General features: G+C 43.8%; 1 protein-coding gene across 1 annotated transcript; it reads left to right on the top strand.

The window, feature by feature from the left end:
* The first annotated feature begins 12663 nt into the window (after nucleotides 1-12663).
* GYPC (glycophorin C (Gerbich blood group)) lies at nucleotides 12664-52567 on the top strand. Its single transcript, XM_045850659.1, has 3 exons — nucleotides 12664-13085; nucleotides 46549-46599; nucleotides 48282-52567. Exons 1-3 carry the CDS (start codon nucleotides 13046-13048, stop codon nucleotides 48476-48478), a joined length of 288 nt encoding a protein of 95 aa, XP_045706615.1. The 5' UTR covers nucleotides 12664-13045; the 3' UTR covers nucleotides 48479-52567.
* The last annotated feature ends 19522 nt before the right edge of the window (nucleotides 52568-72089 follow it).

Here is a 72089-nt window from a genome sequence, read left to right as displayed (position 1 = left end):
TTTTTAAAGAAAAATAAGACTAATTTTGTGTGGTCTATAAATTAGATCTACAGACTATTTGCCAAGTTTATATGAAATGAAAAATTATTTCATAGAAAGGCCATATCACTGGAATATATTTGTAACCCCTATAGCTGGATTTTTTCCTAAATAGAAATAGCTTTATATTATTTTTCTGGAGAAAAGAAATCCAGTTTAATACTTTCTCCAAAAGAAATAAAGTCAGTTTTCAATCTAATCACTGCTCCTTTGAAAGTGAAACATACTTTTTTTCTAGCTACATTTAGGATTTCTCTCTCTCTCCTCCTCCTCCTTCCAATTAGTCTTCCTATCTGTGTTTAGACATAGGTAATTTATAGCATCTATTTTTTTCTTAAAGCTTATAGTACTTCTTGAAACTGACATGAAGTCTTTCTCATTTGGGAAAAATTTTTGTTTGTATTGTTTTTTTTTTCTCCATGCTCCAGTCTACTCATTTTCTACTGACCTGATTTCCAGCTTACAAATTCTGTTGTGAGTTTGTCCAATCTGCCGTGAAACTCATCTATTTATTTAATTAATATGTTACTATATTTTTATTTCTAGAATGTTCATAGAATATTTGTTATCACTTCCTGACAAAATTATCTATATGTTTCAACTGATTTCTTGAACATATTATTATAGAGTTCATATCTAACAAATCCAATACCTGTATTTTTCTTAGGTCTGTTTGTTTTCTGATTATCTATTTCAAGAATGTTTAACAGGATTACAACTAACATACAGTAAAGTGCATAAATGTTAACTATACAATTGTGTATTTATATAGATATAATCATTATTAATAACATATAAAGAGTTATAACAAATTAATAAGGCTAAAGAGAATCACGACAAAGGATATAAATATCCAATTCAAAAGAAAACACAAATATGCTATACAAGAATGATTTTGATGGGCAGGCTCATGTTTAATTAAGAAAATGCAAATTAAAAAATTATAAGATACTATTTTATACATTGCATAAAATTACAAATTTAAATAATATATCATTGATCTATGGTGATGAAATCAAGTCATTCATAACTTATGGAAATGAGAATGAACAATTTTAATTAGCAAGTATGTCTCTGTATTTCAAATTTATCTACTTTTTGATTTAGCAATTCTAGTGGTAAGAATCTATCATTCAGAAATTTTCATAAAAGCCAACACAGATACATTAGCTAATAATAATATTGACATTTGTTGACAACTATTTGCCGATACTGTTCTTAGTGCTTTATGTGTATTAACTCAAATAATTCTCAAAATGGCATTGACACAATAGATATATCCTAGTGCAAATGGTAGCTGATTTCAGAAACTAAAGTTAAAATGGTCAATCGTGTTTGTTTTTGCCTCAAACACTAGGTGGAAGATGAGTTTTTTTAATGGCTAAATGGAGGACACCAGGTATAGGTCAGAATTGTTGCCTGGGCTGTGACATGGCCAGACTCCTATAATTTGATAACCATGGGAGAAGATTTTGCTAACTCACACCATTACTTTCAGTCACCTAGCAACTATGTGTGCTCCACTCTGCCAACTATTATGGGTGGAGGGGAGAACTACAAGACTTAGACTTGTCTCTGTCTCTCAGGATCTGGAGACTGAGTGGGTATAGTATGTTCTGCTCCAGTGTCCCAGAAAGGAGTCCTGCCCAGACATCAAGGCAGCATCTGCAGTACTATGTAGAGATTTTCTGTCTAGTATTTCTCTCCCATGCTTGCCTTTGCTCTTCTTGATGGCAATGCTATACCTGATTCATTTCTGCATCCTCCATACCTAGCACGGTGTCTGGCTCACAATGGACAACTAGTGAGTGGCTACTGAGTGAATGAATGGTTGGATCCATACATAGTTAAGTGAAGGGAAATGGCTGGGTTGATGGGAGGATAAGTGAATACCTCACATCTAGGACTAATCCTTTCTAATTTATGTAGATAAAGAGGGCTGCACTAGAGAATATCTGGAGTTTACTGTCCTGCAAAAAAATTTCTCTATTCTGAACTTGCTATTTCCCATCTTTTAAGATTCCAATTTTGTGCAATTTATTTTCACCCATTAAGCTTCACCAGGGCAGGGAAAACTATAATTAAAATGGTGCTGTTTTCCTTAGCTGCTATTTTTCCCTTTCAGAGAAGAAAGATCTTTTGTGCTTATCATTTCATGTTTCTGAGAAAGCAAACACTAACAACTGAGGGATGAATACAGAGTATCTGTCCACTGTCATATTAAGTCTTACCTGAAAATAAAATATATTTCATTATTTTTTATTATTGTCATGTTCAATGAAATCTTGATATGTTTCAGACTGTCTTGCTAGTAATTCTCAATGCTGAATCAAAGCTTCAAGGTAGATGGTGAGAGCCAATGAGGCTTCTAGCAGTGTGGCTCCCTGGGGCATACTCTTAGAGTGGACAGCTGGAGGCCAAGAGACCAAGCCAAACTATGCAAGCACATTCCAGCCTCTGTTGAGACGGGGCTGAGGTCACGTCCACTCACATTTCACTGCCCAAAACAAATCTCATGGCCAAGCCCAGTCCATAGGGCATAGGGCCTCTATACTGACCTCTTCCTAGGGAAGGAAAGGATAAGCATTTGTTGGAAGACAGTACAAGTTATTACAAGGGGTTATTCTGAGTTAATACTCAGAAGTTAACCCCTGATGGGTAAAGATAATAAGAAAATGAATTATCACTTATTGAGTACCTCCTGTGTCCCAGACACTTTATACATTATTTTTAATTTTCAACACAAATCTATAAGGCGAGAATTGTTATGCCTACCTTACATATAAGAGAGAAAATATCTAGCCCAATGTGGCCAAGTCCAGGCTAAAGACAGTTGTCAAGCCAGTTCTACCAGCCCACCTAATTGCCCATGAGCACTTTCTAGTTTCTCAAGGTGCTCAGCCTCAATGGTCATCTTATCTGATCCATATATTATTTATTCATGCCAGTGAAGAGCACAGTGAAATATTCCTCACAACAAACAAAATAAGTAAGTTTAAAAGATTCAAAAATATCAAGTGTTTGTAAGGTGTAAGCAGGGGTGTTCAAACTTTTGGAGTCTCTGAGCCATGCTGGAAAAAGAGTTGTCTTGGGCCACATATTAAATACATCATGACACATAATTTTAAAAAAACCTCATGACATTTTAAGTAACTTTATGATTTTGTGTTGGGCTGCATCCATAGCCATCATATGCCACAGGTGGCCCATGGGCCACAGGTTGCACACCCCTGGTGTAGGGTATCAAGAACTCCATACACCACTGGTGGTGATGGAAGTTGGCCTTTGGAAAACAATTTCACATCACCTAATAAAATCTAATGCTTGCTCTGTTGTAACCCAGCAGGTTCACTGCTCCTGAGTAGAATGTGTGATGTACATAGATGTTGATGTCGATGTAGATGTAGACATACTAACAACAAACAATTAAAACAAAAAAATCTCCACTTGAAAGAAGTGAAGAGGAAGGAATGTCACTAGGAAAAGGAATGTCACTTGCTCTTGGAAGAGCAAGAACAGGGAGGTAATGCTTAACAAAATGTTAACAGAATACAAAAAAATTTGCTGGTAGAACTGTGAGTTTTGGAGCACCTGTGGAAATGTTTGGAAATTCAGGAGGAACAGGTCATAGACTCCCAGTAAGGACTTAAGAGCTGGGTAGGATGAAAGGACTGGGAAACTTGAATTCTGCATGGTAGCCGAAGAGAAAAGAATGCACAACAATAGTATTCTGGATGGTACACTGGGAGAAGGTGAGGTATCATTTCTACTGAGAGGCTCAGTTGGAATTGCCTGGGGGTGGTGTTCAGGGCCAGTCCTACAAGTAAATCACAGACACTGAGACATCGCCCTTGACACACACCCTTTAAATCATGCTGTAGGCAAAGCCAAGGCTGTGGGACTGAGCTCAGTTATGTCTTCTTGGTACTGTCCATATGTATTGTTTTGAAACAAATCCAGGGACTTAAATAAATTGCTGCTAAATTTCATCTTCCTAAGCCAAGCCCATTTTCTCAGCCAGCTGAGGTCCTTAAAAACCCTCACCCAAGGATATGTTTATTGATTTGAGAGAGAGAGAAACATTGTGGTGAAAGACACTGATCAGTTGCCTCCTGTACATGCCTGACCAGGGATGAAACCCACAACCTAAGTATGTGCCCTGACTGGGAATTAAACCTGCAACCTTCTGGTGTAGGATGATGCTCCAACCCAATGAGTCACCTGGCCAAGGCAGAGGTCTTTTGATATTTCAGTTTTTGGCTTATTAATGATGTGTCCTGACTTCCCCTGCCAGTCACTCTTCATTTACTTCACCTGATAAGGGCCTCATTAGCAGAGTGTCCAGTTAGATAAGCCCCAGTATAAGACAAGTGTGGAGAAATGTGGCTTAAGCACTCCACACCTCACCCTGCTGCTGTCCTACCTCTATGGCTCTGCGGGGCCATGTTCTTCTAAAGCAACAACTGTCAGGAGGCCCCTACACTGGGCTGTGTCCAGGTCCAGCTCTCATAAGCTGTTTCTCTCCTGCTCTTTGACACCTGGTGCTTACCCTTGGATGGCAGTCCCAGCCCCTCTAAACTCTCTGTACTTTCATCCCTTTTGATTGTGTCATCATTGTTACTCTAGGGTCTTCACTAATTCACCTTCACAAGAAATGATAGTACGTTAGCATTTTACACCATGTCCCACTACTTTTCCTCTCTTTCTCTAAATGCCAGAGAATTGTATTATCTTTCTTTCTTCTCTCAATTGATTGTCTTTGTAACTCTTAGTAAGATGCTTGGGGCAGACAACCTTAATGCCATGGACAACTCAGTGCCCTCTGTGTGAAGTGAAAATATCCATAATCTTCCCCTTCCTTCCATATTTCTCCTCCTCTCCTTTTCCTCTCTGTCAGTCATAGACCTGGAGTTGTAAAATGTCAATGTTATCAAAACCTGCAGTCTGCCCTGGCTGGTGTAGCTCAGTGGATTAAGCGCGGGCTGCGAACCGAAGTGTCACAGGTTCAATTCCCAGCCAGGGTACATTCCTGGGTTGCAGGCCATAACCCCCAGCAACCACACATTGATATTTCTCTCTCTCTCTCTCTCCCCCCCTTCTCTCTCTAAAAATAAGTAAATAATAACTTTAAAAAATAGTTTAAAAAAAACCTGCAGTCTATTCAGTGATTGCTGGTGTCATTTGTTTGTTTTCTATAGACTTCACCTGAACCTGAATATCAATTAACAGTGGTTGTATTGGAGTGGAAATGGGGCTTTTCCACAGAGTCACAAGGAAAGCATTCTGGGAGACCTATGTAGGGGAGGATGAGGTTCTACTAGTAAGCTTTAATGTGGAGGCAAAATAGAAGGACTTCCCCTGGGTTCCCAATGTCCCACCTCCACCTTGGAAAAAGTCCAGTCTTGTCTTCATCAAGCCCACTTCAAAGTACAATGTCCAACAGTTCTGTGCCATGCTGAAGCTTAGTTCATGTCTGTCCTCATCCTACTAGAGTAATCTGTTCCTGGCTTCACTCCAGCTAGTTCTGTGCCCAGCTCCATGCTGGTGGCAGCTAAACCTTCATGGTTGCTATGGAGAGAGAGTGCAACAAACAGGGCCAGTGTATGTTACTGGGCTAGGGAGACAGAGAGCTTTGTTAAGTTTGAGTTAACATTATCTCTGACTTGGGAAGGATTGGTGTCCTTTGAAACTAACCAATCAACTTCCCAAACTTTCATGGGCTAGCATTGGGTCTACCTCCTAACCAATCTATTTCCTAGGTCTTCCATAGTTCTGTCCCTTATCCAATCCAATCCTGTTTCCAGGCTTGACTGACAGTCTATGTCCACTGTCTTTCTTTCCACTGCACATGCCTCATAGTAGAAGCACCTCTCCCTGCAGCCATCTTGACTTCTGCTGGGCCTGCTCCAGCAGAGGAATTTCTCCTGCTATTTTTATTCTTGCCCTGGTAATAATCCCTCCTGCATGTTTCAAGAGGATTAGGTCTGGAGGGCAAATGATGTGGAACAGACTCTGTGAAGATGTAACTTCCTAGTGAAACGAGTAGGCTCATTGATTTAGCTCCTAGCTTATTAGTCTCTTTAATGTCTGATTCCCATTGTCCCCTTTCTTTATTAATATCTAGCTATGTATCTAACAGTTGGACCTTCTATATCACCCTTCATTTTTTCCCCTCCAATTTCTCTTGTTTTGCTCACAGTCTAGGAGAATTTCTTTAGCCTGAACAATTTAAATAAATTTTCATCTCAGCCATTGCATTTTCAAGAATTCTCTTATTATTTGCTTTTGCTTTTTCTTAGCACTCTACTCATTTCATGATTTTAATATTTTCCCAAATCTCTGAGCATATTAAAGTTCTGCCTTGTTTCACTGCTCCTTACATGTTTTCTTATTATTTGTTTCTTTTACTAAGGTTTGTTTATTCTTTTGTCCAATGTGGCCCTTTTCTTCCATGTCCTTGTTCTTATATGTGACTTGGTTGTCATATATAATTGTCCATTAACATTTGCTGATTATTCTAAAGTATTGGGAAGGGTTTCCTCTTCTTTTGTCTGAATCCATCTGTTTCCTGATCACCCTTTCCCTGGGTAGGGGTGGAGGACCATCTCTGGCTGAGAGATCTATGTTTCTGGATCATATGGTCTCTGCTTTAGGGTGAGTGGAGGGGGAGATTTTTGATAGCCAAATCCCAGAAAGAGGAGGGTTTTACTGAAAGAATCTCCTTCCAGCACTAGCACTCTTGGTTCTCTTACATAGCTTCTTATCCATACATTTTTGTCCCTAGAAGCAAACTTCTGTGGCTGGCCTGAGATTTTATACCCAAAGGTGGGAAATGAGGAGGAGTTGCCCCCACCCCAAATGGATCTTCAGCCAGTCTCCTTATCTTCATCCCTACTTCCAACCCCCACACTCCCACCTGCCATCTCTGAGCCCAGACCCCTGTGGCTCTGAAGGCTTAACCTCTCCACTCTGCCCCCTACCAATGCACACACATACCAAGACTACACTGCAGCTTCTCCTAGGTGTCCTCTAGGCTGGAGCCTCCATCTCTCTTGCTTCCCCTCAGCATGTTACACACTATCCAGCTTACCAGAATTCTTGAAATATCACAAATACTAAAGGATTACTTTTTTTTAGAGCCTCTTCACTTTGTGACCTTATTTCTTATTTTATTTCTTTTTATTATCTATCTCTTTAAAAGATCATTGCAATGGGATATTGAAAGACAGAAAGCACAAAACATGCTAAATCTCTTGTCTTGACCTATATATTTGAAGAAAGTTATACACAAGAAAACTAGGTAAATAAACCCATGTTTCTGTGGCCTTGGCATGACCATTCCTATCTGTAGGTAGATACAGTTATATCTAGTTGTGATCATGGCACACTATGTGTGTGTGTATTTCACATGATAGTTTTACAGTTTTTCTACAGTGCTAAGAAATCTTTGTATTTATCACCTTAATAAATGAGTGAGCCTCCAACAGGAACCTGCGCCAACCACTTCAGAGCACATCAGATGTATATGTCATTAGTACATGAGACTGTTTGGAGGGAAAGTCACTTAGCAAAGTAGCAAGTGGTGAGCCAGGAATAAGCAGTCATGTTGACCACATTGCAATCCCTGCTCTTTCCTAGTTCATGAGACTGTTCTGGGGACTAAGTGAGGTAAAATATGTGGAGCTTATAGCAAAAGTCTGGCAAATGTAATCACCATGTCAGTTCGCCCTTCTGAGTCATAGAGCTATATACCCCAACTTCATCCCTCCTCTTGAAAAGAAGATAAAAACCACAACAAAAGCTCTAAGGAGGAAGCTGCCTCCTTCACTTAGAGGGATCAGAGCTCAAATGGTAGCAGCTGGAAATGTGAATTTTAGTTAGTTTCACACCAACAACTTATACCCAAAGAGTATAAGGCTGTGATCCAAATAAGGCTGCCTGGAAGTTAGTAATTCACTCTCTAATTAGTAAGAGATTTCCATTTCTATTATGCCCTGATGGGAACATTGGAACTCACTCAGGGACTCCCTGCCTCCTTTCCTTGTGTCCATCATGAATAGCCTCATCAAGCTGAGCAGTAACACGAGGGACACTGTGGTCCACCAGAGCCACCAGGTTGCACAGGATGGATGCAAAGGAGAGTGAACTGGTAGCACTTCCCCATAGCAGAGCTTCAGGTTTGGACAAACCTGATTCAGATTCTTGCTGTCACTGAGTAGCTGTGTGAGCATGACCAATTACTTTACCTCTCTGTTCCTCAGATTCCTTTTTTATAAAATGGAGAAGAAGGAAAGGGGGGGTACAAAACAAAGCACCACCTACCCTGTAATACAATTTGTAATGTAATGCTGTGGCATTAGCAATAACCACATGTGGAAGGGTCTAGCTTAACACCAGGCCTGGCACATTCTAGGTGCTCCAGAAATTGTCATAATCCAACACCCATTAGAATATTGGGAAAATCACACATCTTCTAAAGTTTCAGAACCACTCAGTCTGACCAGTGGGTTGTGTCCCTTTTTCTGACTGATGCCTCTTCTCTGCCTAAGATTGTGTCCCTTTTTCTGACTGATGCCTCTTCTCTGCAACCCTACCCTTAGTATTTTTCTCTTTCTTCTTCCCCTCTTTCCCCTCCTCTCCTCTCTCATCCCATTCCCTTCCCTTCCCTTCTTTCTTTTCCCCTTTCTTTTTTTCCAGTCTGAAGCTTCCTTACTTTTCTCATGTGGTCCACAACAGTTTGGCTTTTTGAGCCATCAACAATGCATGAGATTGTGCCTATGTCACTTCAAACTACCACAGACTACCTACCTGGTGTTATTGCTGGGTTTCTATGCTGTTCCTTTTTTCTTGGGGATATGGAAGCTTCCAGAGACAGGCCTTCTGGATGCTTAAAGATTCTCCCCTGGATGATGTGCCATCACAAGCCAGAGGCCCAGGCTGCAGCTCCGGCTCTCCCAGCCTTATCCACCTTGGGCAGACTCCTCTGGACCCTACATGCTGAGAACCAGCCTTTAGCAAAGTTTGGAGGGAAGAGGGCCTAGCAGTTCAGTCCTAGCAGGCAATATTCGGTCTGTTGCCTCTCAGCCTTCACACCTCCTCATTTACAAATTCACCTCAGAAAGATCTGTGTGCTGCCAGGAAGGACAGAGCTTCCAGGCCAAGTTCTCTGGAACCTGAGCCATGGTCTCCTGCACTTTCCTGGACCTCCTTCCCCATTCCCTGCCCCATCCTCCTCACTCCCAGCCTGTGACAGCCTGCTGCTTCTCCTCACTTCTCTTAATATATGCATAGCCACAGTTTGGTTTTCTAAAAGCTTCCAACTTGCCAGCAGATAAGTCAAAGCATGTTTCTGTACTAATGCATAAGAACAGGAAAAAGGCCCAAGAAGAATGTTTGCAATACCCATGGAAAGAGAGTTCTGTCTTTTGTGTATAAGGAGTTCAAGTAAATCAGTAAGAAAAACATTAGCCGTCTTTCTGAATGAGGAAACAACATGAATAAAACATGCATCTAAAAGAACATGCAATTTACAAATAAGCATATTACAGTATATTCAACATTACTGGTAATCAAGAAAATGTAAACTCAAATAACTTCAAATGTTTTGTCATCTACATAATTATTATTGATTTAAAATCTAAGGCTTAATTCTGGCAAGAAGCTCTGAGATGCACACTGGTACATCTCATCATTGATTGTTGAGTATATAAATTTCTGCAGGTACAACCTATGAATATACCCAAGTTTGGAACACACTCTAAACCTTTGACCCAATAATTCCATTGTTGGAGCACAAGCTAAGAAAAAAATATGAAATGCAGATATTTATGTTCAGATGGTTTATTATAACACTATTTAGCAAAGAAAAGGAAACAACTCAGCAATTAAACCATATTAAAGAGCTTTTATACTTTCATTTGGAAAAGTGGTTGTGATATAACATTTGGTAGCAAAGACTGTGCACTCAAAATCACACATTTTGTAAAAGCTCAATTTATGAAGCAAATGTCCAAAATGCATAAAACATCTTGACATAAACATACCTTAATGTGCTAGAAATTACAAGCAATTTGGGTTTTTTTCTCTCCACTCAATATTTTTACACAAAGAGCATCTATTACTTTGATAAAGGGCAAATATTTTAGAGAATCCAAATAAAATGTGCCCACCTCAGGCTGTAAGAGCTCACAGCCAAAAGACAAAAAGGCCCCTCCCAATAAGGGGCAGCACTGAGTATGACAGTTTTCAGTGGGGACAAGGAAAGATGGGATCATCTCCCAAAGGCAGCTCCTGCCCTGTAGTGCTGGAAAGGAGGAAACAGTTCACCTCAGACTCCATCACACCCTCTTACCCCTTGGAGGGCTCAGCAGCTTATATCAGCAGAATCCTATGCACACCACAGAGCTTGCCAGTGCTGAGTCTCAATCCTAACTGCACAGCCCAACCTCAGTTTCCTGCCCTTTAAAAATGGGTCTTAACAACACCCCTTTGGAAGGTATTTTTTATGGAAGTTAAATAAGAACTGTTTTATTGTTAGAAGATATAGCTGGGTTCTTTCTACTCTGTTATAAATATGCAACAAACTGATGCACTAGTAATACATTTCTATGACTTGTGTCAGAGAAATATAATTTAATTTTTACATAATTATTTTATCTTCTTAAAATAGTCCTCATTTCTGTAAAATTAGACACTTCCATGGTTAAATTTTCTAAAATATATCAAGCATTTCCCTGCTAGCTAAACAACTACTCATTAAACATCATTTACCTTCATTTCAGAATGGCCTGAGGTTCTTACTATAAACCAAGAGTGCCCCAAGGAAGAAGGGGACCCGTATCATAATATCAGTAACTTTAATGTGCTAGATAAGACATTGCATTATCCCATTAACTATTCACTATATAGTATTACTCACCACAACCTAACTTTGCAGATTGTTCCAATTTGACAAATGAGAAAATTGAGGCTTAGGGAAGTTAAGTAAAATGCTGAAGGTTACCCAGCTATAAGACAGTGAAGACACAAACCCAGATGGAACCCCAAAGCCTTTACTCCTTGACTGTCTTGGTGCCATCACACCCTCCACTCATGGCTGGGGCCCAGATGCTTTGGTGGTATAGCAAATGCCACTCTGCTCTTATATCTGACCTTTATAGTTCATCAAACTTTATACCTTGGTTGTGTAGTTAGTTGACTTGGTTTTTGGCTTCTGCTGTCTAAGGAATCCTTATAATGTTTTAGTGCCATTAACCTAAACGAGCAAATGTCTTATGATTGTGTCTAAAAGACATTGAGCTGTAAGTGAGCCTCTGAGAAGTCTACCCACAGTAAGTTGTGATGACATGGGGACTTGCTCTTGGTCATCTGGTGGGTCTTGGCTTCTTTCTAGCTCTTCAGCTGCAATCCAGATACCTGAAGTTTTTTAATTTATGAACTCTGACACAGAGGATACTGTTATCCAACACAGACTTAGATGTATGACAAAACAATATATTAAACTACTGCAGTAATCATTGCTAGCTTCTATAAAATGCCTTTTCTACCCTACTGTTATTTTAGAGACATTACTCTGTAAAACTCTGGAATGTAAGTGTTCTTGTCTCCATGTGATAGATGAGGAAATCAAGACTCCTCTATATGCAAATCAAGTGTCCAAACCTCACCAGAGGCATTCTGCAAATAGTTCACTTGAAGTCAACATGTACATGGTCAGCATGTAAGTTTCACTAAAGATTCATAAACAATGTGAGGTTTTCCATTATAGAACTAAAGAACATTATGAATACATTCCCACTGTATCGGACAGGAGAAAACCTCACATTATGGACGGTGTCCGCAGTCCTACTAAAGATGCCTGGGGTCGGCCAAACCCAGGTGAAGATGGGCAGGTTATCTGTACTGCACACCTCCAGGGGGCAGCCTCCTACTGTGTTCAACAGGGATGGTACTCCCACAGGCATATACATTGTACAGACAGCTGGAAAGCTGCCCCAGGATTGCAGAAGGGGGTTGGGGGTGTTCACAGCAATGCACTGAGAGCTGTTGGATAAACCACAATGGAAGTTTCCACAGGAAGATCAGGAATCAGAAGTAGGAAGTACATACAGGGTGTCTCCTGGGGCTGAGATTTAATATAAGGGTGACATAATCTAAGCCCCCCTTCCTTTCTTTGAGGGCAGAAGAATATACTACTACATTTAACACTACATTTTTTGTGGGGGATGTGGGTAGACTCCATTAAACAAATGAGTGTGTCAAAATCCAAATAGTGTTTCATATCTAAGTAAAGTGAATTCTCCACAAACTTTCACTCTGACTGGAAGCCTCAGACAAAAGTGATCCAAATAAAGCATATGGCCTTTGTCCAGCAATCCTTTTTTTCTAAGAATATTTCCCAAACATTAGCCTGTGAATTGGGACAGAGCCCCTGAAGGGCCAGCGGGGCAGGAATTCTTCTCGGCCACAAATACTCTCAGCTGTGAGAGGCCACACCATTTGAGTAACGGAGCAACCAGCTAAAATTCAAGCACGGGTCTGTCCCTCCTTGGTCACCGTCCCAGACACTGTCCGGGTAGGCCGTTGTGTCACATCCGGGAGTTTTTCAGTCCACACGGGGGAATTCTCAACTACAACCTCTGTATCTGGTAGCTGCAGACTGGTAGGGCACAGAAACAGAAAAATGTGACTTTTGCGCAGGAAAGTTAGAGCAGGGAAGAGCTCAGAAGTGGGCGTGTGTGTGTGTTAACAGGGTGGAAACCCCACCAGCTAAGTCTGTACACACACACACACACACACACACACACACACACACACACACACACACACAAATAAATGAAGTCTGCCTATCTGGGACCGGAGCCCCTCCCCTCGTCCCGCGCAAAGGAGTGTGACCCAAAAGCCGCTTCCTCTGGCTGGTGAGCGGGTCAGGACCAGGCCCGTGAGACCCTCCGCAGCTCCACTCGGCTCCTCCACCGCTGACTGGCCCCGCCCCGCCCTATCCACGATGAACAACCACACCACCCCTTTGCCTAACGACCACCACCGTGAGTACTCGCCGCAGGGAGGGGTCCCCGCGGTCCGGGACCAACTCCAGCCAGGGCCACCAGAGGAAGAGGGGCCGAGGACACAGGTCTCTGGCCGCGCCCCGCCCCCCGCCTCTGTGGTTGATCTGCCTGCCGGGTTCAGTCCGGAACACTCGCGCCTTCCCAGGGCTCAAAGCACCTAGGTCCCGTGGAGTCTTAGTCTGGTTCCCGTTGGGTCCCCGCCCTACCCACACCCCCAACCCTAACCCTAGAACTGTGCTGAGAGATTCCAACACCTGCTCACAGGATCTGCGCCGCCCGAGCCACCAACCCCGACGCCCCGGGCAATATGACCCCCACCCCCACCCCGCTCTCCCACCGTTGGACCCTTGGGACCCTCAAGCGCGGCTTGTACACCGTGGGCCTGCCTGGAGGGGCTTCCTCGCACCTCCGCTATCACGTCTGCTCGCTGCATTTCTTTGCACGCTGGCCGAAAAGTATCTGTGGCAAAAACTTTTACTGAAAGAAGGAGGAGAGGTAGAGCGTTAAGCAGCCCGGAAACAACTGTCAGAAGCTGATGCAGGGGGCAAGGGGTGCTTCGGCGAAAACACCAAGCACCATCCCTCTGCTTGTTCTCAGGCCGGCTGGATTTGGGAAGGGATGCACAGATAGTTTGTCATTCTTTATGCTCTGTTTCTTTTCGAAACGCTCACTTTTTGTTGTTGAGAGGAAATTATACACCCTGAGGTTCATTGGGAGGCTGTTCAGAAACATTGCTGGGCCCTCCCACCCCCTCTTCTGGGCTTTGCAATCAAAAACTAAAATTATATTCATAAAAGAAATGAATGTTTATTCTTCTTACCTCCATCCTGGTTATGTCATCAGAAACAATGAGAGAATAGACATTCTGATTCGATGATACAATCATGTTAGATAATTAATATGTAATAATATGGGTATTCATGACACCAACTTGTTTTATACCTAAAACATGCACTTGTTTTAGGTCTTTAAAACCCAACCAGGGTTGTTGGGAGGCCATGCAGGTGAACTCCAAGTGCATGATTGTGGCTAGGCCTGTGTCTGGGTACCGTGTGCCTCCTTGTGCACTTGTGTGGCTCACTGGGTCTGGATATGCAGACTGGAGTCACAGAGTGGGGGCCTGGCTGCCTGTATTAGGATCATGTGTGCCGCTTATTAGGCAAGGACTGAGGCAAGCCTTAGCTGCAATTTTATCTGCTGCAAAACAGGATTATAAGGTATTCCACATTGGGTTGTGAGAATTCAGTATGTGAAAATGGCTCAGCACAGAGATAGAAACACACTAGGTGTGAGCTAAATGTTAGGCATCTTTGTTTTACTTGAGACTATGGATCTGTTAGTTCATGTGTGTTAATGTGTTTGCATGTGTGTCTGTTACTGTGTGTGGGTCAAGACACTACTGAACTCAGGTATGTGTGTTGGGTGGGGTGGTATCGTTGATGGGACAGAACCATTGTAAGCATTCCAGTTCAGGTGCTGAGAAAGTTCAGGCCTGCCCACATTCCCTGTCTCCTTGGACCAGCCTTGCCATCCCCAGAGCCTTACCCCTGCTCCCTCCCCCAGCAGTTCTCTGGGATTCAATGACTGAAAGCACTACCCTTTTGGAACTAATAGGGATGCAGCCCATACTTGCACACCATTCCAGATTACCCTTAGGACTTGATTTATGGCAGGGTCTCTGCTATGAGAGAACCATGAGGCCCTATTTCTCGCTGCTAACCCAGGCAGGATGTTTCAGTTTACATCACTGTTCATCAGAACCAGAGATTAGAATGGAAAGGACCCACTGCTCCCCGCCTAGGCCAGGCCTGCCCTATGCAGCTAGGCCCTCATAAGGGCCCTCATAAGTCCAAAGGCCACAGTTATTGCAAATGAGTTCCATCCATTGTCTTGCCTTTGAATGAAAGAGGTCAGTGCTCAGTAAGGAGATGGCCAGGTTTGGCAGCCTTATATAGAATCTGCTGCCTCTGACAGAGCAGAAAGTATTGCATCAAGTGCCAAATGGAATTCCATTTGAGACATTGTTCAACCTCTACAGGTACTGGTGGAGTAGCATTGGCACAGTAAGTATCTGGGCCTTTCCAGTGGTGCCATGTCTGGGCAGTTATTTTTGGGACTTGCAGCATATCCTGGGAAACAGAGGTGTGTGAGGTAAGAGGCAATCTATGTTTGTAGTGGGAACAACACATCAGCCAGTCTACACTGAGTAGGAAGAGGCCCCTCATCAGTCAAGCAAGGGGAGGTTGACAAGTCAAGTCTGCTTGCCTCTTTGGGTAGCAGATACTCTTCTGAGATCCCAACTGAAACACCTTCTTGGAACTGAGCAAACACAATGGGCCCAACAAGCATGAACTAAAAACAAAAATAAACAACTTTGAACAATGAATGAAGAGTTAATAATAGGAAAGAGGAAGACACCTTCTGACCTCCTCAAGGGCAGGTACTTTACTGACTTATGAGAATCCTTTTAGAAGTATTCTATGTATATACAATTACTTTTTATTTTATAAAATGAAATTTATTTTATGTATTTTACTTCATCTTGCTTTTTTCCCTTAAGAATATATTGTAAAGATTATACCAGTTTCTACTCAAATGGGCATTTAGGTTGTATACAGCCTTTATTTGATTCTTTTCTAACCAGACAGAGTACTAACATGACAGCCCCTGTAAGAAAATTTTTACATGCATGTGTACAAATACTTTTAGGATAAATTCCCCCCAGAATTTAATTTCTGAAACAAAGAATGTGCACCTTCAAAACGTTAAATCCCCTTCCAAAAGGTCACATGATTACTGATGCTTACCAATAGCCAATAAAAGTTGCTATTTCCCCACATTCTTGGTCACACTGTTTAGTTTTTATCCTGGCCAATCTGATGAGTAAAACACATTGTCACTTTTGACTGTACCTCTATAGTTATGAGTGAAGCTAGGGAAAATTTTTGTAGCTCTAGAAGATAATGTAGTTCTTTTTCTGGGAAAGTACCACTTTCTGGCCTTTGTCCATTTTCTGTCAGGTCCCTGCCTCCTATGGGAAACACACCCCAGATAATGGCATGTCCTCCCTCCCATGGCAAGCTAGAGGCAGAGCAGGGACCCCAGTCCCACACATGCTGTGGAGTCACCCTTGGTTTGATCCCACCTCCAACACTTACTGTCTTTGGGAAGGTATACAATACCTCAGAGCCTCAGTTTTCTCATCTGTACATGGGAGTAATAACAGCTGCTTCAAAGGAATCACATAAGAATAAAGGCTTGGCACCACGCCCAGAAATAGTGGCATCTCTGGCTGTTGTTAACTGACTTTATCAGTGAAAACCCAGCCTGCAGGTGCTGGTAATCTCCTTCTCTTGCAGACAGCTGCTATTTTGTCTTTGACAGTGTAGCAATAATGACAGCAGCAGCACCTATATGTCAAGCCCTGTGGTGGGCCTTTCCCTGGTCACCCTCCACAGCTTGGTCTCATGGGCATTTTCTTAGCTGTTTTGCAGATGAAACACTCAAGGGGATGACCTTACTCCAAGGTTCCCAAGTACTGAGGCCTCAGCCAGGCTGTGAACACAGGCTGCAGACACCAGAGCTTCAGAGGCCAAACTGAGAGGGCCATAGGGTACATGTGGACCTGCTGCCCCTGTCCCTGTGTACCAGGTGAGGCTTTCTGCTGTCCTCCCACTGTGGGACCTGCACCTGGGACATCACTGCTCTAGCTTTGCAATCAGAGGGATTGTGTGTGGCACAGACATTCAGAACCTGCCAAATAACTCATGGCTTTTCACCCAGTCCTGTGGTCCCTTGGTTCACCACTGCCAGCCATCACTCCCTCTCTTGTGGTCAGGCCTGACCCACATCCAACCAGTTGCAGCTTTCCACCCTGCCTTGCACAGCCAGCTCAGGCTGGCCCTGGAGACTCCTCTCATTGTTCTTCCTCATGTCTGCACTGTCCTGCCTCTCCAGCTTCACTTTCACAACTGCCTGCTTCACCCTCCCCACCCCCATAAACATGTCCACATGCACTGTCTTCCTGGTTCATACCTGCTTGTCAGTTTAGGCCTAGTTTATGCATTCCCACCTCCTTGGGCCCTTCTGACACTAGAAAGCCACCCACCATGGTCCTGGGGACACTTTTGAGCCCTGACAGATTCCTGGGTCTGCCCCCTTTACATGATTCAGACCTTCCAAGGGTCTCTGTGACCTCCCTCCCTCCTGCGTGAGGACTGGCCCAGGTTAGTGCTCAGGGAGTGACTTGGAAATGAATGGATAACTGCAGAGGTGACCTAAAGGCCAAAGCTCCCAGGCCTATGTCCATTCCAAATGCCAGAACACCTTTTACCTACTCTAGAACTTGGCACATTCATGGAGGTTAGTAAATAATAAATTGAAACAGACAAAGTCAAACCAAAATGGACTCTACAAACATGGCTGATGGGCCCCAGCAGTCACCACCTAGCCCTCCTTCCCACTCAGTATTAAGTCCTATTTCATGTTCTCCCTCCCTGCCCCTCCTCTCTCTGCCTCCCTCACAAGCCCCAACTTTGCTTAAGATGTCATTCAGATTCTTGTGTAATCTGAACTTCTGAGGGAATGCTGGCTCCTGCCCTTATGAATGCTCATTATTATGAATGCTCATTTTTGTACATTCTTCAAGAACAAATGTTAGTGTGCAAATGAAAGGTGCTGGCAAGAGCCAGTTTCCTTCCATGCTAACGAGAGATGGAGCCCAGGTCACTGAGTCCATCACTGGTGGGGCAGGTTCAGCATGGCCTCTGCACCACTCCCCCCACCCGCCCCCAAAGCCACAGAGCCTTTGTGGTTATCACCACCTCACAGATGTGCCACTGGGCCTAAGCAGATGGGACTGCCCTGCCTAGGGAAAATGGCTGAGCAATACTTGCTGCCACCTGTCTGGCTCTGAAGCCTTGCTCTTCCTCTGGCCAGACATCTTTACCACCTCTCATAATGACTTTTTAATATTGGCAAATTCTAGGAGGCTCAGTGTGGATAACTCTGAGCATTAAGACTCCAGGAGACTCAGTCATGAGGGGTGCAGGGTTCCACAATATTATGAGATTTACCTTATGAAGCTCCACCAGGTTCCCACAATATATATCAGAGAAAAACACCTCCCTTAATTATGCTCCACCCCAGTTTCTGGTAGGAGGAGGGGAAAGGAACCATTTAGAATTGTATCAGAGCTGCTGTTCTCAATCAGCCCTGCCCTCAGAGAATCTAGTGAACCAGAGCCTGACCTTCTGGGGTATCACTAGAGCCTAATGGGCCCAGGAGAAGAGAAATGCCCAACTCCAGCTCCCTCTAGTCACCTGTCCCACACAAGAGGAAAGACAAAAACTGAGGTCACAGTGCAGAGGCACAGACTCACTAAATACAGACCTGATGACAGGTCTGTGGAGTGTGTCTCCACCCTACCTCTCCACCATAACATAGCAGTTACTTTTCCTAGTTGTCAAAAAACTTTCAAGGCGTACCAAAGGCAAAAAATACAGTGCGAAGGGACAGAGCAAGCCTAAGAAACAGGCATAGCAGGGACATTAGAATTATTGAATAGAATTTAAAACAACTATGATAAATAAATCTATGACACTTTGTTATATATTCCCTCTTGTTTCTGCTTCTCTAGCAAACTCTTATAAGTTAAAGTTACACGTCCTTTCTCTTATTCCCAAAACTGAAGTGCTTATGAGGGGTGAAGCTAAAGTAAGGCTGCCCGGTTATCTCACTGCACCTGTCATACACTGATGGAGGCATTTTATCTCCACTTCAGATGAGATCTACCACTGGCATATCAGTTGCAGAGACCACAGCCAGGAGCCCTTGCCCCACTTCTCCTGCATGCAAACACATGTTCTTATGTTCTTATGAGGCATTCGACTGTGCAGCTGCCTGCTGGCCCTAGGCCCCAGCTCTGCCATTTTCCCCCTTGGACCCTGGAAAGGATAATTTTCACATTTTATTAATAGCTGTAGGCACATGCATTCTCAACAGAACCTTAAAGGGAAGGATATTATGGTTGCTAGATCAAAACCAGATAAAGCCTTCATGCCTGCTTTTTGTGTTGGACCCCAGTCTGTGGTGGCTTCTGTGTTCACCAGTCAGCAAAGTCCACTGGCTATGAAGTGGCACTTTCTCTTGAGATGCTTGTCAAACACTGTCTCTAGAACTTTAAGCATGGCCTTTAACAGGTAGAATATTCCAGTTCAGGTTCCTCTTCCATACATTTTTGAGGCTTTTAATCCAAATACACTTTGCATCAATTTGTTAGTGACAAGGAGGTGGTTAATAACCAGCATTATAGTTCAAGAATTTGGGTTTGAATGTGGACTCACACTAACCTGGCTTTGGCCTTGAACACATTGCCTGGCCTCTTTGCCTCTCAGTTCATTATCCAGGACAGGGCTGGCTCCATGGGCATGTGACGAAGGGCCCATACTCACTAGCTTTAATGCTCTGCTGTTGCCAACATAAAATTCTTAAGTTTTCAACAAGGGGCCCTACATTTTAATTTTGTACTAGGCCCCACAAATTCTGTAGCTAGTTGTCTTCATTGGGTAAATGGGGATAATAATCATTTCTACCTTAGAGTTTGCTCTGAGGATTAAATGTACCATCATAGATAAAGTTCTTAGAATAGGGCCTAATACATGTTTGTCATTGTGACTTATTCAGTCTTGAGTATGCCCAGCTTTTCCTTGTTCCCAGGTCTTACCCCTGTTAGCCCATTCACTACTGGACATGTTACCCAATGACAAGATGGCACAGTCTGCCCAGGTCCTAAGTAGGAGCAAGGCTTTCTGACCCAGCAGGGGAGCTGCCCTGTAGTAGCTCTGGGAAGCTGCTCCTTCTAGAGCTATTAGAGCTGCCTCCAACATGCCTGCCTCTTCTGTTTCTATCAAAGAATGGGCAAAATATATGAAGAGCAGCCCAGAAAACAGACAAAGGCTCAGCAGAAGTTTCCTTTGTGTGATACCATGGGCGGGCCATCCTTGTCCCCCCGCCTTACCTGAATACCAGCCTCTTATCAAAAGGGGTCTCACTGTCTTGTTCTTCATGGGGAAGAGAAGACTCTTTGAAAACACTGAATGAATGGTGAATGAATGAATGTGAATTTCCAACCAGTGTAAAAGCCTGATCTATATAGTGAGTATTATGGGTCCCAGATGTACCTGAATCCCCTCCCAACCCACTCAGAGTTTTCAACAAGGGGCCCTACATTTTAATTCTGTAAGACCCTACTTCTCAGTGACCTATACTGACCTCTGAGCTCCCCTTGGTTCAGCCCACTGACCTCTCCCTGTCCAGTGGTCCTTGTGTGCCCTATCCTGCACACATGTGGTGTCCCCTTCCCTTTCCACCAGGCCCTTGTGCACTCTACCTTTCTACGTCTTCTCTCATGGTCATGTTTTCTTTTCCTTGGTACTGCCATTGTGACCAGGTTTACAGCAGGGACTCTCTCACAGGCTCTTTAACGCTGGGCCCCCCTCTCCTGAAAGGGTCTCTTCTCCTCCCTTCCCAGCCTGCACCTCAGCCTAAGCTTCTGTGGGGAAACAGTGTACTTCCTGTGACTGTGCCTGGGACTGACTTGTCATTTGAATTGCCACCCTGAAGTTCTCATTTTAGTGAATTGATTTCTGCTATGGCTAGAAGTCTGGAGTAGTCCATTTTTATTTTTCTTTAATTTCCCAATCTCTTTTTTTCCCTTTTCTACAAATTTTATAAATTATCCTGACCCACTCTCCTCTTTTGGTGACTGACTCAAATCTTCATTGCAAATATTATCTCATTTCACCCTGAGCAACCCCGTGGGAGGTAGTTTTATCTCCATTTTACATGTGATAATACTGAAACTCGAGAGGTGATGTGACTTGCTGAGAGCCACAGCTGTCTCCTCCTGCTCACGTGCACATACAGCGGCTTTTTCTAGGAAGGGCTCAGCCAGGCTCAATGTGCACATTAGGCACAATGCTCTACAGTGCTTTTAGAGATCCACACAAATGTTTATTTATTTTAAACTTGAAAAAAGTGAACTTTTAAGACTAAATATTACATTTGTCTTTATACCAATGCCACTATAAAAAACAATTTTTAATATTTTGGGGGAGAAGAGACCCATGAAGACAAAGCATCTAGGCTGATGAAGGTCATACTGCAGCCCTTTCTCTGCCCATTCAAGTCTAAAGAGCTGGATGCCTGTTGGTCTCCAAACTGTCAATCTCCCCACCCTACTCTGCCCTCCTCCTGGTACTCTGATGCTCCTCTGTATGGCTGCCCTACCTCAAATTCTCATACTCCTTCCCTGGCAGTCCTGCCCAATTCCCTAGGACCCCTGGGCTGGGCAGATGCAGTGGCTGCTCTTATTCCTGCCTTGACCTTTGCCTTGGAAAGATTCACAAAGTCAAAGTAAATGTTTGAGGATACCTAGGACTCCCTCTTTCTGTCTCTATCTGTGTCTCTAACTCCATCTTGATCTTTCTCTTACTCTTTTGGGTTTTTTTTTAAAGATTTTATTTATTTATTTTTAGAGAGGGAAGGGAGGGAGAAAGAGAGAGAGAAACATCAATGTGCGGTTGCTGGGGGCCATGGCCTGCAACCCAGGCATGTGCCCTGACTGGGAATCAAACCTGCAATGCTTTGGTTCGCAGCCTGTGCTCAATCCACTGAGCTATGCCAGCCAGGGCTCTCTTGGCTTTTTAAGCTAGGAAATTGGGCTGTTCTTCACTTAAAAGTTTAAAACTAAGTTTTCTTTGCCCTGTTTCATTACTGCAGAAGCAATTATTGTTCCTTATAGAATTATGCATACAAGATCAAGAAGAAGATTCTTTTGAGAGCAGGGTGACTCTCAGATACTTAAGGGACTGCCAGGTGACAGCTGGAAGGCTGTTCAGTGGGAGATCTGGGCAGAGATAAAGATGGGGACCTCAGTACTAAGGGGCTACCCAGGGAGGCATCCAAAAGGAGCCGAGAAGTGCCTGCTGGAGTTGTACCAAGTACTCTGGATTGGGGCACAGAGGTGCTAATGTGGATCTTAGCACAGGCACAAAGGGCAGGCTGATGTATAATACTTGGTGAGTGCCCACTCCCTGCTCCTTCACACCTGCCAAGATCTATGCGGTACATGAATGTGATATTATCAATGCCAGTTTAGAAACATGGAAACTAAAGTTCAAAGAGGTTATTTCCCCAGGACCTTATTGTGCATCACTGGCACTGTCCAGATTTGGGCAAGATGTGTCCTTCCACCTCTAGAACAAGGCAGTCACTGTGATAAGGAACTTGCCATGACCCTTGTCCTTTCTGCCCAGCCCCATGTGTCCCTGAGGTCACTCTTTTCACCCCAGAAGAAAAGCCTTTCTTTATCCACCCCACCCTGGCCATGTGTGCTGTCTCTGCCCACCTCCACCAGCCCCCACCTGTTTGCCTAGCAGCTGCTAATGAGATGCTCACAGAACCACATAAGGGCCAGTTGTGACTATTCCAGTTCTGCCAGCCCTGGCCAGCCCACACACAGCCCCACCCTCCCCTGGGTGAGCAGTGAGCAGCTGCCTCTTAGGGTCACCACAAGGTCATCAGCAGAGAATAATTCCCCCACCAGTTCTTGGAATGCCTCCACTACAGAGCCACCCCTGGAAGCTTTGTCTTTTGTTGAAATCTTACTGCAATGTGTGTTATACTTTGCTAGGCACTTTAAAATGTTTCCTTTCTTCAGTCAAGAGCTACTATCTCCCTTTTTGACTGGGAAATAAAGTGAAGTTCAGACAAGTTATATGCCTTGTAAGAATTCACAGTCAGGTATAGGAGATGGACAAGACTGGGACATAGATCTCTGGTAACTTTTGGAGTGCACTGTTTTCACCACAGAAACTCAGTCATCAGGTTCTTAAGAGGCAGACAGGGTGATGTTGAGGATGCTGGAACTGCAGGTCACCAAAAGGAAGAAACTGACTAACCCTACATTACCCTGTACCTCACCCTTCCCTCCCTGCCCTCCCCCACACACATACACAGAGGCACTCACATATACGGGGTCTCTCTGGAAAAGTCCAGCAATTGGTAATATGACCAAAGCAGTTTGTGCAACACCAACATGACCTAGCAGCCAAGGAGAGTGGACTGGAATGTGCTGCATGAACAATGATAACTTCACTGTACTAGTCAGTGGGGATAGTAGACACCACTGAGTAAGCATGTGTACTATGTGGCCATCACATTCAAAATGAATGAGTAAAGCAATGAATCTGCATCAAATCTTGCATTACTCTTGAACATTCCTCTGTGGAAATCATCCAGATAATTCAAAAGGTCACAGCTATGGGCAACTGGTCATTGGCAGCCTCATTACAACAACATGCCTGCTCATACATCACATCTCATGCAGAGTTTTTTAGTGAAACATTAAGTCAGCCAGGTGACTCTTCCCCACTATAGCCCAGATTTGGTGATATGTGAGTAGAATGCTCAGTTGTCAGATGGTGCTAATCAAGCCAAGAAGGGGAGGCCAAGGGGTAAAAGGGGGTGCTATTTAAAGAGTGTGGCCAGAGAGGTCTCCTCTAAAGGCAGCCAGGGAGCCAAACTTGGGTATATCTGAGAGAAGACATAGGAGGTAGAAAGCATAGGAAGTGCAAAGGCCCCAAGACAGGAAGAGGCCTGGCCTGATTAGGAATAGCTAGGAGGCCAGTGTGGCTGGGGGAGAAGGGTGGAAAGTGGAAACTAGAATATGAAGTCAGACAGGTGAGGTGGTGGAGACATAATGGGACTACCTCCTAGCACCTGTTGCAACTGCTGGAATTCCATCATCTTCCTATGTCCTGGGTCCTCCAAGCCACTTGCTCATGATCTCTAGAATGTTTATGGCCCTGAGACAGGAGCCCTTCAGCATCTCAGCTAATTCTCTAGCAAGGGACTGACAGCAGGGCCTGGGCTAGCATGGCCTGTGGTGGGAGCTGCATGGAAGGAAGAGGGTGGTGGAGGACTCCTGAGGAGTGCCTAAAATGCAGGGAGAGGGGACAGGAGGAGCTTCATCAAAGGTCCAGTTTGTTCTCATTGGTCCTGAAAGATGCCTTAATTGTGGGTGTGCATGCACACACACCCACGGCAGTTCCCAAAGCCTCTCTGACAATGGCTAGTTTTACCTTCTAAGTGAAGCTTTTCTGCACGGCTGTGCTAGGCTCTACAGGGAATGAGTGTGAGCACCTGCAGTTCACAGGACACTGAGGACTCTCAGGGAACAGCTGGAAATGTGACTGAGGACACATGGGCTGGAGGAATGTGCATTGGTCCTTCATTCACTTTCTGGGTCCATGTAACGTAGGGGTGCCAGCCCAGTAGAGGGAATGGAACAGTGGCCATCCCCTTGTGGTTGCAGGGGCTGGTCCAGCAGGCATAAAGAAAACTAGGAAAGGGTGTGGACAGGTTGGTCTTGGGATGCTGCTCCTGGAGTACAATCTGCCATCTGCCAAGGGAAGGAAGCTCCCATACCATGCTCAGTTTCCCCTAGTCCTTTTGGCAAAATGAAAACCCAGCCCCAAAATACAGGCTTCTCTTTTGGAAATCAGGGAGATGAAGAGACTAACTTAGGCTTTTACAGCTTAGCTTAGAACCCAGGATGCCACAACCTCAGTTTCTGTCCCACCTTCTGTCAGAGGTGACAATGGACACAACTCCCCCAGGGTAAGTTGCATGAGCAGTCAGGTTCATCAGGCTGAAGTGTGTGGGGAAGTTGTTCTCACCTGCTTCATAAATTTGCACACCTTTAGTCTGATGAGCAGTCCTAAGGAAGTCCAGTGAGGAGACCAGAGCCACTTATATGGCACAGTAGCTCATTCTGAGTGCCTCCTCCTTCAGATAATATGATCCCAATGTGAGAATCCAGTTGATACTAAGTGACTGATTCTTCACCTTTACCTAGCAGCCCTGCTAGAAGTTTGGCCACCTAGGCATCTATTTATACTTGGAGTCTCACACACGTTCACACTACTTATCTCATTGGGTCCTCATTGCAGCTTGGCATAGGGGAGGGCAGGGGGTGGAGAAGGTGTTGGCATTTACCAAGCTCTCTCTGTGCCAGGGAACCTGGGTGGCTGTCCTTGTGCCCACTGGAAGGTATGTGCTATTGTACATATGCTGAGAAGAGGGTCTAGGCCCTCCAATAGCTAGGTGTCCTGAGTGTTTCTGGGAAAAGTGTCCCAGAAACTGTCCCAAGGCCACACCAGTAGAAAACCACAATACCAGCACTGCACTTCCATGTCACTCTGTTCTACAACCTCTGCACCCAACAGGTTCACCTACAGGCAGCCAGTGTCCTCCTGTCAATGACATTGTGTGCTTTTGTGCTGCAGTTTTAAGGAGACAAAGGGCTTCATGTTTAAGCACTGCAGGCCCTACCCCCACCACACTCTCACATGTGCGCACACACACACACACACACACACACACACACACACACACACACACACAGAGGAGGGGGAAACCCAAACATCAGCACCCTTATAGAAATAGCTTCTTATTTCAGCTCAGGTCTCTGTGAACTTCAGACCCATGTGTGAAGGTCTCCACTTGCCCCTGAGAGGGATCCATGGGGTGCCTTGTCCTGAGCCCCATCTGAGTGCAGATCTGTGCCTCACAGGCAGGTAGCCGGCTTGGGTGAGTGCAAGCACGTTATATTTCTTCTGGGGGCCTTCTTCCTCTCTGCTTTGTTCATGCTGATGGAATGGCTCTTTCACCAGGCCTGCCTCTGATAAGGCTCCCTCAGTAAAGAAAGCAGGCTGAGCCTCATATCAGGGAGCTGCAGGGGTACCCGGTGCCTTTGCAGAATAAGCCTGGTACTGATAAAGCAGTCCTGGGCCCAGCCACTCACCAGCTGATTTCTTAGGCCCATCCCTAGAGCCCAACCCTCAGAATAGAAACAGTAAGACCCAGGGAGCTTCTTTACTTTCTTAAACACCAAAAGAGGCTTCTGGTGGCCATAGGCAATAGGGAGCAACTGGGGACAAAGGCTTGGCAAGGAGGGGTGATGAAGGGGTCTCAAGAGGTCTTAGGGTTCTGCACATGGCAGTGGGAGCTGTACTTCTTATGGGTGTCTGAGGACTGTATGTGTTGTTAAGCCCCCACAGAATCCTCTGTGAAGCACTAGTGATGCCATTGTATGGGTAGGACCTGAGTCTAGGAAATAGAAGGTGTTGAAGTTTTTTGTCTAAAGTGTGATATGGTTTGAAAGCAGGTTTTCTGGCCCCTCAGCTGCCTTCCTCCATCCTAGGAGTTCTGATTGGAAGATCAAAGAACTCATCTCCCTGCCCACCATCCCACACACCATGCACACCCCAGTTAAAGACAGAAATTCTACCTTCAAAAGTTAACTCTTTTCCTTTAGGTTTGGGTCACTGTTAAACTTCCTATCTTTAGGTTGGGACAGACTGGGTTAGCAGACTGTTTCTGAGCAAATGACTAGGCCTCTCTGTCCTTAGTTGTCCAGTCTGTAAAATGGGCTAGTCATCCCTGCCTCTGTGAACAGAGCTGCTATGCCCAGTGCACCACAGAGACCACAGGTGGAAAGCACATCACCACTGCTGGCCCCCAGGGCCATCACCACCTCCTCATTTGATGAGGCCCCCATCACCAGCTCAGCCCCACCCTAGGAGGCAGGCCAGGGCTGGGGCCACAGTGGGATCCTTGGGTGCAAGTCTGGGTTTGAACATTTTGACTCTGTCCTTAGCAAGTGATTATATCTATGAGCCTGAATCTTTTCCTATATAAAGTGTGGATACAAGTACCTGCTGGCAAGATTGTCTGGCAAGTTCAGCTAATGAGAGGTACCCCAGGCTTGTGACTATCCCCTGAAAGTAGGCTCTGCTGAGAAGCATCATCCATGTGATAAGATGCAGGGGGAGCTCCAGCAGAAAGCAGATACATCAAAAGCAGCCAACATGAGCCCAGAGACTTCCCAGCTCTGTTCTGCTCAGGCTATGATGCACACAGATGCATAGAGACCAATGGCCCTCCAGACAAAGTCAAGACAGCAATCTTCTGCACAGAGTGTGTTAGGCAGAGCCACATGGCAGCCTGGCCCAGTGACTAGAGCCTTCCCTGAAAGGTACTGCCACCCAGAAGTGACCCACAGGATGGGTACATGAAAGTGAGTCCTGCCTTCAGAGGACCTGCTGGAGAAGGCAGCAGCTCAGATTTTATGGGAAAGGCTGGCAGCATGGCCGGAGAGCAGCTCCAGGCTCAGATACCCAAAACAGTAATGTGCAGGTGGTCTGCCCTGAAATATCAAAAAATGAGTTTCTCCCAGACACCAAGGCCGACAAATGCTGAAGCCAGAGGAAAGGCAGACTGAAGGGGTGGGCAGGAGGTCCAGCCAGATGGCTATTCAGCTGAGCTGATATCTGGGGAAGGCACGCAGAGAGGCTTCTTAAATCCCGTCCTTGGAATCAGTAGGAGCATCATTGATAGTCATTAGAGTCACAAGAGTAGTATAAGTAACAAACTCTCTGCAGTGTGGAGAGATGAACATAGGAGGTGGTTTTTACTACCTAGCACCTGATAGATACTGAAGTCCATTGGTTTAGCAATGACTGCAAATGCCTGCTTTCATAACCACTCACCTGGATGATATTTCCTGCTGCATCTCACTACACTGCTGAGAGGAGCCTCCACTCAGCTTTTGACAACCACCTAAGATGTGCCAGCCACCTTGCAAAATGCTGGGACACTGGGAGGAATATTCCACCACATTTCCTGCAATGACAGGAATCATTCTGACATATTTGATGAGTCTTGTCCACAGTGACAAGAGGTCACTCTTGCCAGAAGTTCAGAATAAGCATCCCCCAGTGGTGGAGCCATTTTATTGTGGACTGATGTGTGTATGTTCATTAGGTAGGCCAGAAGTGGGAATTTCAGTCAGAGGGAACAGCAGGAGCCAGAACTGTGGAATGTAAAATAGAATTGGAGACTGTGTGACCTACACGGGGCTCCTGTGGGACAGGTGGGGTGTGAACATGTGAGATGACAATGTGAGATTCAAGCTGGCTGTGCCTGTGGCTTTGGCTCAGGCCTGAGAGACCCTAGGGATATCATCTTGGTGTGTCCCTACCAGGAAATTCTCAGTCTATCTAGTGAGGTGACAAAAAACAAAAACAAAACACTAAATAGTTTTTAGGTTTTAGGTGTGTAATTTTTAGAAAATACTTATACTAAAAGTAACTGTTGTTGTTTATCTGAAATTTAATAAGTGGTGTCCTGCATTTTATCTGGCAGCACTAGGGGATGGGACCTGGGCATGGACATTTTATAAAGGGTCTCATCTGATTCAAATGTACAACCAGAGCTGAGAACCATGAGTAGGAGGCTGTGCTGCTGCTGTGAGACACCCCGCCTACTTGAGTCTCAGGCCAGGTCCCCAGCTGCAAAGATTTCTGTATAGATGGACCATTGCTAGTCTTAAAAAACCTCCCAAGAAAGCTTTTGAGATTCTCTTCTCACTCATCGTTTCCATTTATCTCACCAATGCCTCCCGCCAATGGTTAAAAACCTATTTGTTTTTATATAAATTTGAATATCTGAAACACGTATTAATAGTAAATGACTTACTATTAATAGAAAATTACTTACTAGAAAATTACTGTAAATAATGTAATTATGGAAGTGATTTAATAACTCACTGTATTTAAATACAAACTAATAGATCATTATAAATCATTATTCAAACCCTCCTAATCATTTATATTACACATATCAACTTTGTAATTACACACTTGCCAGAACCTCAAACTCTCCAATCCTCAAGATTTCTAGCCTTATCAGGTGTACCTTCCTGGAGCCTCCAATTCACACCATATCTCCCTTTTATGTCCACTACCCTTAGTTCTGTTTGTCTGTCATTGTTTCATGTTCATTCATTCTGGATAACTTGCAAGTGCATTTCTAAACTTGGAAGAGAGAAGTCTTTTCTTCTCTTCATCCCTGCATTACTTCAGAATTTCCAGAGAATCCTTTTTTCTGTATTCTCTTACCTGCTCATTGCCCACAAGAGAAGACTGAGCTTCTCTAACCTGATCTTTAAGACTCTTCATTGGCATCATTCACCAGGCAGATCAATAATGAACTTTGCTAATGATACTAAATGTGGTAGTGATGGTAGAAGAAGTAATAAGACAAGGGAAAGGAAAAGGGGAAAATAAACTCAAGATATGTACCGGATTTAGTCATTTATTTTTTTCTTCCTTGACCTAAAACCATAGTTTTTCTATTTCCCAAAACACAATTCAAAATAGTTATTTGAAAGGTGTAAAATGTAAAAGCTGCATTTGTTTCAATATAAAATAATTCATATTAAAAAGAATAAGATTATTTAAAACCTGTTAGACCATCTGACTTATCTGGGAGTCCTTAATCCTGACCACTTAAACAGATCCAAACCTATAGATGGTGAATATCTTTTTTGTTCATTGTTTTCACTCTGTTACTTGGTTTGCTTAACAAATTAGTACAACAGTGTGACAAAATAGAAAATTATGTTTGTGTTACAGAACAGGACCAAGGGTGGGTACGATATACTGTTATCAAAAGGACCCCCCACTAGGTTTGCTATGTCCACTGCCAGAGGAAAGACGTCTCTCAATGCCAGAGATTTGTGAAGAGGAAATGTTTATTTAAAGCTACACAGACCTAGAGTAGTGACCTAATGTCTTTATTAAAGTATTAAAGTCCTTTAAGATACCCAGAGATGCACACAGTCCTTCCTTCTCCCTCTGCCCTAGTCTAGGGTGCCTATCTCAGGAAAAGAAGTGGAAGTCCATGATTCAGGCTCCCAGCACCATCAGCTGTGTCACCACCAGGATCTCCAGTTAATCCAATGTCATGTGGCACCTTCTCATGGCCCACCAGTAAGAGTCCTTTTGCCCCAATTCTTCCAGGCAAAGTGTCTCTTGCTTCCTAAGCCATGTGGCAAAGGGGAGCACCCCAAAGCCACGTGGTTCTCACTCTCACCAAAGCTGTGTGGTTCTCTTCTCCATGGCTGCCGAGACTGGGTTTAAATACCCCTACCAATCTTCCTCTGCAGCCCCATTTCTGACTCCTCCTACAATCAGTTACACCTGCCAGCATTCCTATATTCTTCCAGGTTTACTGGGCTGCCATAGTGAGTCTGGGCAGGCGTGGCCCCACGTCATGGAGCCAATCTTCTCCAAACTCTCATGCAGGCACTGTAACCAGGGGGAGGTGACCCCTCTTCCCCCATTACATCTTGGGTGGAAGTCACTTCCCTCCCCCTTGCTCAAGGCATGGCCACAACTATTTAACATATCTATGAAACCAGTTAAAGGTTGTAGATATGTTAAATGACCATGCCAGAGGTTAGCTGCAAAGCTGTTGCTGTACAAAATAGCTCTGCATGGTCCTGCTCCATGTATGCCTTCCTCCAACTCACACCTTTGCGGGGAAGGGGTGAGGGCATCCTATATATCTTTCTAATATTTCCTGGACACCTTGAGTTCTGGATCCCCTTCCAATCCCTATTTGGGGGCTCCCCTCTTGTCTGTACCCTATTATAGTTGTACTTACTCTTCACCCCCTAAGATTATGTGTTAGATTTCAAACCTGCTTTTGAAGTGCTAGAATCACTGATGAGGAAGATGGACAAAGAGTTCTATTTGTATTAATTGCACTAAAACAGCAGGAGTGTGCCAGTTCACCTGTTGGTCATTACATACTAACAGGTTGTTGATCCTTAACCACACACCTGCAAAATTCTGAAGTGAAACAAGTCTAAGTTTGTTGGCCCTCTTTGATTAGTCTTCATGGCATTTATCACTTTCTATAAAAGAAACATTTAATTTAGATGACAGTTGATTTGCTTCATGGAATTTCAACTGATGGAAGGAAGATATATATATATATATATATATATATATATATATATATATATATATATATATATATATATGTTTATGGCTTCTTTGCTTTTGAAATTCTCATGTGTTGGAAATATCTGTTACAAGACCTGGACAGAGAGGCTGGGGAAATGAAGAAGTGGTGTGCCTGGCTGATGGATTGGGACATATTATAGAGTATCTCCATTGGCCAGGAAAACAGGGAAGGATGGGGTCAAGGGGTGGTGGGACAGAAGCAGTGAAGAGAAATAGCTTTTCCTCCCCAAGGACAAAGACAGCATAGGGTTTTGAACCAGGAGCAGGCAACTTCCTGGCTCTGTTGTCTGATACAAAGTGAGGTGAATTAGTGATTTCCTGAACTTCCTTCCTGGCCCTGATATCCAGGGAACAAAGGAGGGCTAACAACACAGAGAGGATTGCTCAGGAAGCACAACTGTATCAGAAAGTAAACAAGTCCTCCCTGTCCCCAATCTAGAGGACCTGTGTTGGGAAGGTGCTGGTGATGGCAGTGGTGGTAGTGTGTGTGGTGTGTGTTGTGTGGTGTAGTGAGGTGTGTTTGTCCTTAAATACATTAGGATAAGACTTTTCATGGGTTGGACATTGCCCCCTGGGAGCCATACCAGTGCATCGTTCTCTACAAATGAGTGAGCTCAGGGTTGGAGATGGTTGAATGCAGCTTGGATGCAGGGAGCCGGGATTCACATGTATCTCTCTGGTGTCACAACCTATGCTTCCTAAGCTGCATGTCAGAATGCCCCTGGAAGTGCTTTAAGATGATTTCTGTAAAGAGCAATATGTTGATGTGCATCTGCCCTTCTTGTCACCACCCTCCCCAAGCAATACGTTCCCAATATTTAAAATAAAATGCCCCTCTTTCCTAGCACCCTTTTCAAACACAACTCCAGCAGAAAAAAAAAAATCACAGGAGTACCTGCACAATATCAGCTATCATGTATTGTGTGCAAAGTCCTACTTCTCTGTCTATATGCATCAGCTCATGTTATCCTCACAGCCACCCAATGAGGTGGGTTACTCACAGTTCCATTGCACATGGAAGAATGATGAGGCTCAGCACCCTCCTCCCAGGGACAGAGAAGGAGCATACTTGATGTGGCCCCTCACTGGCTTCCTGCTCCTTTGGCTTTCCTTCCTGCCAGGACCCTCTATTGCATGTGACCTTTTTGGTCCTAAATTGGGGGTCCTGATGTCTCTGGGTCACTCGGGCCTCCCCTTAAGATGCCCTGTGAACAAGTACTACTGTCTGTCTTTAAAATGCTAGTACTCAACTCACTGCCTTCATCTGACAGTCTCTACCTGAGGCTTCGAACCAGTATCCAAGGCAACACAGTCCCCTCCACCTCCCATTGCCCTCACCATCATGCTGGCTTTCCCAACAGGACACAGGGCCCTGCAGATCCTGCCTGTCAATCTTGATGACGGAAGGAGTAAAACATTTTCTGCCTCCTGTGTGACAACTGGTAAGCCTTCTGGAAACCCAATAACAAAACGTGGCCATCTAAATCATGATTATTTACACATGTGGCCTGACTGAGGACATTTAGTCATGTAATTAGGTACCTAATGATGCTGAAAATGCAATTATATGATTGTTTAAGTGAATTAAGTCCCCCAGAGAAGTGGGATTAACACATGTTAGCCAGCATGTGTTAATGTAAGAGAGCAGAGATCACAGAAGGCATGTCAGTGTGACCCTGGCTACACAAGTTGAGTGGTATATACTTGAACCACATGTATGAGCACATACACACATGCATGCACACATGTGGCACACAATGTTGGCTTTAGCTCTGTGTCCTCAGGACTCTAAAAAGACCTGCTGTGTACAAGGAACTCAGTAAATGATAGCCATTTCCTATCACTGAACGTTCAGTGTGAATCTGTTTAATGGATGACCTGAAAGGTCTTAAAGAGGTTATTTATTTAACTTGTGAGATACAGGTGTTCAGAAAAAAATAATGATAAAATTAGGATATGTCAGATAATTTTTTTATTCTACATCACTAATTCATTCACATAGCATTGTGTCATATGTTGAAGTATAAAATTCAGTCCTTGCCCCCTAGGAGCTCAAAAACTAATGTGCAAAGCCTTGTAATGGTGAGTTGAACAAGTGTTCAGCCAACCATAGCCTATAGACTAAATCTAGCCTGTGGCCTGTTTTGGTATAGTCAATTAACTAAGAATGTTTTTTACATTTGTAAAAGGTTATAAAAAGCTAACCAACAAACAATTAAACAAAGAAGAATGTGTAACAGAGACCATATGTGGCCTGTGAAGCCTAAAATGTTTTTGAAAAAAATTGCTGTTTCTGCAGGAATATAGAAAGGAACATGCAAGCCCTGTGCACAAGTCAGGGAAGGCTTCTTGAAGGAGGTGGTATGCCCTGAACTCAATGGTAGATCAGGAGTTCACAAAGGCCCAGAATCTCTATAGTAGGGTGAAGCACTACTGCCTCCCAGGAGCTTCCTGCCAGCAGCAACCCAACACATGAGAACAATGATGAAAGGCCAATTTGGAGGATGCCTGAAGTGAAAGCTATGAGAGCCTGAGGTTCTAGAACTTGAACTAGATCTTTTGCAGAAGGATCAACAGCTCTCTGGCCTGATGTGGCTAGCCTGCCCCAAAACATCAAAGCAGTAGGAAGGGACAGACAACTCAGTGTGTCAAGCCCCTTGTGGCCTAGATACCAATGACTTTGGTCCTTGAATTACCAGGGGGTCTGTTCTGTGAACTGAATGAAGTGGGATAAAAGATCACACAAACAACTCTAACAGCTCCTAGGCCTCTGACACAAAGACTCCAATGACACCTGGACACCCAAGCCTTCTGCTCGCTCCCATCCCCAGACCTCCCCCAAATAGCTTAGCTCATCTCCAGCTGACCAAGTCTTTCAGTTCCCTATAAGCTCTGCCCTTTGGGACCACAGATCATGTCAACAATCCCCTTACCTCAAGCTCTTTGAACACCCCTTATCCTCTGCTGTCAGTGGAAGCCTAGCCCTGAGGACACTGCTGACTCTCTCAGATGGTGGCTATTCCTCTCCCACACTCTGCTACCACTGGGTATGGAACAGACAGTGGCCACTTCCAAGACAGTATTGCTCCTTCTTTTTAAAAGCGGCTTCCTTCCAAAAGCACACATTGTGTCCTCCTCTTAATTCATCATCTATTCTCTCTCTTTCTCTCAAATACACCTCCATCACTTGAGCTGTCAACACACACAGGGGACTTATCTCAGTTCTTCAGTTTACTGTCAGCCACCAGCTCCTGCAGTCACACTAGAATAAGACTTTGCCTGTAACTCCACAGTCTCCATTTCAACAATCGTGTTCCCTGACCACTTCTGACATATCTATGCCTACAATTCTGGAGCCCCATGGGTACCTCAGATCTGGTGGCCTGGCCATGTCTCACTGTCCCACATGCCACATTTCCTCACTATCTCCCCATGCACCTTTGAATCCCCAGTCCCTCACATGTCCTTAACTCCTGTCAATAATGCCTAGGAAATATATTCAAAACCCACTACTTCTCATTTCTTCTACTGAAATTTATCCTCTCTTCTCTAAATTTTACTGTGACATCCCATCCCCCACCCCCAGTGTGTCCCCTTCCTTTGCACAGCAGCCAGAGCGATCCTGTCAATGAGTCAGTCAATTTATGTCACTCCTCTACTCAGAATCCCATCATTGCTCCTGTCTACCTCAGAGTCAGATTTGAGCTCAGATAGTGCACTCAAGGTAACTCTCTGACTGTGTCTTTCATATCTCACCTGCACTCATTTCACTCCGACACTCTTGCTTTTGTCTGCTCCATAAACACACCAGGCTGCTCCCACTCCAGTGCCATTGCACTTGTTGTTCCTCTGTCTGGACCACTCTTCCCCAGATGTCCATATACTTCATTGCCTTTGTCAGGTCTTATAAAATGCTACCTTCTTTGTGACTCTACAACTCCCACCTATGGTTACTGCCTTCTTTTCTGCTTCATTTTTGTCTTAGCAATGTCTAATATATTATATAGTTTATTTATTTTTCCTTTTTATTGTCTGTATCCCTTCCTTCTATTGTAAGCTCCAGGAGGACTGGAACTTCCCATGCTGTTTTCTGTTGTGTCCCCAGGTGGTTGTGTATGTGTGTGTTTGTGTGTTTTGGGGGTGGGAGATAGTCGAACTCTCTTAACTATTTCTCCCTCTCTCCTAATGCCCCAGAATTGGATAAATAAATACAGCTCTCTCTTCTCCTATGTATCTGAACTCAAACAGTGCACCATGGCTGGAAATACACCCCTCACACTCATGCACACACATACTCACACACTCACACTTACTGGCCCTACCTCAGAGCCATGATCACACACCTAAATGCACTGTCCAGCAAATCACCACCTTTCTCTGCTCAATTACTCCTTCTGCTCCCCTCTCTCCAAGCACCATCTCGTGTCAGCTTATTTCACTGAAAAAGAAGCATTGAAACAACAGCAAGTATAGAAACCCTTTCGGAAATCTTTGCTACAAAGAGGATTAGAAAAAGGGACCAGGAGTTGGAGAGAGACAAGGTATCAAGGGAAGTTTTTTTTTCTTTAAGTTTGGAGAATAGAATGCTGTCAGGGGTGGTACAGGAGAGAGGGCAACCTCAGTAGTGAGGTCTATGAGGATGTGAGAGGAGATGGAGGCCCATGCACACACTGAGGCCCTAGTGACACAGAGCAGCCATGGACAATGGGAAAGCTGTAGTAGGGCTGCCCAGCGCTGTGGGATGCACAATACAGTTCCCCAGACACTGTCTTCTCTGGTGTCATCCTGGTTCACTTACTCTTCTTGATGGGTCTCAGTACCCGGCCTTCCCCCTTGTCAGGCCCCTCATGACTAAGGCCTAAGGCTCAGCTGTGTTGCTTCTCTTCCCCAGTCATACTTTCTGGGGTCTTGTACCTGCCTATGGATATAAGAGCCATCAAGATGCTGGGGACCCCCAGCCAGGAACCCAACTCTCTTCACCCCCTGAGCTCCAGACTTGATGTTTAGTGGCCTGCACTGAACCTGTGCTTCACATTTCACAAGATCCTGAGCACGACATGTCCTTCACCCAGCAGAGACCTCTACGCCAGCATCCCCAGACAACCCCCTTCTCCGGCTTCCCCTTCTAGTGAGCTGCAAACCCATCCTTCTTGCTTAGGACAAAATCTTCAAGCCTCTCTTTACACACTTCACATCTATTCCCTTAGCAAATCCTATTGGAATCACTTTGCAGATACATCCACAGCCTTACTGTTCCTCACCACCAGCACCACAACAGCCCTAGTCCACGCACTTGCCTAGACCACTGTGTTCTCCCTCCTTACCCAGATTTTGTCCTCAGCACAACAGCCAAAGTGATTCTCCTCAGACATACAATTCATACTGCTCCTGCTGGACACCCTTCCTGACCTCCCAGGCCTCTGGAGGAATTAAGAGGGTACTTGGTACTATGGCTACAGGTCTACATCTTTCAGCCTGTTGTGCTCTCATGAAGCTCCTAGCTCCTGGCCCCTCACTTTCTCAGCTCCAGCCACATGATCTTCTGGCTACACGGAGTACAATGAGCCCACCCTGACCTGGCCTCCCTGCTGGCTGACATCTTCCCAAAACTTCCTCTTTCAGAAGTTCACAGGGCTTATTCCCTCCCTTAGTTCAGGCAGTGTTAGTTCTTTTGGGTCACTGTGACAAAATACTATAGTCTGGACAGCTTAAACAACAGACATTTATTTCTCACAATTCTGAAGGCCTGGAAATCCCAGACCAAAGCACCAGCAGATTCAGTATCTGGTGCATGGATAGCCATCTTTACACTGTGTCCTCAGGTGGTAGAAGGGGTAAGGGGATTGTCTGGAATCTCTTCAAGAGATCATAATCCCATTCTTTAGGACTCCACTCTTATAGCCTAATCACCTCACAATGGCCCCCAATTCCATCACATTGGAGAACAGATTTCCACGTGTGAATTTTGGGATGACACAAACATTCAGTCTATAGCACAGCCCAGAAGGTGCCTCTTCTGAGAAACATTTCTGGTCATCCTCTGAAAAAGCAAGCCCTCTCCCTCTTTTCTTTTCTTAATGTCTTATAGCATTTATCACCACCTGGCCTACATCATGGGTCCACATTATTTACTCCCTATTGCTTGCTCCCTCCTCTAAAAATGGAAACCCCTACATTGTTATTATAATATTAATGACTATATTCCCCTATGTTGTACTTTACATCATCGGTAATTGAAAAAAAAATAAAAAAAATAAAAAATGGAAGCCCCTATGGGCAGGGTTTTGTGCCATCTACTGTAAGATCTTCAGGCTCTAAATCAAAACACAATAGGCCCCTGGTGAAATTTTGTTGAATGGATAATTCTAGAATGAGCTTTGGGATCAGACCTGATTGCAATCCCACCATAATCACTGTGTGACCTCAGGCAAGTTACCCAACCTATTGGGCCTCAGCTTCCTCAATTGTAAATTAAAAGGCATTACAACATCCATCTCAATTATTCTCCTGAGAAATTGGAACAATACATATAATTATAAAGTGAGCCCAAATGGTAGCAATTGCATCATTATCCTACCAGGAAAGGGGAGTTCAGTGGGAAGACAGATCCTCAGGCAATAGGGGTCACTGGGGAAGTAGAAGCCAGGGAACAGCCAGGCCTGAGAGTATTATGAATGGGAGAGCAAAACAAAAGATACACAGATGACTTAGGGGTGGAGGTCCTGCTTTTATGGTAGTCTGGGAGAGGGTACATTGTCACCAGGTAAAGCTTCAGAGGCAGCCAGGCATCCACAGTCACCCCATGGAGACACATAATAACACTTACCTCTGTTCTATCCTAGACTAGAGAGATTGGGTCCTTTGACCCCGTGCTCCTTCCCACCCTGAGCTACTCCTTAAAAAAGTATCAAAGAAATATCTTCCCATCATACCTGGATCTTGCCCAACATGCATGGGCTTGACCCAGTGCTGGGACACAAGAGTCATGGACCTGAGATACTCACAATCCTGCCAGAAGTGCCAGGGCTGTGCCTTAGAGATGCACCTGCCACTGCCATGGGGAGTCATTGTTAAAGCTGCAGGACATAGAAAGCCACACATGTGTTCATGCATATATGTATGTGTTTGGACATATACGTGTGTGTGTGTGTGTGTGTGTGTGTGTGTGAACCAGATGGGGAATAAATAGGTCTCTTCTGATGGAGGGAGTCAGTGAAAGACTCAAAGCTGAGGAAAATGAGTAGTAAGTACACTCACATTCAAAACAGACACTAGACATGTCCTAAGTGGAATTCACACTGGCTCTAGTGTGATCAACCACAAGCTGTCCTAGACAGCTGTCATGCAGGGCATCCCTGAGGGTTATTGTGGGAGAAGACAATACTGCATTGTTCCTGAGAGGCACACACAGCTACTCCCACCTCTCCAAGTTGCTCTGGGCCTTTCTTCACCTCAAAGAAATTGAGAAGGGCCGGAGAGAGCCCCCAGAGCAAGCAGAGCTAGTGCTCAAGGGAGCCTGGCTCCCCATTCACAGTGCATACTTGTTTCTATTGCCAGGAAGGAGTACTGAACTGCATGGGAATTCCTGGGAGGTGTCAGAGGTTCTCAGGCATATGCCAAGAGATTGGGTCAGGGCAGCAGATGCATACCCTAAACAATCTCTGTTGTGCAAATCCAAAGGGGCTGGGTGTAGAGTATTTTCAGAGCACTCCATTGACAGAGCCCAGCCCAAGCTAGGCAGGGGACCAGTGAAAGCTCAGGCAGCTTGAGGGCCATGTGGGAGAAAGATGGTGCAGGGTGGGCATTCCTACGCTAATTCCAGAGCCCATCACTGTGCCTTCAGAAGGAGCTTACACATCAAGGGCATTCTTGCCAAGATGAGATAACCATGTTACCTGTTAAGTAGAAAGAAGGTTCCCTCCTGCTTGGCATCCTCCTCCCATTGCAGCCCAGGAGGGTTCTGAGCTCAGAGCTGGCAACGAGGGTGAGATGAGGAGAGGATTATCGGCCAGGCCCCCTTTCCTCTGCTGGACAGGCTGAGCACAGGGGGGACTTTTTTTTTTCAATTTTATTTTACTGTGGTAAGAAAAGACCACTTAATGTGAGATTCACTCTCAACAAATGTTTCAGTGTACTATCCATTACATTTGACTATATACAGGTACAGTGGTCTATAATTGATCTCTAGAGCTTACTCACCTTGCTTCACTGAAACTTTATGCCCCTCCATTACCAACTCTCCTCCCCCGCCACCCCCCAGCTCCTGACCACCACTCTTCTACTCCTTGATTCCATGAATTTAACTACTTTAGTTTTTCATCAAAGTGGAACCATGCAAAATTTCTCTTCCTATGACTAGCTTGTCCTTTAGGAGATGTAAAATGAATTGAGACCAAAGCTTTTGTTTTGATTAGACTTTTCTTTTCCCTAAAGGGACTAGAAAGTTTCAAAACCTGCCCACCATGCCATCCCTGCCAAGGACAGACACACGGAGTGTGTTCTGACAGCAAGGAGGGGCAGAAAGAAACTGCGTACCCCTTGTAGGGCCTCTTCCCCTTCCTCTGCTGCTTCCTGTACCACAGAGCCATCTGCTCTGCTCCCTCTCACCTCAGCACCTCCCCTCTGCAGGCATGATTGTGGGAGACCAGGACAGAAATGGAACTGTGAACAAAGAGTTGTTTTGCATATTGATTCCCTTGATTTGACAAGGAGATGGGTGAAATTAACTTGCTAACAAAGCCTTGCAGATTGTCCACTTGTATTTTATTTTCTTCCAAAACAACATGAAAAGTAGTGGTGGCAGCCCCAGGCCAGTGTGGAGCTCTGGTAGACAGACAATGTGACTTGTGACTAAGACAAAGGCCAGATGGAGGGCTGGGTCCCAGGGGCACAGAGCCACCTGGTGTGGTTGGAAAGACCTAGTACTGGGGGCTGGTTTGATTACCTCAGGGAAGCTGTGGACACAGTGTAAAACTGGTCAGGAAGGCTGTAGGGAAACAGAAGAACCAGGCAAGGATGGCCAGAATGAGCTTCAAGGTTATTTATAACCCAAAGCTGCTATGATCCCAGACACTGATAAACACCTGCTCACTACAGTGTTAACAACAGGTGGTTTTAACTCCTCCAATCCTTCTCCCCAAGACATTTGAAAGAGGAGATATCCTGTGACCTTAAGGTACAAACCCAACTGACCTCAGGTTACAATGGTTGGCTTTCAGAGTGTATAAGTGTTACAGAACAAACAAGGGGGGCCTGGGATGCTATACTATTACTGAAAGAAGCCCCCAGGTCTATTATGTCCGCCACCAGGGGAAAGACATGTCTCAATGCCAGAGATTCATGAAAAGGAAAGGAAATGTTTATTTAATGCTATACAAACTTAAAGGAGTGACCTAATGTCTTCATTAAAAATCCTAAAGTCCCTTAAAACACCCACAAACAGACACAGTCCTTCCTTCCTTCCCCCTTTGCCCAGTCCAGAGTACCGTATCTCAGGAAAAGAAATAGAAGTCCATGGCTCAGGCAGTCCTCTGGTTATTCCCAGTTAGTACTCCATCTCGACTGGGAGACCTCTCTGGGTTCCCGGCACCCTCAGCTGAGTCGCCAGGATCTCTGCTAAAACCAGGTGGTTGTTCCCCCTTCTGAAGCTGTGGGGGGGTCCCCACTCTGGCAAAGGCACGTGGTCCTCTCTCCCAGGGCCACAGGAGTCCCCACTCAGCCAAAACCGCGTGGTTCTCTCTCTCAGGGCTGTGGGAGTCTCCACTCTGCTAAAGCTGCGTGGTTCTCTCTCCTCGATAGTTGTGATCTCTGCACTTCCACAGCCACATGGTTCTCCCTCTCAATGGCTGCCTCCTCTGGGTTTAAATCCCCACGCCATTCTTCCTCTGCAGCCCCATTTCTGACTCCTCCCACACTCGGCTCACATGCCAGAACTCATATCCTTCCAGCTTTACTGGACTGCCATCATGAGTCTGGGCAGGTGTAGCCCCATGTCCTGGAGCCAATCTTCTCCAAGCTCCCACACAGGAGCTGTAACTCGGGGGACCTGCCCCCCAGTTACGTCTTGGTGGGGTAGTTACTTCCATTCCCCTGGCTCAGAGCATGGCCACAGCTATTTAACATATCTAAGTGGCCAGCCAAAGGCTATAGATATGTTAAATGACCACACCAAAGGTTAGTTACAAGGCTGTTGCTATGCAAAACAGCTCTCAAAGGCCCTGTTCCATTTGTCCCTTCCCCCAACCCACACCTGGGGTTTCGGGGAGTGAGGACATCCAAAAATCTCCTGGATGCCTTGAGTTCTGGACCCCATTTTAAATGCCCATTTGGTGTCCCCCCTCTTGGCTGCACCCTGTAACATAAGGACCTTTCTAACCTGACTTCTCTGACACCCACTCAACTTAGTGCACCTTTCTGCAAGACAGACTGAGAGATCATTGCTTCTAGAGGACAAGTTTAACTGTTACTTTATAAATATAGAAATAGACACAGACTCAAAAAGGGTAGGAAAAAAATCATTGATGGGGGAGGAAGAACCTTTTTTCTACACTCCAAGGTTCTTTTGGCTGTTCTAAAAATTAAATCTACATGAGACAAATTGACAAAAGAAAATAACCAAATTGAATTACATATGTATTACATATGGGAGATAGAAAGGGAAAATGAGATACATATGGAATTCTTAGATAAGGATAATGTAAGGCAATTTCTGTCCTCAGAGAGAAGGAAGTCATTGTAATTACTGAGCAGAATGTTCAGTAATTAGGAGTTTTCCCTGCCATATAGATAGGTCAAAGAGGTTATCTCTGATAATCTCTTATTATGGGCAAGGCCCCTAATTTAAATTCTCCTAGGTAATTAAAGGGAACATATGCTTCTCTTAAGTCTGCAGGGTCTGGGTTGCCTTTGGCTCAATAATAATCTGCATATCAAAAAGGTATGTCTTGGAATGGTCACATTCTAGAGAATGTAGCCACAGTCCCATTGTCCAGTGACAGCCCAGGTGGCTCATGGGAGACACCCAGTAGGGCACAGGATTGGGCAGGCAGGTCAACTGGATGACACCTACATGGACTTCCAGTCTGAAATCAGTTCTGAGAGCCAATTCTGAAGACCCGCTCCTACTCCTTATCCCTAAAAGTGACACATGTTTATGTTTATTGTAGATGGTTTGGAAAGTATATAAAACTGTACCTTAGAAGAAAACAATGCCACAATAACTCCCGTCCACCATTCAAATCTACCATCTCAAAATCTCAAGTGTATTTCCTTTCATTTCTTTTTCTTAGGCTTTTTAAAATAATTAACATAATTTATATTTATAGGATCCTATTTCTTTCCCTTAAATTATACTGTAAGCATTTTCTCCTGTCAATAAGACTCCCTATGCATCATTTCAATAATTTCATAATATTCTATCATATAGGCATATCATAATTTACATAACCAGTTTCCTAACATGGATTGTTTAGATTCTTCTCTTCCTTTTATCTTTTACTTTAAGCCTTATTACAATATACCTGCCTTAGCATGAATTTTTCTTTGCAGTTCAGATTATTTCTCTAGAATAAATTACTAGAAAAATAGTTTTTGGTTATCAGGATGACATATTTGCCAAATAGGGTACAGGAGCATTAAAGATACCCATTTTTGAGAATCCCACTTTGACTGAGGCCATGTCAACACTGTCAAAAATTACAGCAATATGAATAAGTAATATTCAAGTAGCCAGCTTATGTGGGCACTGTACTAGGTGCTCCCACATACTTGCAAGGACCCTACACAGTAGTAAAGCTGAGGTCTGAGAGGCTGCAGCACCCCTCAAGACAGTCCAGGGTGGTGTGGAGCTTGGTTTCTCACATTTTCTCTGGTGCACTCCATACCTGCCCAACAACAATGTACATGTGTGCACAGGTATGCTGGCAGGCACCCAGCCCTGAGCCCGGCAGATGGGGTTTCTTGTGTGCCCTCACTCTCTCCACATGGAGATATAGCTGAGGCTAGAAACAGGTATGTCCAGGGCCTTCTGTGCTACAGCCACTTATGGTGGAGCTCAGAGTTGGGAAGCTAAGCAGACACTGCTTGGGATACACAGCCCCACTGTGTATCCCACAAAATATCCCCAAAATATCTCCATGTACCCATTGCCTTTGCCATTTTTGGTGTTCTAGGTATCTACCTTTGCAAAGCACCTTCCTGTACTTCCTGCTGTACCATCGGAATCCAGGCACACTTAAATCAGCAGTGGTTGTTCTTCCTTCTACAGTCTCACTGAAGTCACTCAGCAAACACAGGGTCATCTGAGAGCACCTCAGACCTATTCAGAATTTCCAAAGAGCCAGGCTGAGAAGACTGTGTTACCCAACCTTCCAGGTCAGGGGTCAAAACCAAGGTCCTTCTGCCCTCTGTCATTTGTGCCAATAGAAGGAGACTGAGTTCAATAAACAAAGCAGAAACTTTATTCTTTGATCAAGGAGTAGAGAAGGGTGAGCTTTCTGTGTTTATAGTCTGTGGCATGGAGAGATTAAATTCCTTTAGACATGCATAGTTATTCTTCTGTTGCACTTGGCTCTTTTATGCATGGTCCTTTTTATACATGATGTCCTGTTTCCATTTTGGTTTTTGCACTCAGCACCTTGGTCTTTGAGGTGGGGAATCCTTTTTCAATTCCTGTAAGCAAGTGTAGCTCATGACATAATTAGGTATTGGAAACAGTAGGGTCTTTTAGTTGATAAAGCAGTGACAACAGCAGTCCCTGATTAATCACTGATCAGAGGGTATATGCACTTATCAGAGCCTTGTGCAGGGTCCCCTATCCCCTTACCCACTCACTCTGAAGCTAGGCAGGGGAGTCAACAGAGATGATAAATGATTTGAGTTAATTATGCCAACTCTCCCACTATGTTAGTTCACTCCCGAAGAAAGAACACTGAGCTCAGGGTTGTAGTGGGGGAAGCTGTGACTGTCACTTCTTAATTGCATTGCTGAAGGGGTACCAGGCCCCTCAGTTCATGTAAAGTTTATTGTGTAATACCAGTTGAACTGAGCCATGTGGCCTGTAACCACTCTTACAGTCACAATCACAGTAATTTTCTGAGGAGGGCACCTATACCAGCAGTGTCACCCGGTAAGGTGTTACAGGAATGCGTGTTCTCAGGCCCACCCAGACCTGCTGACTCAGAGTCTGGGGCAGTAGGGGCAGTTGTCCAGTCAATGGTGTAAGACATCACCAGTTTTGATGCACACTCAGTTAAAGAACAGTGCCTTAGCTGTCAGCTCACAGGAAGCCTGTTAGGCTAGGGTGTCTCTGTTTCTGTTTTGCACATAAAGAAAGGGGGCCTTCAGAGCTGAGATAACTTTCCTGAGAAATTCCTCCAGACATCATAGGTATAACCCTCCTCAAGATGGATAAGGTGGAACACAGTTCCACTTGAGGAGACTAATCAGACTCCTGATGGTATTTAATTCCTTGTTCCTTGGAGCCTTGTGTTTTGTACTCAGTGATGGTAAATAAATTAATCTGTTCTATTCTTATCCATAATTCACCACATTGCTGCAAATGCTGCCATGGTCCATTGTTTTTTACTCTGGCCCAGGAATGAAGACAAAATGAAGGAGAGAGAGAGAAATGAAGAATGGGGAGGGGGAGAGAGAGACAGAAAATAGCTTATAAAGCATCAGGACCCCACTCATCCAGTTGGGGGACAGTTTGGTAGAGCTTCGATTTTACTTATGCACACATGCCACAAAAATAGGGACTTGACTCACAATATAAATGGTGTTTCTCAGGGTCACACTCACCATCATGTTTGAGACCCTGATTCAGACATTAATGCTATAAGAGGGAATAAACCAAATCCCTAGTCCTACAGTATTTTGTTCAAGGGAAGCCCAACTAAGAGATCAAGTAATGAGTAGGCAGATAAAGAACAAAGCAGGGGAAAGCTAATGTGAGTGATGGAAGCAGAGTGGCTGAGTTGTGCCACAACTCTGGGATTCTGAACTCCCAATTTGGACATTGAGCTGGAGGCCTTACCACAAGGTCAGGGCCAGGGACACACAGCCAAGTGCAGGGACAACAGACAGTGATCTGGTGGGTGCTGAGATGGTGAAGACCTATCCTACTCCTACACTCACCATTCCCCTCTGGGTGCAGGAGAAGGTGAAGAGGCAGCCTGGTACAACCATGGAGGCCTCAGGAAATTCCAGTGTGGGATGTCCTGGAGGCTAAGGAAGAGGAGGAGCACTGCATTGGTTCTCTGTGCACTGACTAGACACATACCTTGGGCGAAGCTGCCATTTAAATTTCAGTCCTATATTCAGTCCTACAGCAAGCCAGAAAAATGGAAAGGTTCTCCTTTCTTTAAGTTATACATAATAAAATGTATGCCCAAAGAGGTCAAGTAACTTGTCAAAATTTGACAGCCAAAAAAGGACAGAGCCTGTGTTTTAACCTGAAGTTCCCTAGCATGATAGCACCCACTGCCAGGGCTGGGGATGGCTTTTGCCTGTGCAATCTGCCCTTCAGCTGCAGCCCAATCTCTGCTTGTGCTCCAGGCCCACAGGGAGGCTGGTACCTGTCTTCTGGTCAAAGGCAAGCAGCTCCTAGAGGCTGCAGGGCACACAGTGCTGCCCTCCCATGTAGGTGACATTTCCTCTCCAGCTGGCAGCATAGACGCAGCTGACAAGATGTGAGATATCAACAGGAGCTGGGTCTTGGGAGAAGGGTTTAGTGACATTTTTTAGATGGTAACAGAGAGCAGTGGTTAGGCCCTGGCTCCAGGGACACAAACTGACCCTTTCTTCTCTTGTATTTTCAGACGAAGCTGTGGGGTTGGGGGAGAATTCTCCTTTTTCTTGCAAGGCTCTATCTTCATACCTCTAATGGCTCTTCCTTCTGCCTCAGGTGGAAGTGCCTCCACCCTGGTTCCCATTGTCCATATTGTCTAGCCAGAGCACAGGGCCAAGGACTCAGGAGAGTGAGCTCCTTTGAGTTGAGAGTGATGATAGCTTCAGACTAGGAGGTCTGGATGTTCTGGAAAAAAGGAAGATAATTTTGGCCTTAAAGTCATGAGGGGAAACAGGATTTTCCTGAGTCCTTGGAGAGTTCCCTCTGTGACACAGTATCCATGATAGCTGTGCAGTTGCAGCCACATCTGCTGAGGAATGCACAGATCTGGTCAGAAAAGTTACCTTACCAAGTGCTCTCAGATGGTGACACCTTTGTGTGAGTCTGATTTTGGTTCAGGAGAAGCACTACTATTGGGGGAGGGGCAGGAATCTTTGTGGTCATGAAAAGTTCTTGTTGGCTCTCACTGGAGTGTCTTATTCTCTGTGCACCCCTGGTCAGAGACCTGACAATGGCCTCTGACCATGTCCACTCTGCCCACTCTGGGCCCATTCACAAAACTATTCACATGTGAACAGAGGGTGCATGCTGGGCTGAGATGATGCCGGTGTGGAGGAACTTCCTCTCTCAAAGGGCTCCTTTGTTCTGTTCTCAGAGTCCAACCCCGGTATGGCCTGGACGACAGTGGACATTGCCATCATTGCAGGTGAGCTGGCTGGGGGCCCTTCAAGTAGTCAGTAAGGTCAGAGGAAACATCCAAGGGGAGAACTCATTTGAGGACTTGGGCCAGGGGATAGCTAGTACCTTTCCTCTCTCAAAGACAGTTTTGAATGTAGACTGGAAGAGTCTGGCCCTATAAGAAAATGTCCAGCACAGTTTCCCAGTGGGTGATGGTAAGGCCAGAGTGGTGTTGAGGGCACCATGTCAGGGTCCTCACAGGACTGTGGATTCATGGAGATCAGGGGCTGGAGATAGAGTCACTGTACTGGAGAGGTCGCCTGTATGGACCAGAGCTCTCTGAACTCTTTTCTGTGTCCTCATCTCACCCCATTCCCTGTCCTGGGTTCACACCCATATCTCTCCATCCTAAAGAAATGCGACCCTGATCTAGCCTTGCTTAGAACTCTGCGCTGACTCCACTGGTCATGGCTATGACCCCAAATTGTACTTCAGAAATGACTAGGTTTGGGAGGTGTAGCCAACTGTTTATTTCTAGGATTCACACATCTCCCCAGCTTGTTAGCAGCTCAGAGACTTCACTATTAGATATAAACAAGAGAAAGCAGGCCCTCAAACTCCTGCTAGGCTCTGTGTAACTAACATTCTCCAGCTCATTGGGCCCCCAAACACTTCTTTTTCTTAGACAGTATTATTAACATCATGCAGACAAAGTGCTGTCCTGAAGGCAGCAAGAAGTTTAGAAAATTGTTCCTCAAAGGTGAAACTTGAGAACAGTTTTCTCTAACATCCCCCAAAGTCCACAAATAAACCTATGCTCTTAAATCAAGACAGAGGACTTGTTCTGTGGCTTTAAAGCAAATGTCTAAATTCATAAGCCTTCCGTCCACCCCATCAGGGGCTGCCCACTAGCTTTGTTCAAACACTAGTCTCCCCCCCTCACCCATCACCCTGAGGTCCACTGTGACATGGCTGTACTGACCAGCCCTCAAATCTCATCTCTCAACCCATCCTGATCCTAAATGAGGGAATAGTTGATCCCCACACCACATACCCTCACAGGCATCCTTCAGGATCCCCTCCCTGCTTAGTCTTTTGCTTGGCCAACCCTTGCCCTCCTGCAATTCAGGGAAGTTGAGTGGAGCAATGAGCAGTGAAGCCACACTTCACCCAAACCGTCCTGTCCCAGGAGGCCCAAGCTCAGCCCAGTCCATCAGCCTAGTCTTTCCTCCTGAATAGTGTACATCAAGAAGACATCTCCACCCCATTTTCCAGCACCTTCCTGATTCTAGCACTTTAAGTCTCACAACCCAGGAAACCTCTGGTTTTAACACTGAAAGTTCTGAATCCTCTGAACACCTCAGCTTTAGGCAAACCCACAAACTACAAATCATGCACATAGGTCAATGCACTGTGAGCATCTGCTCCTCAGCAGGGATCAAGTCTGAAACACTATTCCAGACTGTGTCTGCCAAGTGCTGAAGTGGGGAGGGAAGAAAGAGGAAGGAAAGAATGGAGAGAAGGGGGAACTCAAATGAGCATGGATGAGGGATGAGCACACACACAGCAGGGAGAAGAGTGGCAGGAATAAGACAGACCATCTGGTGGTTGATATTCATGTAGCAGCAAGTCTGTCCTGCCACAACCCCTATGTGTCCTGATCCCCTGTTCTGTTTTCACACAGAGCTGTGTGTTTCTTCCCATCTGCAGGAGTGATTGCTGCTGTGGCCTTCTTCCTGGTCTGCCTCCTTGTCCTCATGCTACACTACATGTACCGGCACAAGGGCACTTACCATACCAATGAGGACAAGGGCACAGAGTTTGCTGAGACCGCAGATGTAGCCATGCAGGATGACCTATCTCTCCAAGAGGCTGGTGACAACAGCAGAAAGGAGTACTTTATCTGAGGGGCACCAGACCTTACCTCCCCCAGTGCCTCCTCCTACTCCATGACTTCACTCAACCATCTGCACTACCAAGCAGACCATGAGAGCACCCACCCCAGCCCAAGACAGGGGAATGCTGGGTGCTAGGCCAGGGAGCTGGGAGGAAAGGAAGAGGAATTCAGTCCAGAGAATCCTCTCCCAAGGGCACAATGACCACTGATGAGGCCAGCTTTTGCTCTGCCAGAGGGAAGAAGTCTGGGTCTTCCTAGGCAGTGTAATTTATCCTCAGTGTGGTGTGTAAGTTCTTGCTGAATCTGAGTGGGGTGGGTGGGCCTGGGCACTGAAAACCAAGGAAGTGAGTCAGCAGTATGGTGATTAGGACAATGGCATCAAATGTCAGTCCTTGACATCCAGGGGAATAGCAAATGACAGAGCTATAGATACCTTAGTCTTCTACTGATCCAGCTGTAAGTGATTGGAAATAAATTTGAAACCTAACTGAGTACTCAGAGTCAAACAGTATTACCATAATTGTCTGGAGGAGAGTAAATGCCACCCAGGACTGGCTTTTCACCAAAGCAGCTGTGTGCCTCTGATAGAGTCTACATGTATGCCTGAATGCATGGGGCTGCACCGTCCACTTCTGGCTCCATTGCCAGTCCCAGCACAGATAGCACACATGGCTCCTATGCCTTCCAGGGGAGGGAGGGACAAGTGACCAGCATTTCTTTTCCTCACACAGGCACTAGCTTCATGAAACAAATGTAATAGTGGAATGGGCCTCTAGTAATAGACTGTCCCCGCACAAGGGCAGTGGCTGAAGCATTGATTCTCTAATACAGTATTAGAAAAAAATGGACCTGTTAAAAAATATGAGTGAACCCCATCCTTCCCATAATAACAGTGGTTAGAGCACAGAGTCCTTGGGTTTGGGATCTGGCTCCCCTTTCCTGGTCCTAGAATTTGGTCAACTGGCTTGACCTCTATGGCCTTCTTGTCCCTCTTGTGAACATCCCTCCATGGTACACACTCTCAGGATTGATGGCAGTAACAAATGTGCCAAGTGCTCAGAATTGTTTTATAATGTCATTATGTGGTACTGGATATAAACTATGTATGTGTAGGTAAACAAAAGTTCCTCATTGCACCACTTCTAAATGCTTCCTGAACAGCAATTATAATTTAGAATGAATAGCAGATAAGAAAGATGAACTTACTAACCATCCCCTTTCATAAGAATCTCTCCAAGACCCCCAGCAGCTCAGCAATTGCCCAGAAACCAGCAGCTCCAAGATTAAAAACTTGGAGCCTGGCTGTACTCTGGCTACCAGGAAATCCCTAGGGCTCAGATTTCCATAGGTGGCCCCATCTACAACTGGGAATCAGCTAAAAGGTCCCTTGTCACTCTCCCTAGAAAGATAATGGATCTAAGCTCAGTCAGGGATGACTAACCACCAGCCAAAGGAGCTAGAAGTCCTAGGGCTCTCATAAGGCAGAGAGGCAGAGAGGAGAAATGAAGCTGGCCAAAAGGCGAGATGATTCTCTGGGTGACTTGAGCTTTCTGGCCTTCCACTGTCTCATCTGTAAAATGAAGGACTTGGCTCTATCTCCATGTCCCAAACTGTGCTCTGTTGAACACTGGTTGGCAAAATCTTGATAAACAGCCCAAACACAAAGGATGCTCCACGTGCAAACAGGTTTGGAAAATGACATATTAAGCCAAGTTAAAGCAGTGAGGGCTTCCCAGTATCTTTAGTATTTCAATGTGTGCTAGAACTTGAGATGTGAGGAGTAGGGAAATTAATGCAGCCTTCCTCAAATGTATTTGGCCAGAGACCCCATTTCTTTTCAGAATACCTATAGGACCAAGAGTTCCACAGAACACGTTTGGGAAACACTAAACAGCATCTAACAATCCTTCCTGTTGTGACATCACTTTAGGTTTTTGAGAATATGTGGGCATATGGCCTCATCTTCAAGGACTGTAAGCTTAAATCACTGCCTAGTGCACCCAGAACCCACACACAGACATGCTTTTATTTAAGAAAGTCTCCAGAGAGAGAGGATGAGCCCAGAGCCCCTGAGCTGATGCCTTTGTGGAGAAGAGGGCCACTGATAAGTCTCCTCTCCCTCCTTCTCTCTTTCCACCCCCATTGGTCTAGCAACCCTCTATCTGAGACCTGGCCCATGGGAGGTGGGCTCTCTGTCCCCTTGCTTCATCTCCCTCACCTGCCCTATGAAACTACAAAAAACTCTGTGGAAGTACAGTCTGCTTCCAGCCCACTGGGTCCCCAGGCCCAGCCAGAATCAGAGGCAGAGTGACATGGAAGCTGTAGGGGTGAATTGTCCAAGGTGACCATTCCAAATGCCACCCAAGGGGGAGCTGTCATCCTCGGTGAAATCACAGCTTCTTTGCACACAGTTTCTCCTTTTATCCTCTCAATAATCCTCTCAGAAATATGACCTAATTCTCTCTTTAGAGGGATAGAAACTGAGGCTCAGAAAGACTAAAGGGCTTGTTGGAGGTCTCAGAGCTCCTAAGAGACCATCAGCAGGAATATCTTTCCCTTTACATGCTGCAGTGAATCAACAAGAGTTCTTCCTGGGAGTGGATCAGGTGCACCAGGACTCAGGGATGCTGGAATGACCCAATGTCAGGGTCAAAGCACCCCAGGCTTGGCCAGCAATGACCTGGGCTCCTGTGAAAATATCTCCATTCTCAGTGAGGGCTGGCCTGGGGCAGTGGCAGCTTGGAGTGGTGGGAATTGGTCCTGGTCTATTGGCCTTTGGTGGAATGGTTAGCAGGGTAAAATGTTTTCAGTTAGATCACACCTCATCCACCACTCAGTCATTCTTATCAAAAAAGAAAATGATTGGCTAGATGACCCTTCTTGGATGATTTATGCTCTAAAAAAGTTCTCAAACTCAAAGTAAAAATGTTTAATAATGAATATTCAGATCCAGAGACAAATAGACCATGTGCCTGAATGTGTCTGATTATATATCTGCAATTCACACACATGTGTTAGGTACCTATCTAAGTGTGGGGATGACCTCACTGAATAGAACAGATCCTGCCTCAAGGGTTCTGTGCTTGGTGGAGAAGATAAACATGTCAAGTTCATGGCCCTGCAGTGTTAGAGCTGCTGTGAGAGTAGTGGCACAATTCAGTGTGTAATACCAAGAAGAGAGAGGCAATTATACCAGGAGATGAGCTGGACTTAGGGAAGACTTCAGAGGGAAAAGGATACCTGCATCAATGCACAGTAGACTAGGGCAGGACAATGGAGGGTCTCCAGCCAAGAAATTTCTCCAGTCTAAGAAATGTGACTTTGTCCTTGAGGCTATAGGGAACCACTGTAGGAACATGTCAATCTCTATCATAAAACTATGCAATGGTCAAGTTAAACAAAAGACAAGATGAAAATAACTGTGGAAATATACAAGGGAGATTCTAAAGGCATGTCATGGTGATGGCCCTGCCAAGTGGTGGAGATATCCGTTATCCTGGGGCATGCCCCTCACTTCAGCTTCCTCATCCTTTAGTCTGGATTTCACATGACTCAACCCATCCTGCTTGCTGAGAAAGACATATCATCCTTTCCTGAACACAGGGCAGTAGGTCAACCTTCAAGCCAACCTTCACATTAGAGAACTTTTTCTTCAGTGGAAGGACTACTGATGAGTGTATCCTGTTTATGTTCTTTTGGAGAAGACAGTCCTCCATTATTTTTCACTTTTTGCCTGAGCTTCTTTTATCATCATAGCACCAGAGATAATTTAGAAGTCAACAGGATATTAACTGGCCTAGTGCCACAAATAGAACTATAGTCACTTTCAAGTGCCCATCAATAGATGAGTGGATAAAGAAGATGTGATATGTATATACAATGGAATATTATTCAGCCATAAAAACAAATGAAATCTTACCATTTGCAACAGCATGGATGGACCTAGAGGGTATTATGCTAATGTGAAATAAGTCAGACAGAGAAAGACAAATAGTATTTAATTTTACTTATATGGAGAGTCTAAAGAACAACGTAAATGAACAAGCAAAATAGTAACAGATTTATAGATACAGAGATCAGATTGATGATTGCCAGATGGGAGGGCAGTTTGGGGGACTGGGTGAAAAAGTCGAAGGGATTAAGAAGTACAAATAGGTATTTACAAAATAGTCATGGCTATGTAAAGTGCAGTATAGGGAATATAGTCAATAATGTGATAACAATAATGCATGGGCCAGGTGGGTGCTGGACATATTGGGGGGACCACTCTGTAATGTATATGATTGTTTAAACACTATGCTATATACCTGAAACTAATACAAAATAATATTAAATGTAAACTCTAATTGAAAACTAAAATTAAAAAAAGAATCTGTCATAACATATTAATAGCATTCATGAAACCCTGGTTTGTGGCCCAGACATTTCTAGCTGCATTTAGAAAGCCAATGGCAAAAGTAGACTCAATTGCTCTGCCTTTAAAAATACATAAGCTCCAATGGCCAAAAAACAAAATGTAGGGCTAGGAAACAAAGGTGACATAGCATATTAACAATTCCATTAAGTGCAAAATAAAGTATACCCTCAAAAAAAAAAAAAAGAACTACAGGCACTTTCTTGTTTACAACTTAATGTGTCTACATGTTGTGGAAAGAGACACAGTTGATTCTGATTCTGGAATCAGACACAGTTGAACAAAAATATCCCCTCTGGTACTAGTTAGTTCTGTGACCTAGGAAAAGTAATTTAACTTCTCTGCTTCAGTTCTAATCAACAAAATGAAGATAAAATATTTAAATTTTAGGGTGTTTTGAATATAAAATTCAATAAGAATATAAGCTTGTTAGGAACTTTGTAGGGACTGAGATTTTTCCTCCTTGCAAAACAACAAGTCAGCCTATGACCTTTCAGTGGATGCTGACAGAAGACAGGGACTCTTTGCTCAGAGACAGGGGGTTTTATCACTCACAGCACAGCTAGAGTATAAAAACATATTTGATCTGTTCTCTTTGTCTCCAAGTCCTGAAGGACAACACACATGGTTCTAAGTGGGTGGTTGCCCACATGGTGGGTTGAGTTCCAGCAGAGGAATCCTGATCCAAGAAAACCAGAGTCTCTTCTGATGGGCAGTAGGGTGCCTGCCCTCTTCACAGAAGGAACTAACTATCTCCACTTTCCAGGACTCCTTGCTATAGAAACATCCTAGAAAAGATTACCCAGAACAAAGAGCAGTTCATGCCTCACTCACAAGATGAAAGAAATGTGAATTATCTCCCAAGTAAGAAGGCAATGCCTAACACAGTGTCTGGTAGTGTGACAAATAAATATTTGTTGAATAAATGTGCACAGACAGGAAACCCTAGCCATGCTCTAAACATGTGGGCTCAGATCCCTTTACAGTATCCTCCCTTTTCACCAGTGAATTAAAGAGTGTATTCTGCTTCTTGAGGCACATGGAGGAGTTTAAAGGTGAAAGTTTTGCATCTCTTTGCTAGTGCATGACGTTTGATTGCTTGTATTGGTTTTCGATCATAGGAACAATAGAGGCACACCCTGTGGGAGTGTTAGTGCATGGGTGAGGTCTTCAACCCAGAGCCCTGGAAATGAACTTGGACAGTATTTTACAGCCTCTATTTCTGAGGCCATTCTGTGACCAAGAGGTTCCTGCTAACATTACAGATCTCAAGATGCTTAAGATAAGCAGACCTCCCAGACTTCAATATGTAACCAAACACTTTGGCCACCTTTTACTTTTCAAATAGCTAAAATAATTATTCTTTTTCTCTCCAGGTCAAAATGTACCTTGGGATCCCCTCTTTTGTCACCCCAGAAAACCAGAGCAGAGCCCTCACATCTAAAAATCTAAGTCTGACTGTACCAACCTGGCCTTGGAGCAGAAAACTAGGCTTTCCCTAAGCGTCTTCATTCAGATTGAATCAAAACTTTGCTATGACTGGGTATATGTACACTCAGATCCCAGATAAGTGTCTTCAGGCTGTGATGGAACATCCTTTCATTCAGGACATCACTGAGCTCTGGAGTCCCATGTGCAAATGGGTTTAGGATTACAATGTGACAGATTTAGGGCTCATCATTAGCCCTTTTACAAGACACACATTTTCCTCTGTCATGGCTGGGTCCTCCCCAGCCCTGTGCTCTGGCCCTGATAACTAAAGTATGTGCATTGGGGGATTGGCAGGCAATTAATATGAGGAGGGTTTGCTATCCAGCTGATAATAAATATGTTTGCTTTTATGTTTAGCCTTGAATCTTCTGTATAGCTCCTTTGGCTGGAACCAGAAGAGTAAGCAGAGGGAAACAAAACCACATCTAATCCAAAAATGGATCTAGTACAAAGAAAGGGTCTTCTGTACTTCTAGCAAAGAGAATCTTCAGCTGATTCAGTTATATCTTATCACACACACATACCCACAAATTCGACAAGGACTTTTACTAGTTTATATGAGCCTCCAGTACCTTTTCCTCAAAGACCTGATGAGGCTGGCACCTGAGGCTGCCAAAGAAAGAGCATTAGTTTATAAAGAGTGCTTTACCTTCTAGTGTGTTCTGGGTGGTAACCTCTTGAGCATCTACTTTTTAATTTACTATCCCTATCACAAATCAAGGAGCTTTCTTAAGTTTTTCCTATGCCCTTGGTCAAAACACAACCCTAAGGATCAGTTGAGTTCTTCAGGGCACGTTCCCCCTGCAGGCTCTGTGCTGCTCTGTCTGTATGAGGGCATGGTTCCACAGGGCTATGGCTCCCTGTCTCTCCAAACCAAGGGTCCACTCTTCCACAGCCCATTGACACCATCTACTGCCTCTTGTTTCTATCAAAACAGGAAGAACATTTTAAATCCCAAGTGGTTGCAAGCATCATTTCTTGGTTATAATATGAAACATAGATCTCTTTATGCTTCCTCTTGATAACTAGTAGACATCTACAGTGGCTGCACATGGGACAGAATTAATTACTTTCAAATTATTTCATGTCTAAAAGACAGGGTCCAACAGAAGTAACACCTGCTTGAATGTGGTTGGTAGGGTAATAATATGGGTGTAATAATTTATAGTTTTAATTTGAACATTTCACCTAAAATGTCACATGGTGTGCTTGAGTGTGATATTTTTGTGTTACAGAATTACATGCTTATGATTTTGTAATAAAAAAGGGGCATTATTTGTGCCAGACCCTGTATATCAACCTACACTAGAACTTCCACAACCTGTTAGGATAAAAACATATATATATATATGTCTTTGTTCCTCTTCTGGTAAAAATACATAAAGGTTTTTATGTATTTTTAATTCATAAATATCTTCCATGTATCCATGTCTCAGTTACCTCTTTTGATACATCAGAAAGGTAAGAAATTAAAAACTTAAGCAGCTTGCCTAACATCAGTCTCAGTGTTCCATCTTTTTTTCCCTTTGTCATTATTTATTTGTTTAAATTTTATTTTAATCATCGTTCAAGTACAGTTTTCTTCCTTTTACTCCCATTCCAGCCCGCCCACCCAACCCTCCCCACTTCCCTCCCATTTCCACCTCCCCTAGTTTTTGTCCATATGTCCTTTCTATTTGTTCCTGTAAACCCTTCCCATTCTCCCCTGAAATTCCCTCCCTTCTTCCCTCAGTGTTTCCATCTTTAAAATGGGAATAACACTACTGGCCTGAGGAGATTAATCATGTAGATTAACCCACATCATGAAGGGGGGCTATTACAGTGGTCAACAGGCATTGAGCACTCTCAATCCTATCAATGCCATTGCTTATGTTGCTGTCTCACAGCAGGTGAGGCAAAGATAGAGGCAGAGGCAGAAACCCTGCCTCCCGACTGGCACTGTTTCCTCTGGGCCACACTGACATCTATTCTTTTCATTAGTGGTCCTACACTTGGAGGTTACTGCCCTTGGAGTGTTTTAGAACTTTAGTGATGCTTGGGGTTATCACTACTATGTGTGGCCCTTCTGCAGTATGTGGACAGGTCCCAAACCAATTTTGAACATGCTGCTGGACTTTCTAGAGGTTATAGGCCTGTCTTTATTTGAACTTTACATCATTTTACATATAGACACAAAGTATACAGTGATCCCTCACCTATCACTGGAGTTACATTCCAGAGATCCCCATGGTAGGTGAAAATCTGAGAAATAGTGGCGTTATATTTATTTTATTATTTATATATATATTAAGGCTTTATAAACCCTCCCCACACTCCTATAAATCTTTCCAATTATCTTATTAACCTTCCCCGCACTCTTATAAACACTTCATATGCTCTTAAACACTTTCTACACTCTTAAACCTATGTAATTGTAACAACATATAAAATTCTATATGGGTACTCACCAGTGAAGTGAAGCTGCAATAAGTGAACCACAGTATAGCGAGGGACAACTGTATTTACTCAGTTTCATATATACTGAATATTCAAATGCAACCATCATGTGAATCAAGGAATAAATTGCTCTTCTTTTTATTATTTATTTTATTGTTGACACTATCACAGATGTCCCTATTTTCACCCCATGTTGCCTACCTCTACCTAGCCCCTGCCTCTCTTCACTCTGACCATTACAACACTGGTCTGTGTCTATGGGTCATGCATATGTGTTCTTTGGCTAATCCCTTCACCTTTTACCTAGTCACTCCTCTCCATTCCCCTCTGACAGCTCTCAGTCTGTTCCATGCATCCATGCCTCTGGTTCTATTTTGTGCATCAGTTTATTTTGTTCATTAGATTCCATGTACAAGTGAGATAATATGGTATTTGTCTTTTTCTGAGTGGCTTATTTCACTTAGCATAATAGTCTCCATATCCAACCATGTTGTCACAAAAGGTAAGATTTCCTTCTTTTTTATGTAGTATTCCATTGTGTAAATGCACCATAGCTTTTTTATCTGCTCATTTACTGATGGGCACTTGGGCTGTTTCCAGATCTTGGCTATTGTAAGTTATGCTGCTATGAACATAGGGGTGCATATATTCTTTCCAATCACTGTCTCAGGATTCTTAGGACATATTCCCAGAAGTGGGATTGCTGGGTCAAAAGGCAGTTCCATTTTTAATTTTCTGAGGTAACTGCATTCTGCTTTCCACAGTGGCTGCACAAGTCTGCCTTCCCACCAAGAGTGCACTAGTGTCCCCTTTTCTCCACATCTTCACCAGCATTTGTTGTTTGTTGATGGTAACCATTCTGACAGGTATGAAGTGATGTTCCATTGTGGTTTTAATTTGAATCTCTCTGATGATTAGTGACACTGAGAATTTTTTTCATATGTTTATTGACCATCTGTATGTTTAGGTCCTTTGCCCATTTTTTAATTGGATTGTCTTCCTGGTGCTGAGTTGTATAAGTTCTTTATATGTTTTGGAAATTAACCCCTTGTCACATGCATTGTTGGAGAATATATTCTCCCATGCAGTGAGTTCCCTTTTCATTTTGATGATGGCTTCTTTTGCTGTGCAGAAGCTTTTTAATTTGATGTAGTCCCATTGGTTTATTTTTCATATATTTTCCTTGACCTTGCTTTTTTTTAGGCAAATTCTGTCAGAATGGCAATGCCCTTCAATGTGTTTGAGTCATCTCCAGCACAAAATACTTGGATACATCTGCATTTGTGACTGTCAGAGCATCCCTGTGAATAAGTACATTCCATGTATCAGTATTTTTCTATAACCCTTACTTTAAAATGTCAAACATAAAGAAATGTCTTTAACAAAATCATTGTCTGCCTTCTCTTCATCCATATTTATTCATTTTAAGTGCAAACATCTGATAACTTAATTATATTTTCTAACAGAGTCAGGCCTGACATTTACATATTATGTAACATTTTATTATAGATTGCTTTTCTTTTATTTCTCCTTTTTACTACAGTTATTATGGTCAAGGATTTACTGACTTTTAAAAATATCATGTGTACAGATAAGTCATTCTATCTTCGAATTTCACTTCAGTATGGTAAAGCAAGTGTTGCAAAACATTTTCTATGAGGGCAGCATTGGGTCTGACAGGTTGAGAAGTGCTGCTCTATGTTTATTACTTCGTCCATCCAAGCATTCTGCTATGTAAGAAAACCCCTTTAATGAATGAAGGTTGGGACTAAATTATAACAAGAGGTAAAATATTGGGGCCAAGGAGATAAAATGAACTAGATGGGCATTAAACATTTAGTTGGTATAGAACAGACAAGTGAGCATAAATCTGGGGTCTTAGCACAGGTAACTGGTAAGACCACATTTCTATGAGCCAGATGTAGAGGGTGTCAAGTTAAAGGGAAACAATTTAACAGGATTTTTGGTTTCTCACCATGGCTGAATATCAAACCATTTTTAGAAAAGTTAAACTATTGTTTTATTCTTATAAGGAAATAACAATATTTATCCAAATTAACATTGCATGTAGAGCAGTTGTCCCAATAAGCATAGCTCTTTCCTCTTGGCCATATAATTGATGCTCAAGAAGGAATAAAATGATGAATGGCCAAACACATGAAGGAACACATGGTTACACAAATATTGAAGACCTGTAGGACAAGAATGAAAGCTTGCTCAGCTGTCAATCAGTAAACACCTTTCCCAGGAGAACCAACACCACTTAAGTTGTGTAGAGTCTGGAGTACCTGCCTAGCCCCTAGGTCTGAGCCCACCCCCTCTCTCCTGTAACTTCACCCCCAACAGGCACAAATCCCTACAATGAAGAGAGGTGAGAGTCATTTCCCAGGGAGGGAGTGTTTCCCAGGTGAGAAGCTTGCCCATGCCAGGACTCATCTGCCATCAGTGGGTGCTGGAAGCCCTGATGCACCCTGGACAGCCTTTTGATCAGCAGGGGCAGGCTAGCCTTTCATTTCTCAAAATGCCCTCTTGGATCTCATTGCTCAAGGATTTTCCATTTAATTATGTAATAGGTATGTTTAGGCTATCTGAGCTTTGCAGCTGGAGAGAGGTGATGAGCTGAGCAGACTTGGTGCATACTTGCACGGAACTCACAACCTGAAGGAGAGAGCAGACCTGAGAGAGAGAGAAATTATTGTATAAACAGTGTGCAATTAAAAAAAGATGTGAGTACTATTAAAGACAGAATGGAGTTGGGTGAGGGGGTCATTCAAAAAGATTTCGGTAGAAAGTCATGCCTGAGCTCAGAGTTGAAAGTTAGGTATGAATTAATGAAAGAAATGGAAAGGGAGCAGATGGTAGAGGGAAGAGCAGCATGTGCAAAGTGCCTGTGGTGAGATAGCAGCAGAACCATCTGTCTCACAGGCCTGCATGGAAGAATAGGAACATGGGAGGAGGTGCAAGTGAGCCTGGGCAGGGGATGAGGCCATAGGAGCCTTGTGGAGACATTAAGAGTGACAAAAAGCCATGCAAGGAGGTCGTACAGGGGAAAGAGGAGGGGACATTACTAGTTCCACATTTTGAAGCAATCACACCGGCTGCAGACTGGAGAAAGATGGATAATGAAAGGGCCAAGCAGAAAGCTGGGAGATTTAATCAGGAAGCCATAAACACAGGGACATCACTCCATTTGTAGCAGATGAATTTGGAATTGAAAAGGAGTAGATAGATGCCAGAGATACTTAGGAGGGTAAACCAGTAGGACTTGCAATTTGATAAGCAAATTCTTATGAGAATATAAAGGACTGTCTATCATGCTACCCTCCAGTAGATGCTGTTCCTTGCAAATTCCTCACACCTGAACAGCCAGGTAATTCTGATGGAGGAAGGCAGTCACTGCTTTTGGAAAGTTCTAAATGTGGAAAACTTCTTTCTCACTGCCAGCTGAACCCTCCATCTACCTCTTGGGCTTCCTGCTGGGTTCAGATGTGGAGGATAATGGTGTGTAAACTTCTTTCCACCTCACAAGCCCAAGAAGTCTAGATGTAGAAAAAGTGTAGACTTTGGGGACCCCTTATTAATGGATGGTCATGAACAAACCACTTGAAGCATCTGAACCCCAGTTTCCTCCTATGTAAGACAAGGAGCAGCCAGCAACCAGAAGATTTAAGTTGACATTAATCAAGGGCTCAGCTTGAAAGTGTGTAACACTCTCAAGAAGCCTAAATGTTGACCATGCTCCCCAACATTGCTCTCCTGGCTCAGTTGCTGGACCTGGATGTCAATTACCCTCATCCTTAAGAAATATCTTGCCCTGGCTGACATAGCTCAGTGGATTGAGTGCCGGCTGCGAACCAAATTGTCGCAGGTTCAATTCCCAGCCAGGGTACAGGCCTGGGCTGCAGGCCATAACCCCCAGCAATCGCACATTGATGTTTCTCTCTCTCTACCTCCCCCCTTTCCCTCTCTAAAAAATAAATAAATAAAATCTTAAAAAAAAAAAGAAATATCTCCAAAGTCTTCAAGTAAATGAACAGTTTCTCCATTGGTTGGAGAGCACTCTTCCCTGGCCCTTTCCAGCACAAGACAGGAACTGCAGCAAGCAGGCCAAACCAGCCATCCTGGGCCCTGTGTGGGCAGACTTCTCACACTGCCCTGACACCACAGATGACAGAGAAAGATGACCCCACAGGGAAATTAACACCCTTGCTCCCAGGCCAAACTGAAAAGTAGTGAGAACACCAAAGCTTTGTCTCCCCAAATATGTCTTTGGGGATATTGATTTTTAAGCTGGTTATTAAGAAACAAAAGACTCAGCAAAACCTTTGACCCTCTTACCTTACCTAAAAAAAATTTAAACAGAAAAACCTCAGCACATCCACCTTATTACATATGAATTAAGTGTGGCAGACAGGAAGAAATCTAACAGAGCCTGTCTGTTGGACTCTCCTCTGTGTTCCATGGTTTCTGAGTTTCCCAGCAAGAATTTGCTTGCCACATGATTGTGCTTTTTCATCCACCTGTGAATTGCCTGCTTTCCCTTTGAAATTCTAGACCCCTGTCTACTTCTTCTTTGTCCAGAATGGCATATAAGACTCAATGGTCCAATGTGTTCTGGGGTTTTGTATCCCCATAAGTACATATGCAATAAATTTGGACATTTTCTCCTGTTAATCTGCCTCATGTTATTTATATTGTTAATTTCTAAAAAAGTGGGAAGAAGTTGATTTTTGTATCCCCATGGTAGGAAGGTAACTGCTTTGCAGTGAGGGTCTGTGGTGGCATTGTCAGTGAGTGAGCAGAAGGAAGGGGAAAGCTTGTCTGCTAGTGTGGGGAGTTGGTGAGCATGTATGAATGCCCTAAACACCCATACGACTCAACTCCTTGATTTCAGGGCTGCTCCCAAGGCACATGGGTGCCAAGGGCTTGCCAAATTGAACTGTCATCCCTACCTGGTCTGCCACCTCTAGGGATAGAGAACTGCTCAGCTCTTCTCAAAGTGCTTGTCTGGATTTGGGTATACAAAAACCAGGTTTTAATGCCCTTCAGGTGAATCAGCAAACCTGGTGCCCTTCACTCAGGTGCCTATGTGGACCTCAGAAGTTACACTAACTATAACTTCTCTCTGAGGGTAAGGTAGGAACAGCTTTGGTCTGTGCTGAGAGCCTCCAGGGTGTCTGTTTCCAACCTACCACCTACTTCACAGGGGTGAGGTCAGAGGGGATTGGCCACTGGGGAACTGAAGTTTAGACCACATGTTGGACCACCTGACTGTTCTGGACAAGTCAGAGGACACCTTCCTGGCCCCCTGCAGCATTCACCAGCAGACCAAGGTTGAGACAAAACTGAACTGTGACCTTAGAAGAGTAACTTAACCACTCTGGACACTATTCCTCTTTTTTTTTTAAAAAAAAAAAGAGAAGAAAAGCAAAGGAAAGAGGTCAGATAAAAAATATTCAGAAATGAGGAATGGGTTACTATCTGTAATAATAAAATAATAGTTACCCTCACAAGCCAGGGTTGAATCTAGTCACCACTTATTAGCTTTTGGTAATAGGTGAGGAACAAGGTTCAGAATGGGGGGTAGGTTGAGAAGCTCCTGGGAATATAGAAAAAAAAACCCACTAACTTGGCTAGGGGGATGGAAAAGCCAAGCACAGCAATTACGAGCTATGTTGCATATCTTTGGCAACTTGGCTAGCTTCCTAGTTGTGTTAAATAGCTGAGCCTGCCTGCTTAGAGTGAAGGAGATGGGCATGACTTTAACCTGTGATGTAGCCGAGAAGCAGTTCCCTGGTTGCTACACCTACTCAAGAGCAAGAAGGGGCCACAACTGCCCAGACTAACAATGGCAGTCAGGAAAAGGCAGAAAATATGGGAGGACTGGCAGATGTAGCCCTTTGTGGGAGGAGTTGGAAATGGGGTTATAGATGAAGTGGGGTTATGGGAGATGTTGAGATTTAAACTCAAGCATGGCAGCCATTCTCTCTCTTGGCTATGCAGGGAGTAGTAGTGAGGGAAGAGACATGCTGTCTGTAGTAGGGATTTTTGCCATGTGGTTTGAAAGAAAGCAGTGGGAAGGGAGAAGTAAACAAGCAGCTTTGTAGTTTATAGTGAGGAAGAAGGCCATGCAACCTGGACTAATAAGAAAGGGGATGCTGCTTCTATGATCCTGCCTGCTCTAGCTGACTCCAGAGCTGCAAATGACTTCCTTGCAAGATCCTGTCCTACTGTACATGGATTTTACCTGGACTTTAAGACCTGTGCCTTTCCTGAGTTTCACCATGATCCAGAGTAACACAGCACATGCTTTTTGGACTATTATACAGAGGGTGATGGCAACATATTCCTGCACAGATCCTGCACAGATAAGGACACGGGAAACTTTTGGAGATGCTTTTGGCTAGTTGCCTGGTGGGGACCATAAGAAGTGCAGGGTATCATGGGAAAAGAAGGTGCTCTGAGCCCCCTACCCCTAAGGCTGGAATGTTATAAATAAAGATCTGCTCCTTCCAGCATTAAGTGTTGGGTCATTTACCAAGGTGTCACATGAACAGGCTCCAGTATACTTGGTAACAGTTTGACCTTGGGCATTTTAACTCTTTTAGGCTTCAAGGGCCTGTGTCTAAAATTAGGATTATGACTACCTACATCAGAGATTTGTTTTGAAGGTTAAATGATAATCCACCCCAAAAGGCTGACACAATCAACATGCTCCATAAATATTCCCTGTTTATCATTTGCTACAGTGCATAGCTAGAGATGGATATTATAATCCTTACTGTAGATAGTATGGGGTCAAAAATCATTTTCTCCTACTTTGTAAGTTTTTCTAGCTGGACTAATAATCAAATTAACATGAGACAGATTAACGGGAGAAAATGTCCAAATTTATTACATTCTTTGTATGTACATATAGGGATATGAGACCCCAGAACACATTGGGCCATTGAGGCTTATATATCATTCTGGGCAAAGTAGAGGGAGGTGGGGTCTGGGATTTCAAAGGAAAAGCAAGTAATTCATAGGTAGATAAGAAAGAGTTACCATGAGGTAAACAAATTCTTGCTCGGTCACCCAGAAACCATGGGACACAGAGGGGATTCCAACAGACAGGCTCTGCTACATTTCCCCAGTCTGCCACACTTAATTCATGCATGATAAGATGAATAAACTAAGGTTATGCTCCCTTCCTTTCAGCAGGTATTTCTATCTGAATTCCTTTAGGCAGGTAAAGGAGAAGGGTCAAAGGTTCTTCCTAAGTCTTTCCTTTCTTCATAACCTCCTTAAAATCAATATCCCAAAAGGCATATTTGGGGTGGCAAATTTTGGTCTTCCTCAGTGGTGAAACTGAAGCTCAGAGGAGTCAGGTAGTAGGCCGAAGGTCACCAGCTAGATGATGGCAGATCCAAAGGTAGTGAGGACTCCACTCTGCATTGCCGGGGGACAACAGACCATCCCCTGCTTTGGTTGTGTCACAGGTACCCTCAGGTTCCAAACACATCAACTTCAGATCAGGCATGGCTATAGGGCCAGTGCCAGAGGGAACAGCATGCCCTATTCTCAGCAGCCGGACTGAATGAGCAGCATTCCCAGAATAGCACTTCACCAGCTTGCTGGCCTCCTTCTTGGTCCTCAAAATAGACACAGGTTCTCATTAGAATAGCAGTAAGTAGGATGCTCATCCGACTCCAGTTGCATGTTCATTCCTAGACTGAGTGCTGAGTGTAAGGTGGGGCAGAGGCCTGGGGTTTGGGGCATCGGGTGCCTTCCTGAGCACTGTTCACATCCTTCAGGCATCCTCACTCTGAGTCTCCAGGAGAATTTCCCTATTTCACCTTCCTAGTGGCCAGGATCTCATCTCTTAGACACAGACAACAGCGGCTACAACCTCTCCAGTATGCGCCATGTGCAATACACTCTTAAGTGTTTTGCATGTGTCAACTCTTTAATATCATGGTAACCCCAAAGACAGCACTGTTATTGTCTGCAATATACAGATGGGGAAGCTGAGGGACAGAGAGGTAAAATGACTTGCCCATAGACACACAGCTAGTAAGTGATTGTGCTTGGGATTTAGATACAGGCAATTTGATGTCAAAGGCTGCATATTTTTTGTACATAAATAATTTCAAATTTACAGAAAAATTGAAAGTTATTACAAAGAACTTCTAGATACCCATTATTAACATTTTACCTTATTTCCTTTATCATTCTTTCTCACTCTCTCAGCTATTTAATATATGTATGAGAGTACATTGTTGACATGTGCATTTACCCCTAAATACTTTAGCAAGAAAATCCTAAGAATAATATATCACCCACTTACTCACCCAATATATGATGATCAGAATCAGGAAATTTAACATTGCTAAAATGGTATCTTCTATGCCACAGACCTTACTGCAATTCCACCAATTTTTTAAATTTTATTTTAATCATTGTTCAAGCACAGTTTTCTGCCGTTTACTCCTGTTCCAGCCCACCCACCCAACCCTCCCTATTTCCCTCCCATTATCACCCTCCCCCTAGTTTTTGTCTATGTGTCCTTTAAATTTGATCCTGTAAACCCTTCCCATTCTCCCCTGAAATTCCCTCTTCTCTCCCCTCTGGTCACTGTCAGTCTGTCCCCCATATCAGTGTCTTTGGTTATATTTTGCTTGCTTCTTTGTTTTGTTGTTTAAGTTCCTGTTAAAGGTGAGATCATATGGTATTTGTCTTTCACTGCCTGGCTTGTTTCACTTAGCATAATGCTTTCCATCTCCATCCATGCTGTTGCAAAGGGTAAGAGCTCCTTCTTTCTTTCTGCTTCATAGAATTCCATTGTGTAAATGTACCATAGATTTTTGATCCATTATTTACTGATGGGCATCTAGGTTGCTTCCAGCACCTAGCTATTGTAAATTGTGCTGCTATGATCATCAGGGTGCAAAGGTTCTTTTGTATTGGTGTATTAGTGTTCTTAGGATATAGTCCCAGCAGTGGAAGTGCAGGGTCAAAAGGCAGATCCATTTTTAGGTTTCTGAGGAAGTTCCATACTGCTTTCCACAGTGGTGGTACCAGTCTGCAGTCCCACCAACAGTGCACTAGGGTCCCCTTTTCTCTACAATCTCTCCATAACTTGTTGTGTGTTGCTTTGTTTATGATGGCCATTCTGACTGGTGTGAAGTGGTATCTCATTGTGGTTTTAATTTGCATCTCTCTGAAAGCTAGCAATATTGAACATTGTTTCATGTGTCTATGGATCTTCTGTATGTCCTGCTTGGAGAAGTGTCTGTTCAGTCCTTTGCCCACATTTTAATTAGGTTGCTTGTCTTCTTAGAGTGGAGTCGTGTAAGTTCTTTATATATTTTGGAGATTAAACCCTTGTCTGAGGTATCATTGACAAATATGTTTTCCCATACAGTTGGTTCTCTTTTTATTATCATACTGTTTTCTTTAGCTGTGCAAAAGCTTTTAATTTTGATGAGGTCCCATTTGTTTATTCTTTCCTTTATGTCCCTTGGTCTAGGAGACATGTAAGTAAAAAAGTTTCTGCGTGAAATATCTGAGGTTTTCCTACTTACGTTCTCTTCTAGGACTTTAATGGTGTCATGATTTATATCTAAGTCTTTTATCCACCTTGAATTTATTTTTGTATAAGGTGTAAGTTGGTGTTCGAGTTTCATTTTTTTGCACGTAGCTGTCCAGTTCTCCCAACACCATTTGTTGAAGAGGCTATTTTTATTCCATTTTATTGTGCTGCCTCCTTTGTCAAATATTAATGGACCGTAGAGACTTGGGTTTATTTCTGGGCTCTCTGTTCTGTTCCATTGGTCCATGTGCCTGTTTTTATGCCAGTACCAGGCTGTTTTGATTACAGTGGCCTTGTACTATAGTTTAGTGTTGGGTACTGTGATCCCTCCTACTTTACTCTTCTTTCTCAAAATTGCAGCAGCTATTCGGGCTTGTTTATGGTTCCATATAAATGTTTGAAGTGTTTGTTCTATGTCTGTGAAATAAGTCATTGGTACTTTAATAGGTATTGCATTGAATGTGTAAATTGCTTTGGGTAGTATGGACATTTCATATTAATTCTTACAATCCATGAACACGGTATATGTTTCCATTTGTTTGTGTCTTCCTTGATTTCTTCCTCAGTGTTATGTAGTTTTCTGAATACAGGTCTTTTACTTCTTAGGTTAGGTTTATTCCTAGGTATTTTATTTTTCTTTTTGCTATTTCAAATGGGATTTTTTTCTTGATTTCTGCTTCTGCTGTTTCAATGTTGGTGCACAGAAATGCCTTTGATTTCTGGATATTGACTTTGTATCCCTCTGCTTTGCCAAATTGATTTATTAGGTCAAGCAGTTTTTTGGTGGAGTCTACAGGATTTTCTATGTACACTATCATGTCATCTGCAAACAGTGACAGTTTTGTTTCCTCCTTTCTGATTTGGATGCCTTTTATTTCTTTTTCTTGTCTGATCGCTATGGCTAAAACTTCCAGTACTATATTGAATAGAAGTGGTGAAAGTGCACAGCCTTGTCTTGTTCCTGATCTTAGTGGAAAAGATTTTAATTTTTGTCCATTAAGTATAATGTTGGCTGTAGGTCTCTCATATATGGCCTTTATTATGTTGAGGAATGCTCCCTCTATTCCCACTTTGCTGAGTGTTTTTATCATAAATGGGTGCTGTACCTTATCAAATGCTTTTTTCTGCATCTATTGATATGATCATATGGTTTTTGTCTTTGCTTTTGTTTATGTGATGTATTACATTTACTGATTTGCAAATATTGTACCATCCTTGCATCCCTGAGATGAATCCCACTTGGTCATGGTGTATGATCTTTTTAATGTACTGTTGGCTGCGGTTTGCCAGTATTTTGTTGAGGATTTTACCGTCAATGTTCATCAGTGATATTGGCCTGAAGTTTTCTTTCTTTGTTGTGTCTTTATCTGGTTTTGGAATTAGGATGATGTTGGCATCATAAAAAGAGTTTGGGAGTTTTCCATCTTTTTGTATTTTTTGAAATAGTCTGTGAAAGATAGGGGTTAGTTCTTCCTTAAATGCTTTGTAGAATTCTCCTGTGAAACCATCTGGTCCAGGGCTTTTGTGTGTTGGGAGATTTTTGATTACTGCTTAAATTTCTTTTGCTGTTATTGGTTTGTTCAGGCTTTCTGCTTCTTTTCCATTGAGTTTTGGAAGATTATATTTTTCTAGAAATTTGTCCATTTCACCTAGGCTTTCAGATTTCTTGGCATACAGTTCTTTGTAGTAATTTTTTACAATGCTTTGTATTTCTGTGGTATCTGTTGTAATCTCTCCTCTTTCACTTCTGATTGTGTTTATTTGGGTCTTCTCTCTTTTTTTCTTGATGAGTCTGGTTAAAGGCTTGTTGATTTTGTTTATCTTTTCAAAGAATGAGCTCTTGGATTCATTGATTCTTCGAATTGTGCTTTTAGTCTCTATGTCATTTAATTCTGCTCTGATCTTAGTTATTTCCTTCCTTCTGCTTGCTCTGGGCTGTCTTTGTTGTTGTTCCTCGAGTTCTTGTAGACATAGGGTTAGGGTGTTTGTTTGAAATGTTTCTAACTTTTTTCGGTGGGCCTGTATCACTATGAACTTCCCTCTCAGGACTGCCTTCACTGTGTCCCATAAGTTTTGGGTTGTTGTGAGTTTGTTTTCATTGTTTCCAGAAACCTTTTGATTTCTTCCCTAATATCATTCTTGACCCATTCATTGTTTAATAGCATGCTATTTAATCTCCATGATTTTGAGTATTTTGGGTTTTTTTCCTTGGGGTTGGTTTCTAGCTTAAGTCCCTTGTGATCCAAGAAAACGCTTGGTATGATTTCAATCTTTTTGAAATTGTTGAGGCTTGTTTTGTGTCCTATCATGTGGTCTATCTTTGAAAATGTTCCATGTACATTTGAAAAGAATGTGTATTTAGCTTCTTTTGGATGGAGGGCTCTGTATATATCAGTAAAGCTCATTTCATCTAGGTATTGTTCAATGCCACAATGTCTGTGTTGATATTTTGTTTGGAAGATCTGTCCATTTTTGATAGTGGGGCGTTAAAATCCCCCACAATAATTGTGTTGCTGTCAATATCTTCCTTGAAGTCCTCTAAGATTTTCTTTATGTATTTGGGTGCTCCTATGTTGGGTGCATATATATTTACAATATTTATGTCTTCTTGGTGGATTCTTCCCTTGAGTATTATGAAAAGACCTTATGGGTCTCTCTTTACGGTCCTTTTTTGGAAGTCTTTTGTCAGATGTGAGTATTGCTACCCCGGCTTTTTTTTTCCTGTCCATTTGCTTGGAAAATTTGTTTCCAGCCCTTCACTTTCAGCCTGTGCAGGTCTTTTATCCTGAGGTGGGTCTCTTGTAGGCAGCATATGTGTGGGTCATGTTTTCTTATCCAATCAGCTATTCTATGTCGTTTGATTGGAGCATTTAATCCATTTATGTTTAAGGTTATTATTGATAGGTACTTATTCACTGCCTTTTAGGTACGTGTGTTCCTCTCTCTCTCTCTGTCTCTTTTCATTTCCTTTCTTAAAGCAGTCCCTTTAGCATCTCTTCTAGAGCTGGTTTAGCGGAGGTGTATTATTTTAGACTTCTTTTGTCTGAGAAGCTTCTTATTTGGCCTTCTATCTTGATTGAGAGCCTTGCTGGGTAAAGTAGCCTTGGTTGCAGACCTCTGGTTCTCATTACTTGGAATATTTCTTGCCATTCTCTTCTGGCTTGGAGTGTTTCCATTGAGAAGTCAGCTGTTAGCCTTATTGGGTCTTCCTTGTATGTTACTTCCTGTTTCTCCCTTGCTGCCTTTAAGATTCTCTCTTTGTCTTGAAATTTTGCCATTTCAATTATGATGTGTCTTGAGGTGGGCCTCTTTGGGTTCCTCTTGATTGGGACTCTCTGTGTTTCCTGGATTTGTGTTACTTTTTTTCTCATCAAATTAAGGAAATTTTCCATCATTACTTTTTCAAATACGTTTTCTATCCCTTGCTCTTCTTCCTCTCCTTCTGGTATCCCTATTATATGGATATTATTATGTTTCATATTGTCTTGCATTTCTCTTAATCCCTCTTCATTCTTTCTGAGCCTCTTTTCCTTTTCTTGCTCTTTCTGGATGTTTTCTTCTACTTTGTCCTCTAGCTCGCTGATCCGATCTTCTGCTTCATCGATCCTGCTTTTCATTCCTTCTACTGTGTTCATCAGTTTAGAAATTGTATTCTTCATTTCCTCTTGGCCCTTGTTGAGAATTTCTATTTCCTTTTTCATGCTGATGTAGTTTTCAGTAAGTTCATTGTCACTTCCCTGTAGTTTCTGGTAGCTCATTGTGAGCTCATTGAGCTTCCTGATGATCATTGCTTTGAACTGAATATCTGATAGTTGAATTGCCTCTATTTCATTTAGCATTCTTTCTGAGGCTTCCTCCTTTCCTTTCATTTGGGGATTGTTTCTTTGTCTTCCCATTGTTTGTGAGACGCTTCTTGTTAGTCTCAGCTTCTTAAATTGATCTGTTCTGGCTCCTTGGGTTTGTGGTATGAACTTCTTTAGTAGAATAACAGTGAGTTTCAGTGGTGCAGTTTCCTTGATGTCCCAAGCTCACTGATCTTTGGCTGTCATTTAAGTTGGCTTTGTGTTTGCCTTTGGGTTTTGATTGTTGTTGAGTCTTTCTTTGGTGGTTCCTTCCCACCAGCTGGTTAAATGAGGATCACTCTGTCCACCACTCCTGTATTTTGTTGTGCTGGTGAGAGAGGGTTGTGTTGAAGCTCGTTCTTCCGTGTGTATAAGGTTTAAAGAATTCTCTCTTGCTCTTCTTCCATTGTTTGTATTGGTTACTGTTTCTATTGTTTAGTTGTATTTCCAGATAGGTCCTGGACTGAGGTTTGTGTGGTTACCACTCCCTCCTTCTTCTGTTGTTATCTGTTAGTGGTTCCTTTGTTGTTGGGTTTCCTCTTTCAGTGGGTATCCTGGTGTTCACCACATCCTCCTATCCTTTTGTTCATCAGTTGGAGGGGGAAGGCAAAATGGTTTAAGACAGCAACAGAGAATTCTGTGATATTTACAGTAGTAGCAAGTAGGGAAGAGATAGGAGATTTTTTTAGTGTGTGTGGTGTTTACCGTGATCTTCCACCCAGCTAGCTGATTTTTAGAAAGGATGGAAAGAAGATAAGACTCTTGTTGGGGAAGGAAGGATTGTGAGTTGGATCTATAAAGCAGGGAGGTTGTGGGAGGTTAGATTCTGAAGTAAAGTGAGTGTAAAGGATAGTAAATAGGTGTAGTGTATGAGAGAATAGAGTAAACCACTACAGTAATAGAGTTCATGAAACTTTGAAATGGGCTAAGATCTGGGGGGGGGGTGTGATGTAATTACAATTGCATGGAACAGCAGTTATTTACAGTAATATTATGGCAACAATCATATGACAGAATCTATGAGATCTAGGTAACAAGAATAGGTGTTACAGGGTGCAGCCAAGAGGGGGGACCCCCAAATAGGCATTTGAAATGGGGTCCAGAACTTAAGGTGTCCAGGGGATTTTAAGATATCTCCACCCCTTCCCCACAGGTGTGAGCTGGGGGAAGGGGCACACAGAGCAAGAACATGCAGGGCAGCTTTGCACCTACTCCATGGCATGGTCATTTAACATACCTATAGCCTTTGGCTGGTCAGTTAGATATGCTAAATAGCTATGGCCATGCTCAAGGCCAAGGGGATGGAAAGGGACCTCCCCCCTGCCAAGATGTGACTGGGGGGCAGGTCCCCTGAGTTACAGTGCCTGCGTGGGAGCTCAGAGAAGATTGGCTCCATGACATGGAGTCACACTTGCCCAGACCCACGATGGCAACCAGAAAAGCTGGAGAAGACAGCAGATTGAGGACAAGTGTGCCCGAGTGTAGGTGGAGTCAGAAATGGGGCTGCATAGGAAGATCGGCGCGGGGATTTAAACCCAGACACGGCAGCCATTGAGGGGAGAACCATGTGGCCTTGACAGAGTGGAGACTCCCGCAGCCCTGAGAGAGAGAACCACGTGGTTTTGGCTGAGTGAGGACTCCCATGGCCCTGGGAGAGAGGACCACATGCCTTTGCCAGAGTGGGGACCCCACCCCACAGCTTTAGAAGGGGGAACCACCACCTGGTTTTAGCAGAGATCCCGGCGGCTCAGCTGAGGGTGCCGGGAATCCAGGGAGGTCTCCCAGTTGAGATGGAGTACTAACTGGGAATAACCAGAGGACTACCTGAGCCATGGACTTCTATTTCCTTTCCTGAGATACGGTA

The sequence above is a fragment of the Phyllostomus hastatus genome, unplaced genomic scaffold (genome assembly GCF_019186645.2).
Source record: "Phyllostomus hastatus isolate PE091 unplaced genomic scaffold, TTU_PhHast_1.1 phas_contig_84, whole genome shotgun sequence".
Classification (NCBI taxonomy): domain Eukaryota; kingdom Metazoa; phylum Chordata; class Mammalia; order Chiroptera; family Phyllostomidae; genus Phyllostomus; species Phyllostomus hastatus.
The sequence above is the reverse complement of the archived record's forward strand: the minus strand, read 5'-3'. Positions and strand labels throughout refer to the sequence as shown.

What these genes read in the sequence shown, in the direction of transcription:
- GYPC (XM_045850659.1), top strand. Translation starts at nt 13,046, where the DNA reads ATGAACAACCACACCACCCCTTTGCCTAACGACCACCACC. An exon ending in TTTGCCTAACGACCACCACC is followed by an intron (nt 13,086 to 46,548) that starts GTGAGTACTCGC and finishes TTCTGTTCTCAG; the next exon opens with AGTCCAACCCCGGTATGGCC. An exon ending in GGACATTGCCATCATTGCAG is followed by an intron (nt 46,600 to 48,281) that starts GTGAGCTGGCTG and finishes TCCCATCTGCAG; the next exon opens with GAGTGATTGCTGCTGTGGCC.